A 54,398-nucleotide genomic window follows, 5' to 3' on the forward strand; every position below is an offset into this window, starting at 1 on the left:
GCCAAAGCTATCCACCGTGGATCACCCAGGAAACTTCTCATCATCTTAACCAACTGGCGACAGAGCGAAGGAAAATTGCCAAGAAAGGTTCTCAGCAATCAAGGAAATTATTACTACTGTCGCAAATTTGCGAAAGAATGCAAGACGAAAATCGAGCTGAGTATGAGAAATCTCTCTTCGCCACGAGAAACAAGCAGAAAATATTCAAGTACTTGAAAAGTTTGAAGAGAGACAACTTGCCACCCATGATTCAATCAGAAGCCACTAACTGTGAAGCAAGATCGGATGAAGAAAAAGCGAAACTCTTCAATTCATATTTCGCATCTGTTGTAACAGATGATGATTACGAGTACTTCGAACCTCCAAGTGGTCATCGCTTTGGCAACGTCCAGCTGGAACCCAGTGAAGCAGAGATCAGGGCTGAACTGGAGCGATTAGACCCAAACAAAAGCCGCGGAAACGATGAAATCCCACCAGTATTCCTGAAGAAAACTTTCAACGTTGTAGCCTCATCGTTGAAAAATCTGTTTGCGAACATCAAGAGACTAAGGAAGTTTCCGTCGGAATGGAAAATTGGCATCGTATCACCCATATTCAAAGACAATGATAGAAAAGAAGTATCCAACTACCGTCCTGTGACACTACTGAACATAGTCTCAAAACTATTCGAGAAGTTCATGTTTCGAGCACTGATGAAAGCCTTCGGAGCAGAAATAAGTAACTACCAATACGGATTCCGAACGAAACGTTCTGTTGTTCTTCAATTACTCTACAGCTTGACCCAAATTTACAAAATGGTTGGATCTGCACATTCCTTGAACTTTCTTGTCCTATTTGATTTTTCGAAAGCCTTCGATAAGATCAAACACAGCCAGCTCCTACGGAAATTACTACAACTTGATTTGTCTGAGGGAGTATTTGAATTAGTACGTGACTACTTAAGCGGTAGAACCCAAAAAGTTAAAATCAACAATGTTAAAAGCGAACCCCTCGTGATCTCAGCAGGCGTCCCCCAAGGATCTGTCCTTGGCCCGATCCTATTCTTGATATACATAAATGACCTTCCCAATGTTGTTTTTTCTTCAGTTGCCCTGCTCTTTGCAGATGATCTCAAGGTGATATTCAACGGAGATGACACCTCAGTACAGAAGCTACAGGAGGACATAAATAACTTACATTATTGGAGTGTTCAAAATCATCTGTTGTTCAATAGTAAGAAATGCTCTGTAACCGAATTCAAAGTTGGAAATCGACCAAAGACTCTGAACCAGATGCAGTTCATGCTTGGTAATAACCCGATTGAAAGTAAGGACCTCGTTAAAGATGTTGGTCTGATTGTAAATCGGCATCTAAACTGGGGAGACCATGCTAAACACCGAGTCGGCAAAGCAATGAAGTCACTGTTCCTTCTGCGACGAAACACTTCTATGGCTTTACCACAGGAATCAAAAGTACACTTGTACAGAGCGATTATTTCACCAATCCTGCTCTTCTCATCGGAATGCTGGGAACTTAGAAAATCTGAATACCAGATCATGGAATCCTTCCATAAGAAAGCAATGAGATGGATCTGCGGGAGTATTGACTACAAGGACGCTATTTTAAAATCGAATCTACTACCACCACTTTATTTTAAAGTATTGAAAGATCTGTTGATGTTGAGTAGCCTTCTGAGCGGCAAGTATGATGTGGAATTCTCAGAAATCCGAGTTGTTGGAGAGGACAGAAGGAAAAGAGTGGCACTCCCAGAGGTCAAATATGAGGTTCAGAGACTGAACTTCTGGTACAGAACGGGGTTTCGAGTGAACGTCATCCAGAAAGTGATGGACTTCTTCTGTGAGCAGCAACTGAAGAGGAAACTCATTGAATACATGTGGAGCTATTTGGAAAGAAACTGGAATGAGCAGAATCCTTGCACATGGACATTCATTTGTATCTGTGAAAACTGTCGTGCACATCCTAGAACCTAACAGCGGAAATAACATTCCAGTGGCATATCCACGAAGTCATAATAATAATAATAATAATAGACTGGTTCTTCCATATCCAATAAAATCGTTCACTTAAAATTCCTCAAGGCGTCTTTTAGTTTTGAGAGAATCTCACTGATAGAAACCTTTTGGTTGATGTCATCAAAATTGCACCAATTTGAACGTATTCGACAACCCTTTGCTCTTTCGGAAAGATCTCAAGACACCCTTTTTTAAGTTGTTGTTGAGTAAATTTGAGAACCATTTTGCTTTGGTTGTTATTTACTGCGTGAATGAGCAATTAAGTCTTGTACTAATAGTACTACTTAAATCAATTTTTATGTCATCTGATGGTAATTCAATTCAAATTTTATTGAACATAATGCTGATAATTTTAGCCAGATAATGAACAAGACACAATTATGCAAAGTGTTCCTTTCGTTATTAACTGTTTTGACAAATCAGTTGTAGCCAAATTTGGGAACATATATCATCTAGAATTTTGGTTACTTAGAAAGGAGGACACTTCTCTGTAACAGCCAATGAAGACGGCAAGAATCCAGATTACTACTACCAATTGATTTTACAGCGGATTGTTTTCGTACTATTTTCTAACCAATCCTAATTTATTGGGATCTTTATGGGGAACCATTTTTGAGCAGAATTTACTTGAGATAGTTTTATTCTGCTCAAAAAATGGGCAAACCTTTCTTTGAGCAGAAATTTTTTGTTTAAATCAACCTGTGGATTAGCTGTCATAATGGTTGTTATCTGCATACGACATAAAAACGCTATGTTTTAACATTTAAACTAATTTCAGCTGAGTAAAAATGACCTAAGTTGAGTAGAGAAGCTGATGGAGCTTATATCTGCATCAGCCAGGTGGGAGGATTGGGCTGGCAACAACAGCAAGTTAAATGGTGGGTATCTTAATCGACCGATTTTTACCGACTTGATGTTTTGTACTCATTTAATTGGGCATGCTTTTCAGAAGACGAATTTCATGATAGCGGTAACGGATCTTCGCCCGAAGAATCGTTGATATCAAGGAATGTTGAGCTGCAACTGCAGCCAATATCTCGATGCCGTGAGTATATTTTTAAATTTTCGGACAAAGTTTTTTAATCAAAAACTGCCGTATTAAAATTTTGTACGGTCCCAACAAGAGCTCGATGTTTTTGGTGATGCGATTCGATCGGCTCGGGCTGATGATGATGATGATGATGATGATGATAAATGGTTGGTGTATTCGCGCTGACAAAGCAACGGGATAGAGTCGTTTAAAATAACAGATATGCATAATGTCATTGAATGCTCGATCTTCATTCTTAAACCAACGTACTAATCCTCTGGAAAATTGAATCTAATCGAAAGACCAGTGATTTTAAATAAAGGTAAGACACAGTGAACGCGAAACTTTCAAAGCAACTAATATATATTTGTGTTAAAAAAGCAACCCCGGCGAATCTTATTTAAAACACCAGCAAAATTAAGTCAGTGGTAAGAAAATGTGTTTTACTTTAGATAAAACATTTTCGAACTCCTCGCCGTGTTCACTAAAATTATATGGAACTAGACTAGAGGCTGAAACTGAGGTTATTTGGCCGCGGTTAGTGCCACTCAAGAGGACCTAAAATTTCCACAGGAAATTTTCTCACATTTTGTTGAGATAGGACCTGGACCATGATGTCATCTATCTCGATTGCTATTGTATGTACTCTATTCCATGTTCTATTTATTTACTACATTATTTTGATATGATGGCGTAGGATATGACGACGATGATACCAAGTTTTTCCAACACTTAAGAGGAAAGAACGTAAGAGGTGCGATTTATAGTGGTAAATATACTTTTCCGCTCTTTTCTGGTGCATTTTTCAAGAGTAAAACTACCTGCTTTTCTAAAGAAATTCCATATGAAGTAATGCAGATATATTTCTGTGGCAGAGGTAGCTTGCGCAAGTAGATGTTAAGAGCATAGGCTATAGTGCACCACCCAGGTCACACCTGTTTCTTTTTCCTTTTTTGGATCTTTTATTGTATTCCACCTAAGAAAAGATGCGCTACATATATTAGGGTGACCTGCATTTGAGAACATGCATTGTAACTATTGCACCCCAATATGGGCTCCTACCATTAGCAACACAACTGGAACCAACTCCAGGTTCAAGAAAAATAGCCCCGTCCATACAAAATGCTGCGTTAAATTCGTTATCGAATTAGCCAAGGAAGGGAAAATGCGGTCTGTAAAGGCTCACATAAAGGTTGGCGGCGAACCTAAATGGCACTTATCGGGAACATGTGAGACTACAAAAGACAGCAACTAAATCGCAAAAAAATACAGCCAACCGCTTACAAACATTCATCAAGGTGCACTCCTTAAGCAACAAGTAGGACAGCAAATTATTAAAAATGGCACTACCAAATACTCTGGAGGAGGAACAGAGCTGCAACCCATGACATTTTTCCAATAAGCACAACTGAGACTGGCACATCAGTGGCAACAGCAGGAACTGATGTCTCAAATATGAGATGGTTTACACTATATATAGAACGTCTTCAGTTGCAAAAAAAGACCCAGATCATTGAGTAAAAGTTTTGAAAATTTATCCCTATGTTTCAGTTTTCCCCTAAATATTACATCGAATCACCTTTAATGACTTTCACAGCTCACCAAAACGTTTTAAATCTTAGAAGTATTAAAACTTTTGAGTTCTTGAAAAATATCTAATTTTGTGAATATTTTCTCAGATAAAAATTTCAAAGTTCTTGTTTTGTATTTGTATTTTTGTAGCTGTTGTCCTTACAGTTCACACTTTTGATTTCAACTCTCTTTTTTGGTGGGGAAGGGGGACAATTTTCGATATTTGTATTTAAAATTGTTTTCTCACGCCAAATGATAAGCATTTTTATCCTGCGTACCTACTTTTGGATATTTTCAACTGAAATTGTTGTCGCTCTAGTTTTTCACTGATTTTTGCGGGTCCGTTAATCCTTATCAATTTGCGGCAAAAATTTTTGAACGGTCTGTGTTGTTTTATTTTCGTAAATAGAGAGGACTTGTACATACAAAATCTTAAAACCCTTGAGCTGTGAGAAATACTCAATCTAAGTTTAAACGAGTTACAATAGAAGAATCATCATCTTAAATCAAATTTATCAAATACGTTTTGAAATTGCTGACGAAATGAAGGATAGATTTTCGGGCGCAGAAAAGTAATGGTGGAAGCCACCGATGTTCTTAATTAATAGCCGCACAGCGATAGCTGGGGCTATTATTGGCCTTCTCTTGGTTTTGTTACAATTCAAAGAATTTGAATTGTATTGGGGCGCTGTCTTTTTTTAAGATCTGTTCACACATTTTCATGATTTTTGAAGTCAAATTGGAGTAGTGATTTTGGTCACGCCGAAACAGGAAGTGGAGCGAAAAAGCGAGTGGTTTTGCGGCGTGAAATTTTTTCGCTCTAATTTTAAAGTAGTGAGAAAGCGGTGTTTGAACAAAAATTCGCTTTCTTGCTAGTGGTTTTTTGTTCACATGCGGCAATTTTACTTCGATTTTTACTGTTTTTTCGATTTTTTGGATCGGATTTTTTTCTAAATGGTTTTCCCAATCCATTCATAGTCCGTTCTAGGTCTAGTTTTTTGTTTGAATTGAATTTTCATTTCTTGCTAGTGGTTTTTTTGTTCACATGCGACTTTTTGACATTGATTTTCTGTTTTTTTTTCTTAGTTTTTGATCTGATTTTTTTTAAGAATGGTTTTCTCAATTCACTCATAGTCCATTCTTGGTCTAGTTTTTCAGTTTAGTCAATGAAAATTCTTTGAATTGTACGTCAGGACTTGTCCTGCTATGTTTTTTTTATTTCGTCGTCATGATTTTTGTTACGACCATATGACGTCACAGCCACTTTTTGTTCATTCGTTCATGCAATTTCAACTGAATTGCATGTGTGACGTCATTTTTCGCTCTTAATGGAGCGAGTTTTTTTGTTCATGCGCGTGATTAAATTTTTGGTCACACTTGACTTACCTCAGTCTCAAAAATGACTTCCTCACTTTGAAATTGACTTTTATTTACTTTAATTCAAAGAGATAAGGTCAAATGGGTGTGCGTCACTCTAAATGAAGGTTATTTGAGATCAGCTAATAGAGGCAGCAATAACTTATACAGATTTTTAATCAAAATATAACAGATCCGCCCTCAATGAAAAGACGAATTTTTTGGTCTGTCTTTTTTGCTGTTTTTTTAGACTGCCGATCTACGAATCTATTGCGGCTATTTCCTGGCAATCTGCCAGCTATGTTTTTATTTTGTTTTTTAATTGGAAACTGATGATTGTGTGGGTGTTTTAGATATACGAAGCTACCACCATGTTCCCGAGTTCGATAGAGTGAGGACAGTGAAATGCAGTATCTGTGGGAAAATTATCCGGGCTCAGAGCTTCGCAATGCACTGTGGTTGGATATTTTGACTTCATTTGAAGAAATTTTTATCTTGTACAAGATGTGAAAATACTCTTTGGTTTTAGCTCGGAGGCACAATCTTGATGTCTTGATAGATGATGATCAAATAGTTTCATGTTTGCAAGAACCCCTGAAGAACACTTCCTTAGACAATGTCCTTTCGTTCACTCCTAGTCCTGCAATATTTCGCGATGAGTCATTGGATAACAATATTTGTGCTCCGGTTGAGGAATCCCAGTTGCCTATTCTGCCGGCTCTTTCGGATAGAGAAGCTTCTAATATTTCTTCAGCTACTGAGGAGCAAAATTTTATGAGCGACCTTGGCACTGAAAAATTTGAAGAGCGCTTACTACCTGCGCCTATTGAAGACGAAAGTCACCCGTTTTTCATCAACAATCTTTCAGAAGACATCAATAGAAATAGTTATTTAAAGCCCCAACTAACTCCAAACACGTTAGAACAATTGAATATTTTGCCAGCTGGTGCTAATGCGTTCAATGATGAATCGGACCAAGAAACGAAGATTCCTTCCACTGAAAATCCTTTTATCCATTCTAACGTACCTCAGCAGATGCAAACTGAGTTGCATACTCCTATGGAAACGACGCAGCCAGCTCCGCCACAATATGCAATACATCCTTCGGATCTTAATCACCACCACAACATACCGTCATCAGAACAGTTCCAACCAATGGTCGACATGAACCCAATCCCAGTTTCGAACCACATGCCGCAGAAGATAGAGGTCCCGGATGACAGCGAGGACTTCTTGCCTGAAGATCTGAGGAACATTGTCATCAAAAAGGATTTCGATGTAAGTTCCGATGTCTTTCCCTTGAATATGTCTGGACACATCTGTTAAACTCCGTGCTGTCTATTTTGCGTCGGTCGCAAATACTGGTAAAGAAAAGAATTAGCTTCCAAAATAATCAACCCAGTGTTTGGAACCAAAGGTATCTGTGCATCATTGATCGCAATTTAAGCGTGACGTGTTTTTCTGCCTGTTTCAGTGTCCAGAGATGTCCAAGCTGTTAGAGTCTGACTTGAATTTTGGAACCAAATTCGACAAAGATTCTCTATTGGACTTATTTGCTCCGGAGCAACCGGTTGATGTCAAGTTGGAGCCTACTCTGGTGCCTCAGTTACCTCAACCACCTCCACCACAATTGCAGCAACCACAACCTCCACCTCAATTGCAACCACCGCCTCCTCCCCAGCGAGATCCACCAGTTATCAAGAAGGCAAAACAGACGAAGAAAAGTCCAAGGCGAAGATGTAAGTTTTTTTTTTATATATATAACGGTTATCTGTGAACTTGACACAATAAGCAAAACCTAGCAACTAGCCTCCTAATTTATGAACGTACCACAGATTGAAAGTAAAAAAGCTAGCAAATTGAATGTGATCTAAATTTTAAAAGCAAGGGTGTAAACGTGGGGGAAACTGGAAGGCTGGACTCGTTATGATGGGATAATCCTAAGTGGATGTTCAGTTGTCTTGAGAATTGTTTTGTTTTCAGCTCAAATCTTTGACCCTGATCGTAATTGTGGAGTGACCTTTTTAAAGAATGGTGTGGAGACGCAGTGCATGCGTGCTATAACTTGCAAGGTTAGTATAATCTTTCGACGAAACGTTGTTCAATCTGCAAAGGTATTTGTGATGTGAATCAAAGATTAGCTCGACACGGTCGGATGAGGCTTTGAATTTTTTTTACAAATATAGAATTTTTAAGGAACCGAAAGTTCATTCGATATTGCTATATTAGCATAGGCGTCCTTAATTGCTCTCGAACAAAGTTTGAGACAATTATTGTAAAAGTTTGTGTCTTCTTGTGTAATATTTTTGCTTGACCGTTTTATTCTAGAATATTCTTTTATTTCACTTCTTGATTGACTTTATTTTTACGCTTGACTTCTTGATTTTTGGGATCTATTCTGTTCCGTCTGAACTACATCCTGAGCTACATCCTCCTTTGAATTGAATTGCCTCCCCTGTCGTTCGAGAGCAATTTGTCCGACGTTAGTTTATCGCGGTTTATCGGTTTATGTTTATCGCTTTCTCTGACCATAAGTAAAAAGTCATCAATGTCATCGATGTTTTTACAGGCGCACAGCCTGAGTAGCCGAAAGGAAGTCCCTGGACGAAGCAAGCCTCTGCTGACGTTGATGCAAGAACTGACGGCTGAAAAACATGCGCTTAAACTGGAAAAAGAGCGCGAACTCGCTGCTCTTAATGGGACGTTACAATTGATCCCTCAACAACCACCCATCCAGCCGCAGACTTCTAACCCTATGGGCATGGGTGTGAATATGGTTAATCAATTAGAGTCGGGATTCATTCCAGTGAAGCAACCGATGACGCCTCAGGCTATGCAGCCACCTCCTTCGATATTTCCAATCATTGAAACTCATTCTCCTATCAAGTAAGATCGGGCTTCAAAGGTAACAGATGGCAACAATAAGCATTAGAGCCAACATTTGCTCTTTCGTCAACTTATCTTATTAATAGCCGCCCTCATCTTCTCAGCCGGCTATTATAGCGCTCCTATTTTTTTTTACAATTCAAAGAATTTGAATTGTTTTGGGGCGCTGTCTTTTTACGACTCGAAGAGGAGTATTGGAGAAGTCCTTTTTTTAATCAATTTTATTGGAGTGATTTTTGAAGCGGGAAATGAAACGCGTGAAAAAATTTGGAGAGATTTTGGTGCTGAACAAAAGTGGAGAGGAGCGAAAAGAGAGTGGTTTTTGTTCATACTGCTGTTTTTGAGAGAGCGAGAAATTGATGTGTGAAAAAATTTTTTCTAAGCGAGCGAAAATTTTTTGTTCACGTGCGGCATTTTAAAGCAGTTTTTTTTCATTTATTTTGGTTTAGAGGTTTGGTTATGATTTTGTTTTAATTTTAGGCTGGTTTCGGTAGTGGCTTGAAGGTTTCTGGAAATTCATATGAATTTTATGATATTTCGGAGGTTTTTAATGTATTTTGCAGATTTTCGGTCTAATTTTTGCGTTTTTTGACGATTATTTTGTTTTACTGGCTCAAATGGGTATTGAATAAAACCGTTCTACTTTCGTCAACTTATCTTGTAATAAATTGCTATCAGATGAAGATGGGTCTTGTCGAGTTTTAACCCTTATTTCTGGCATTCAGGTATTTATCAGATGGATTTAATTGGGCGTATTGAATGGCTTGGGTAAACTACTGATTCAAAAGGGTGTCGTGAGCAGTTTTGTTTGTTCGTACCCATTTTGCAGTTGTCTTGTCCATGCCTTAACTTGGTCTTTTTTTATGCGATTTTTCGCTTGACCGATTTTTCGTCTGACGCTTTTGACTTTTCGTCCTCAAAAACGGGATAAACAGGTAGCGCCCAGGGGGCATTAAGTGCTCTTAGAGCCTTTCAGCTCTGTTTCAGTTCAAACTTTCGGAGACTTATGGTGTGAAGGGCGGTTCTTAGAGGTTGAAGACACCTCCACTGTTGACCCCCCACCTCCCACTATTGCCCCACCGCGCTGTTGTCCCCCAGACAACTCTTGCCCACCCCCTCCGTCCCCATCAATCCCCCCGGTGATGATAAGTTACTGAAAAAATTTTATTTGCCATTGAATAGCTTTCAATTTTTAATATGACAAATTTTAGCGATTTTTTCAAAATAAAACTTGCATTTTTTTCAAGTTTTTTAAAAATGTTGGTCGGTTTTTAGAATTCTCCAGCCTCGAGCCGAGGAAACTCCTCTAGGGTTTGGTGATAGGTTACTGTACACTTTCTAAATGTAATTGAATGTTTTTCAAGATTTCAACATCACAAATTTTTGCAATTTTTTTGACAAAACTTGATTTTTTTCATTTTTTTTTTAATAGCCGCCCTCATCTTCTCAGCCCGCTATTATAGCGCTCCTATTTTTTTTACTTCGTCGAATAAAAAAATGTTTCGCTTTACCTCATTTTGCCGCCTTTTCAACATTTTGCGTGAAATCTTTTTGACTTCTCTAGGCTAGTTTCTCTCCTCTCATTCTGCTAAAAGTGATTTTGAACATCAGTAGCTCAGCAAAGCAATTCAAAATGAACAGAGTTAGTACAAAAATGGATGTCAGAAATAGAAACGGGATAAACCCATAAAGCCCAATTTTAGATGCCCGCTATTTGAACGTCGTTCCTATAAGTCTTATTTACCATCTGTAATGCTTATTGTTATTGATAGTAGCCCCTGTAGCCTCTCTCTAAAACAGAAGTGCCATCTCCATGAAATGCCATCAAAATAAATCGGACTTAAAAAATGCTTTTTTGTACAAAAATCTTTTTTTCAATATCTTTTATTTCAATCCCATTCATGCTTATTGGAATCAACGGCGTCTATTTTCCGGCAATCTGCCGGGTATGTTTGACCTTTATAGTCATTGTTCAGGTTTTTTGAGCCTCAGGGGCTAGAAAACCTCCGGTAAGATTTGATAATAGTTAATGGCAAATTTTTATTCGCTATGGATTAATTTTCAACTTTTTATTATCAAATTTTAACAATTTAACAATTTTTTAAATAAAATGGAGTATTTTCAAGTCTTTTGAAATTTTTTTGTCATTTTTTAGGTTTCTCTAGCCCCAAGAGGCACATATGCTCCTCTAGGGCTGGATTATAGGTTACCGCATAACTTCTAGATGTAATGGCATGTTTTTCAAGGTTCTAATTTCAACGATTTTTGAAAATTATTTGCAATTTTGAATCTTTTTAAATTTTTCTCATTTTTTTCCGGCACCAGGGTCCTAGGGACCTCTTCCAAGTTTTGATATTAACCTGTCGGATAGTTTCTAGAGTAAATGGTGTGGTTATCAATATTTTAATGACTGCTTCTGTAGCATTTATTTAATAAAAATTTTCAAAATTTTTGGAAAAATTATCATGTTCCAAGTTTATGGATCTTTATGAGCCGGTGAAACGATTTGAAGCTTGAAATAGGGATACTGGATAATATTTTTTAAGACAGTAAAATGATTTCGAAGATTTTTTATCATTAATTTTTGCAACATTTTGTTAAAATTTGCTATTGTTTAAAAAATTTTTGAATATCAGCAATTTTTTTAAAATATCAGCTTTATTTGATTAATTCACTAACAAGGCTAGAAAACTAAAAGTTGGAGAGTCGAATCAAGCTAAAACTAGCCTCACTAACTCTGGCTAGCTACTGAGGAAGCCAACTACTCGCCGGTTGTTTGAGAGCAATTCGCCCGATTTTAGTCGGTTATATTTTTCTAATGTACTCTTTAAGACTTCTGGTGTAGTAGATGGGTACCGCCATGATGATTAAATGTCACTGTAAGCATTTTTGACCCTCGCCCGCGTCGTTTAATGCAATGTCTAATAATAGAGAATGTTTTGGGACGTCTTATGGTCTTTTTACATCGCGTAGAGAAATTTCTGATAATGTCAATCAGTAATAAGAGCGAATACATGCGTCATTTTAAGGCGCGACATTTTTCAATTTTTAACTAATTGAGAAACTGGTGTCAGAAATTTGCATTTGTTTTTAAATCTTATTGCATTTTTTGCGTTCCGAGTTAAAAAGTTCTCTTGAAGACCGCCTTCTCTTAAAATTGTTGCTATCTGTGTACTTTTTTAATTTTTCAACTCTTTGTTCAGCAGAGCCAGTCTAGTCCAAAACAGCAAAATAAATAAAGCCGGGATATCGATCAGATCCAGTCATTGACAACTGCTCCATTAAGCAGTCAGAATTAAAATCACTTCTTGAGATCATTTGAGAAAATTTGAGATCAGTAGTTAGTAGCATTTTTTTCGGCTCTTAATGGAGATCTTTGTTTGATAGGTTGTCTGAACTTGCTAGATTTTGTGAACGAAATTTTTGTTACTATGACAATTATTAGTTTTGTGTGTCTTTTTGTTTTCCCTGTAGATCCAATAGCTCGCTTGTGTGATTTCCTTTCGTGAAAAGAAACTGGTAAAAATTGAGGGCATCAAGTTGAGCAGCTCTCATTAAGCGCGAAGTGTACGGTTCAGTAAAGCTGCTGAGCAACGCTTGAAGAAAAAACTCCGGGCAACGGCGAACTCTGGGCTGCTGATCAACGCTTGAAGTCATGTGAAATGCAATAATGGCAGCAATTAGCTTGTATCCTTGCTCACTGAGGACAGCGTCTTAACCAAACTACAAACAAATTCAACCCCGCGACCTTCGAGAGCAATCATTGTTAACGGTAGTCGTTGGTTGTGTTTCGTTGGTTTTCATCAATTTTCTGCTTAACGCTTTTTACGCGCAAAAGCGTAAGTCTTTTCTCGACGATTCATTTGTCGCAGCAACCCGTTTTGCTGAAATGTCTACATTTGGTCCTCTTTGGCGCACATTATATGTATTTTCTGTGATCATTTTGAATCAATCTATTTGATGGTCGATAAAGTGCGGTCGATAAACTACATTTAAGAAGGGTTTATCAACACTATGAAAAGGACTCCGCAGTAATTCCAAAAAGGGCCGGTATCAAATTTGCTGCAATCATTTTTGAATTCAGTTCTGTAACATGCCTTTGAAGCTTGCATCTTCTATGAGTTTTTTCCATAGGTGTAAGCTGAGTGTAGTTATTTTTGGGGTTAATCGTGTTTTCCTTTTTTGTTCAGTTGTCTAACGCTAATTTTCCGTTTTGATCATAGATTACTTAAATCGCTCTAAGTGAATTTTAGGGTAATTTCAGTGCTTCAATGCGTTCTCTAAATATCTAAAATGAAAAGTCTGATTTTCAATGATTGCTTGAATTTTTTCTAATTATTAGCCGCGAGCTGGTAGCCAGGCTAGTGTTAGACTCTTGATTTTTTGGAATTTAAAGAATTTAAATTGTACTGGGTCGCTCTTTTTGAAGATCTGTGCGCACATTTGTTGATTTTTCGAGAAGTGATTTTGATCAGGCCAAAACATGAAGTGGAGCGAAAATCGAGTGGTTCTGTAGCGCAAAATTTTGTCACTCGAATTTTTTAAGAAGGGTAAAAAACGATGCCTGAGCTCAAATTCGCTTTCTTGATAGTGATTTGTTCACGCGCGGCAATTTCACTTTTTACTGTTTTTTCCCTAGAGTATTCATCCAAGCCATTGCTTGAAACTATTGTTTGAAAGACACTGTTTGAAGTTTGATTTGAAAATAAAGATGAAAGAACTGAGAATTTTTGGACAAGTTTTGTGGCCTTTTAACAAGGGGGCTCTTAACAAGCTATTTTTCGGCCATTGTCTGGCAATCTGCTGGCTATGTTTAAATATTCTGGCCGCTGAAATGATTTGATCGCCAGTTCGCCGCTCTTCTTAGCCTCTGTTATGTTTGTAATTTTTAAAATTATACCGTAAAGCATAATGAACTCACGCGTGGTAGAAATGTTCTTTTTAGGATGCAAGAGAAAGTGAACTGCATACCTCCCCCTGCTGTGTGCAATGTTGCGAATGTACCACCTCCGCCACAACAGCAACCAACACCTGCACCCTTAGATCCAGCCCCGGAGGTTACTTTCACAGAGTCAGTGTGTCAACAGGAAACGAAAAGTGACGTCGAAGCACAAGAGCAAGATTTAGATCAAAATATGGTTAGTCGAAAATGTAAATTTTCTCCGTCAAAACGAATGTGTTCACCGAAGAAAAATTGCTCAAGAGAACAGAAATGCGCTCATATTGGGTCGCTTGACCCCTACTTGTGAAGTCAGGACTGATGATAGGGTATTACGGATTGAAATCCGCTTCTGGATTTGAAAGACTCCTTGTAGATTTTTACTGCTATAATCTATAATGAAAGCCTTGTAATTAGTTTCATAGCTTTTGGGCTCAAATAGCAACAATGAACTTAATAATCAATATTTTATATTGAATTTGATTTTTGGATGTTCGATTAAAGTTTCTAGACTTAGTTCGTAGGGGAATTGTTTTATTCGGAAACCCGGTTTATTCTGTTCTAATAAGAGAACTATGTTTTCAGTTGTGCCCGCTGTATGAGGCTAGAAAAGTGCCAGGATCCTCAATATTGTCTTTCAATCGAAGTGCTAGAAAGCTGAGAAACATCTTCTCGACACTGCTAAGTACAAAGCCCAAAGTACCCACAGCTAAGCAGATTGCGGACCCGGCAACCCAGATCAACAACGAATGTCACAAAGTAAGGCCTCGCAATGGTCATCAGATTATGGGGGCTTTTCCTAATTTCATGAGCCAGCAGCGCCTGGTAAATGGAGTAACAGGACCTGCCTTCAAATCCAGAATTGATAAAGTCCCTGTATCGGCTTCTATGAAGCAGCAACAAGCACATCCAATGGCATTCCTAAACCCTGATAAAAATCAGGCAGTTATGAATCCAATTCTGAACGATCAGGTAGTTTCTTCAATTCCATTGCCTACGAGTCCAGTGAAGGAAAAGGTTGCGCCTCAGAATTTCAGTCGACCGATGCAAGAGAATTTAATTACTCAGGAAGCGCCACATCAAAACAGTGTTACGCATACACAACCAGTTCCCTGTTACCAATCATCTCCAATGTCTGGTCCAATAATAAGCAATCAAACACCTGTAATACAGGCGAATCCAGATGTTCAAGTTGGACCTCAAATTCAAAGTATACAACAGAATAGGAAAAGAAAGATGCAACTTCCCGGAGGCTTGCAGAGCCAATCAGCGATATCACCAGTTGCCGCAAAGATGGCGGCCATTTCGACGCCAGACCAGATGTCGAACTCACCTGTGATGCAATCTCCACAGCCTCATCACATGGTGGCATTACCTAATCAACCACATCACACCTTGCCATCACCCGTTGACGAGATGTCCCCGAGAACCCCGGTAGGAAGTGTTCTTCACCAACCTATGTCTCATGAGGCCCCTTCATGGCCCACACAGATGCAGTCTCCAGTGGGGTATCCTCCAACTCCTTCACCTCAGCTCCCAGCCTCTCCTAACAAGAACCCCTACGCTGTACACCATCAGATGTCTTTGCAACAACAGAGTCCTGTGCCCGTTTCGCCAGTTTCTGGAGGAGTTATGGTGCCTCGCTACGGCAGTCCCACCCAGAATAACAATGTGGTCACCATGAAAAGCAATCCGCAGTATAGAATGCCGATGCCATATAAGGTAACTGGTACTTTTTCCTTTCGTACAACCTCAAGTGCTGTTTCCTAAACTGCCCTAATGTTGATGTATAGCTCTATAAATTACTGAGCGCAGTTCTTAATTAATCAAGGTTCTGAGCCAGTTTTGAAATGGCAATATTCCCCTTGTTTTTCTTCAGTGCAATTGTAGTCTCATTTCAATTGGATGGCTGCATTATATAGATATAGAAAAATTGTTTCCCTGAAGTTGATGCTTTCTTGAAGTTAAGGTCCGGAAATTTTTCGGAATCGTCTTAGACGAAGAGTTTTTCTGTCTAAAGCCCGACCGCCAAAAATTCGGAACCTATTTTTACTGCCTTCAGATGCTATTTTATAGGATATTAAAAGAAATTTCGTTAAATTTCCATTAAAGACAGTTTAGATATAATTTTTTTTCCATTCTATATAAGCCATAATAATATCATAGAAGTTTTTAGATAACTAATTTTCATCAATTCTCAATTGAATCATGTCAATTATCCCACAAAATGAAATCAATTTTAAGCTTGAAGCCATCCTTTCGAAAGCACACAAGCGCCTGTATCTTAATTTTTTTCAGTCAAGTTTTGTTTCCTATATTTGAACCTTAGCAATTGAAATCTTTAATTAAAAATTTGTTGCAGCCTCAATCCAATCAAGCCGCGGTTGCTAATGCGGAACTGATCCAGAGTCAGGGAAGTCCCAATCAGGCCAGGAGAACAACGCAAATGCCAGGTGCTATCTCTCTTTCAGGTAATTGTTCACATCTAAATGAAAGGTGTTCTGTTTTTAGCAGAGTAACTGAGCTAAGTCCGATACCTTTTTAAAGTGTTAGTGTCAATGTAATGTAATGGAAGAATGTGAATGCACAATTTGTTAATATGCCTGCTTTCATATTGCAGTATATAACGAGGAGCTAGACTTTATGTCCCCTGTGAGTTACATTGTGAGCTCAAGAGGTATCTGTCAATATTTTGATTTGCTTTAATTTTTAAGAAAGTCCGTTTGACGTGCGCGTGTTGTAGGTGCTCCAGAACCAATGCGCAATTCTTCGAATGAAAACATGCTTTCATCTCCAAAACACTCCAATATCAATTACATCAATGCAAACTCAGTGAGTCCAGGACAACAAACCAACCCCCCACAAATACCAGCCATGTCACCTCAGGCGAACCCTGCCACGCCTCTTGCGATGCCTGATTCGAGCGTCATTGTTAAGAATCCCAATCAGCAACTCTCACCATCTGCCACGGGATACCCCAACCCAATACCGAGTCAGCAGCAAATGGGTTATGGGACTGTGTCTCCCGGGCAATCAAATGCCAGGATGTACGCCGTTGGTCCTCAGAGCGCCCAGCATCAGCAGTTAATTGCCAGTCAAGTAAGTCCTCAAGGCCAAGGCTATGTTCAGGTGAATAGAATGATGAGACCTGGAGCCCAGCAACGATATGTGAGTCCGAACGGAATGAAAGCTGTTCCTTTGTCGGGATCTCATGTCATTTCAATGGGAACTGCACGAATGGCGAGTCGATTTATGTACCCTAATCAGATACCCAATGCAGCATATCAGCAACCCCAGATGCAGCTTGCCGGCAGAGGTCATGCGGGCGGTACCAAAATGTACGCAGTGAGAGGTATACCTGCAACTGGAGGTCAGATGATGACGCATGGCATGGGCTCTCACTACAGAGCACATCCAATGGGTAACCATCAAGGTGTCGTTGCAGCTCCTATGAGTGTCAATGCCAGAGGTTTGCAAAATGATTTCATTAGTAGCCGCACAGCAATTGCTGGGGCTATTATTGGCCTTCTCGTGGTTTTTTGCGACTCGAAGAGGAGTATTGGTTTTCTTCAGCTTTTTTTTTTACAGAAGTACTATTTAATCAGTCGCCGTTTTCACCTAATAGTGAACGTAAGATTGCCGTGTGAACTAACTTTTTCTGAGCGAGAGAAGTTTTTGTTCCTGCGTTGCGATCAGTGAATGACTTTTTGACGTTAAAAAGAGTTTGAGAGATTGGTGCATATAGATGGCAGTTTTTAGCCGTGTCGTCGTCCATTTGGCCCAAATTTTTTAAATTCTAACCTCGTTTTCTGTAGATATAAATTTTGATCGATGCCGCACGAATATGCAAACATCTGAAATCGAAACCACAATGTTTCTGAGAGCTTAATAACGCGTTTCGAGTGCAAAATTGGCCCATGTTTCTCAATGCTTTTTATAATAGACGCACAGCGATAGCTGGGGCTATTATTGGCCTTCTCCTGATTTTTTTATTTCGTCGTCGCGATTTTTGTTACAATCATATGATGTCACGAGCACTTCAAATCTGCTTTTTGTTCATTCCTTCATGCAATCTCAACTGAAGTGCGTGCGTGACGTCATTTTTCGCTCTTAGTGGAGCGAGTTTTTTTTGTTCATTTGCGTGATTAAATTTTTGGTCAAACTTGACTTTCCTCACTCACAAAATTGACTTCCTCACTTTGAAATTGACTTTTATTTACTTTGATTCAAAGAGATAACGTCAAATGGGTGTGTGTCCGTCTAAATGAAGGCTATTAGAGAGCAGCTAATAGAGGCAGCAAAAACTTACACAGATTTTTAATCAAAATATAATACATCAGCCTTCAATGAAAAGGCGAATTTTTTGGTCTGTCTTTTTTACTGTTTTTTTGAGACTTCAGATCTACGAAGCTACTGCGGCTATTTTCTGACAATCGGCCATCTATGTTTTTGTCAATTTTTAGCTTTTTTTAAATTAATTTTTGGTTCTTTTAGTTCTTTGATCGGACTTTTTAAATCAAATTAGTAAATAGATCAACATCTTTTTAATGATTCCTGATTTGGATGCCTCTTTTTGACGTGAGATGTTTTTTTAATAAAAATGTGCACATACTAATCCGATTTGGCAGTTTTTGTCAAACTTCTGGCTTTTGTTTTTACTTTGAGTTTATTTCATAAAAATCTTTTTGTGAATCAACGGCGTTTTTGGTTTCCCTTTGTTGCTATTTGAATTAGTTTTAAGGATAACTACTTAAAATTCAGAGTAACTTTTTACCGTAATTTTGAACATTTTCTTATCTAATTGTTTTACTGTTTCGCAATTGAGCTGTTTTCACTTCTTACTGAGACAAGAAAATGGCTATTTGATGTTCTTGAACCTTTTTTGATAAAAAACGAATAAGAAATCCTTTTTTATCTTTTTTCTTTTCGCTTTTTGAAGTAGAGTTTGCAATATAGTTTTTTGATTTTTTCAGAAATTGTGAATTAGTTTTTTAGATCTTTTTCACAATGTTTTTATGTAGTCTCCAAATTCCAGCATGTTTATTTGTAACATTCTCCTAAGACCTATATTATTTTTCGCCCAGCCTTAAAAATTATCAGTTTGAACTAATGATTTTGGTTTTTTTAGTAGCCGCACAGCAATATTTTGGGCTGTTTTTAGCCTTCCCTGTTTTGTTTCATTTCGTCGTCGCGATTTTTAACAAAGGCTGGGCGAATAAAACTATAGGTCTTTGGAGAATGTTACAAATAAACATGCTGGATTTTGGAGAATACATACATACATTGTGAAAAAGATCTAAAAAAACTAATTATCAATTTCTGAAAAGTCAAAAAACTCTATTGTAAACCCTATTTCAAAAAAGCGAAAGGAAAAATAGATAAAATAGGATTTCTTATTTATTTAGCAAAAAAAGGTTCAAGAACATCAAATAGCCATTTTCTTGTCTCATTAAGAAGTGAATACAGCTCAATTGCGAAACAGTAAAACAATTTGATCAGAAAATGTTCAAATTATGGTAAAAATTTACTCAAAGAACTAAAAGAACCAAAAGTTAATGAAAAAAGCTAAAAATTGACAAAAACATAGCTGGCAGACTGTCAGAAAATAGCCGCACTAGCTTCGTAGATCTGCAGTCTAAAAAAACAGGAAAAAAGACAGACCAAAAAATTCGACAATATGACGACACAACCACTTTAAATCTGCTTTTTGTTCATTCTATTTCAACTGAAGTGCGTGTGTGACGTCTTTTTTCGCTCTTAGTGGAGCGAGTTTTTTTGTTCATTCGCGTGATTAAATTTTCGTTCACACTTGACTTACATAACTCTCAAAAATAACTTCCTCACTTTGAAATTGACTTTTTTTTACTAAGGTAAAATGGGTATGTGTCACTCTAAATAAAGGTTATTTGAGAGCAGCTAATGGAGGTAGCAAAAACTTACACAGATTTTTAATCAAAATATAACATAGCTGCCTTCAATGAAAAGGCGATTTTTTTGGTCTGTCTTTTTTACTGTTTTTTTGAGACTTCAGATCTACGAAGCTACTGCGGCTATTTTCTGACAATCGGCCATCTATGTTTTTGTCAATTTTTAGCTTTTTTTAAATTAATTTTTGGTTCTTTTAGTTCTTTGATCGGACTTTTTAAATCAAATTAGTAAATAGATCATCTTTTTAATGATTCCTGATTTGGATGCCTCTTTTTGACGTGAGATGTTTTTTTAATAAAAATGTGCACATACTAATCCGATTTGGCAGTTTTTGTCAAACTTCTGGCTTTTGTTTTTACTTTGAGTTTATTTCATAAAAATCTTTTTGTGAATCAACGGCGTTTTTGGTTTCCCTTTGTTGCTATTTGAATTAGTTTTAAGGATAACTACTTAAAATTCAGAGTAACTTTTTACCGTAATTTGAACATTTTCTTATCAAATTGTTTTACTGTTTCGCAATTGAGCTGTTTTCACTTCTTACTGAGACAAGAAAATGGCTATTTGATGTTCTTGAATCTTTTTTGATAAAAAACAAATAAGAAATCCTTTTTTATCTGTTTTCTTTTCGCTTTTTGAAGTAGAGTTTGCAATATAGTTTTTTGATTTTTTCAGAAATTGTGAATTAGTTTTTTAGATCTTTTTCACAATGTTTGTATGTAGTCTGCAAATTCCAGCATGTTTTTTGTAACATTCTCCTAAGACCTATATTATTTTTCGCCCAGCCTTAAAAATTATCAGTTTGAACTAATGATTTTGTTTTTTTTTAGTAGCCGCACAGCAATATTTTGGGCTGTTTTTAGCCTTCTCTGTTTTGTTTCATTTCGTCGTCGCGATTTTTAACAAAGGCTGGGCGAATAAAACTATAGATCTTTGGAGAATGTTACAAATAAACATGCTGGATTTTGGAGAATACATACATACATTGTGAAAAAGATCTAAAAAAACTAATTATCAATTTCTGAAAAGTCAAAAAAAACTCTATTGTAAACCCTATTTCAAAAAAGCGAAAGGAAAAATAGATAAAATAGGATTTCTTATTTATTTAGCAAAAAAAGGTTCAAGAACATCAAATAGCCATTTTCTTGTCTCAGTAAGAAGTGAAAACAGCTCAATTGCGAAACAGTAAAACAATTTGATCAGAAAATGTTCAAATTATGGTAAAAATTTACTCAAAGAACTAAAAGAACCAAAAGTTAATGAAAGAAGCTAAAAATTGACAAAAACATAGCTGGCAGACTGTCAGAAAATAGCCGCACTAGCTTCGTAGATCTGCAGTCTAAAAAAAACAAGAAAAAAGACAGACCAAAAAATTCGACAATATGACGACACAACCACTTCAAATCTGCTTTTTGTTCATTCTATTTCAACTGAAGTGCGTGTGTGACGTCTTTTTTCGCTCTTAGTGGAGCGAGTTTTTTGTTCATTCGCGTGATTAAATTTTCGTTCACACTTGACTTACATAACTCTCAAAAATAACTTCCTCACTTTGAAATTGACTTTTTTTTACTAAGGTAAAATGGGTATGTGTCACTCTAAATAAAGGTTATTTGAGAGCAGCTAATGGAGGTAGCAAAAACTTACACAGATTTTTAATCAAAATATAACATATCTGCCTTCAATGAAAAGGCGAGTTTTTTGGTCTGTCTTTTTTACTTTTTTTTGAGACTGCAGATCTACGAAGCTATTGCGGCTATTTTCTGGCAATCTGCCATCTATGTTTTCTTTTGATTTTTAAATTATTTTTTGTGCAATTGATTTTTTTTTCTTATGTGGCAATGACGTTTTGATTGCTTCAAATTTAAAAATTTTGATTAACACTTTTGTACAATCTTCTAAGGGCTTGTATTTGGTAACATACGAAATTTTGCGTTTGATTATTGTTCTGTCTCTGTATTTTTTTTTCATTATTAATTTTGGTTTGATTAATTTTCTGGTCACTGTTTGGCTTTGTCTGGTTTTTTTGTGATTTAAAGCGACAACTAATGTATTTGTCAAAACGGGAAAGTTTATTTAGCCATCAATTGATCACTGTTTTTATATTGCAAAAAGTTTTTCAATCGAAAGAATTTACGGAAATTGAATTTTTTGTAACCATTTTTGGCCATTTCTTGCAGTATTTAGATTGTTCTTCCAAACATGCTTGCGTACTTTAATGTTTTCAATTGCTTACCAAAAAGGCGTGTTTTATAGATAGGTGTAATGTAATTTTTTAGTTCAGTCGGTTTCATGGGCTATCTTTATTTTTGACTGATTTTTTTGCTTTTAGTAGTCACTTTAGTAGGAACCAGTTGATATAAAAGGTAATTCTTTGGCGAGGAGAACTCCGGCCATGTTTTTAATTCGGCGTCAAGATTTTTTACGACTCTATGACGTCGCAACCACTTCAAATCTGCTTTTGGTTCATTTGTTTATGCAATTTCAACCGAAGTGCCTGTGTGACGTCATTTTTCAATTTTATGGAGCGAGTTTTTTGTTCATCCGCTTGATTAAGTTTTTGGTCACGCGTGACTTACCTCGCTCTCAAAAATGACTTCCTGACTCTGAAATGCTGATATAACAAAATATTTTTGTCTGTCTGTTCTTTTACTATCTTTCTGAGACTGCAGGTCTACGAAGCTATTGCGGCTATGTTTTAAATGTTCTGCTTCGCGTCAAGGGTTTGTTTTGTATTTGCGTATTTACTCGGGGCTGAATTAGCAAGCACCAAAATATTTTTCATCTCTAATGTTTCAAATTATAGTTTTCAAATAATATTTCAAATAATACTAAAACATCTCTAATAATTTGTTACAATTACAATTCTGATTTGGACAGAACTAATAATTTTGAGTTTTTTCAACTGTTGCGTCGCATTGTTTCATTGAAGCCAACCTTTTCGTTATACTTGGTCAAAATCGAACTAAATTAGAATCTAAAATGATAATTTCAGTCTGTGCATCATCTGCGTTTCAGTAATGTCACCAATGGGCCATGCAGTATACAGAGGCCAAGCGTGGCAACCTGCAGTAGGCTACCAAGCCATGTATCGGCCACAACAATCACCTCAACATATACAACATCATCCTACACAAGCCGCAAAGCCTCAACAGCAAGTTTATGTCAACAATTCCTACAATGGCCCAGCAACAGGCTATGCATACTCAGGATCTCCCCAAACAGTGCAACCCCCACAGTATTTCCAAACGAAGGATCCCTCAAGCATCCAAGCTGTGACGTCAGTGGCAGGAGGGGGAGGAGGAGTAGTTCAGATGTCCATCAACAGTTATTCCCCTAGCTTCCCACCCTCTAATATGGAACCATCTCCACATCATCAAAGTCATCAACAATTTAATTATGGTTAGTGTTCTGATGATTGCTTTGAAAAACTAAAATGATTTTGATTATATCTGATTATAGCTGCGAAGCTATAAGCTGAGCGGAGCTATATTGCGGTGCTCTTGGTTTTCTTTTTAATAGCCGCCGTCAGCCTCTCAACGGCTATTATTCAGGCGCTCTCCTTGTTAAGATTCGAATCGAAGTCTTTATGTTTAATAGCGGCCCTCATCTTCTCAGCCTGCTATTATAGCGCTCCTATTTTTTTACAATTCAAAGAATTTGAATTGTATTGGGGCGCTGTCTTTTTTTTAAAGATCTGTTCACACATTTTCATGATTTTTGAAGTCAAATTGGAGTAGTGATTTTGGTCACGCCGAAACATTAAGTGGAGCGAAAAAGCGAGTGGTTTTGCGGCGTGAAACTTTTTCGCTCCAAATTTAAAGTAGAGTGAGAAAACGGTGTTTGAACAAAAATTCGCGTTCTCGCTAGTGGTTTTTTGTTCACATGCGGCAATTTCACTTTGGTTTTTACTGTTTAATAGCCGCGAAGCGATAGCGGCTATTATTGGGGACATCGTGTTTTTTTTTTAATTCTGACCTGACTTCTTGGAATTGACTTTTTCACTAACTTCTATTGCTTTGCAGTTAAAATTTTTGTGCGTGACGTCATTTCTGCTTTTAGGCCAATTGCGTGACTTACCTCACTCAAAAAAATGACTTCTGAACTCACTTATGGAACTTTAAATTTTATGAACATTTTAGTTAAGATCAATAGTGTGCATCTAAGTAGTGCCAAACATATATGCCCTAATTCTTGAGTATTAGTCTTGAGTTTTTGAATTTGAATATCAATTTTGAAAAAGCTCTCTGAGCTTTTTTTCCTTATAGACCGTATGTGTCATAAAATTGACAGTCCGAATCTAACCCTAGTGGTCTATTAAAGGACTGGTGGTCGATCTGTCTATCTTATTTCTTTGGTTGTTTCAATTCATGGAAGGCAACAAGCGTCTAGCGCGGCTATTTTCCGGCAACCTGCCGGCTATGTTTTTAATAGCCGCCCTCATCTTCTCAGCCGGCTATTATAGCGCTCCTATATTTTTTTTACTTCGTCGAATAAAAAAATGTTTCGCTTTACCTCATTTTGCCGCTTTTTCAACATTTTGCGTGATATCTTTTGACTTCTCTAGGCTAGTTTCTCTCTTCTCGCATTCTGCTAAAAGTGATTCTGAACATCAGTTGCTCGGCAAATCAATTCAAAATGAACAGAGTCAGTATAAAAAGTTGAAGTCAGAAATGGAAACGGGATAAACCCATAAAGCCCAATTTTAGATGCCCGCTATTTGAACGTCGTTCCTATAAGTCTTAGTTATCATCTCTAATGCCTCTCTCTAAGAAACAGAAGTACGTTATGTTCAACTACGAAATGCCATCAAAATAAATCGGACTTAAAAAATGTTTTTGTGCAAAAATCTTTTTTTTTCAATATCTATTCTTTCAATCCCAATCATGCTTATTGGAATCAACGGCGGCTATTTTCCGGTAATCTGCCGGGTATGTTTTCGGTTTTTGGATTGGATTTTTTTCTAATTGGTTTTCTCAATCCATTCATAGTCCATTCGAGGTCTAATTTTCTGTTTAGTCAATGAAAATTCTTTGAATTGTACGTCAGGACTTGTCCTGCTATGTTTTTTTTACTTCGTCGAATGAAAAAATGTTTCACTTTACCTCATTTTGCCGCTTTTTCGACATTTTGCGTAAAATCTTTTTGACTTCTCTAGGCTAGTTTCACTTTTCTGTCATTCTGTTCAAAGTCCTTCTAAACAGCAGCTGCTCAGCAAAGCAATTCAAAATGAAGAGAGTCAGTATAAAAAATCAAAGTCAGAAATAGAAACGGGATTAACCCATAAAGCCCATTTTTAGATGCCCGATTCTTGAACTTTGTTCTCATAAGTTTTAGTTACTATCTATAACACTTTTTGGTATTGATTCTAGACCCTGTAGTCTCTCACTGAGAGACAGGACTATGTTCAACTACAAAATGACATCAAAATAAATCGCACTTAAAAATGTTGTAGAAATAACAATTTTTGTTGATATTTTGGAATCAACGGCGGCTATTTTCCGGCAATCTGCCGGGAATGTTTTTCTGTTTTTTTTATGAGTGACCGAGCAAGAAAACCGGAAGTTCAGGAAGTGAATAAAGTTTGAAAAAGTGGTTTTAGTGAACAATTTCGAAGAGCGGTGGTTACTTTGTTCATGCCTCCTTTTTAAACAGAGCAAGAGCTGTAGGTGTAAAAATATTTTTGCTGAGCGAGCAAATTTTTTAATCACGTGCGGCTTTTTCATGTTTGGCGGTTTTTTTGAATAGCCGCAAAGCGATAGCGGCCATTGTTGGGGATATCGTTTTTTTTTTCAATTCGAAGAATTTCAATTATATTGGGGTGCTCTCTTTTTTGATCCGTAGACACTTTTTCATGATATTTGAAGTCAAATTGGAGTGGTGATTTTGGGCACGCCCAAACAGGAAGTGAGCGAAAAGGCCAGTGGTTTTGCGGCGTGAAATTTTTTCACTCTAATGTTGATGTAGAGTAAGAAGTTGGTGTTTGAGCAGAAATTCGCTTTCTCGCTAGTGGTTGTTTTGTTCACTTGCGGCAATTTCTTTTTGATATTGTTTTTTCGATTTTTTTTGGATAGGAATTTCTTAATGATTTTCTTGCTAGTGGTTTTTTTGTTCACTTGCGGCATTTTGACTTTTCTGTTTTTTTTTTTCATTTTTTGTTTTTTAGGAAATTATTCTCCCAATTCACTCAGCGTCCGTTTTATGTCTAGTCTTTTGTTTAGTCTATGAAAATTCTTTGATTTTACGTCAGGACTTGTCCTGCTATGTTTTTTTAATTCTTCGTCTCCATCGATGATTCGTTTGTCCTGACTTCTTGGAATTGCCTTTTTCATTTTCAGTGATTTCTACTGCTTTGCAGTTAAAATTTGTGTGTGTGATCTCATTTGTTCTGCTTTTAGGTCAATTGCGTGACTTACCTCACTCAAAAAAATGACTTCTGAACTGGTTTAGTGGACCTTAATTTTTGTGAGCATTTACCAGTTAAAGGTCAATAGTGTGCATCTAAGTAGTGCCAAACCTATATGCCCGAGTTTTTGATTTCGAATATTAATTTTGAAAAAGCTCCATTAGGTTTTTTTTAATTATAGAGCGTGTGTCACCTAAATTGAGTTCAAATTTAGTCAAATTTTCTAGTGGCCTAATAAAAGACTGGTGGTCAATCTTTCTATCTTATTTCTTTAGTTTCAATTTATGGAAGGCCACAAGCGTCTCGCGGTATCGCGGCTATTTTCCGGCAATCTGTCGGCTATGTTTTGTTTTTGAAACTTTTATGTTGTCTAAGAGGTTATTTCATACTAAAGTCATAGTCTTAAGTTTCGTTTGATTGCGTTTCGAAGGATTTTGGTATTTAAATGGAGTTTCACACTAATTTGAAGGTTTTTCAACTAATTCTCCGGTTTTAAGGCTGTTTTCAGCGATTTCTCGCCTCATACTTGTAACTGAATGTAAGAATAATGCACGTGAGCAGTTTCAATTATAAATGAAGTTTTGATTCTTTGTTACCAGGCAATTTGTTTCTTTGATTTTTGACAAAAAGTATCGAAACATTGATAATTTTCTTAAGTTTTCTCGTTTTTCGGTTTTCAAAATAAGGATGTTATTGTACTTTTCTTTGGATTGTCCGAATTTTTGTGAGCATTTTAATTGTCTCCGTTGCTTGAAATATTGTTTTTTCTTTGTATTTGTACTTGTACAAATTGGAAAATTAATTGAAGTTCTGTTTTTTTTTTTGGTTTAAATAATTTTTTCAGTTAAATTTTGTTTTTTTTTTGTTTGATTAATATTGTCTTCGCTCTCCTTTGATGCGCACTGCGATCAGAGACTAGCTATTCGACAGGCTGCTTTATGTCGAACGTATCTTCAAGTCTTTTCGGGAATACTTTTGGCTATGCTTTTTTTCACTTTTCCTTTTGATCACGTTTTTCGTTTTTCGTCTTCACGCTTGACTTCTGACCTTCCTCACTCACTGTTTCAGGTGAGTAGATTTTAACTTTTTTCACGCGTTGAATTACGCAATGCAGTGAATTCATTCAAAGTCAATAGGGCAAAATTAAAAGAAACGGGATTAACCGATAAAATCTTGTTATTAAGTGACAGTCCTTAGCTGAATATTTTTCAGTCTATAAGCTAAATTAAGTGTATTTTAAGAGTCTAACTGAAACTGGACGCCAAATTTGAAAACTTTACTGAAAAAAATTCCGTCAATTTCTATCCCCTTTTCTCGTCATTTTCTGTTTCAATCCCAATGTGCATCAAGCACGTCGACGGCGGCTATTTTTCAGCTATGATTTGCTTTGTCGTCTGACGCTCTTATTACATTTGTTCACACAGCAAAGCTGAAAAAGTTTTGAATGACTTCTTCCTATTACTAAGGGTATTTGCGCTGGTGACTTCATTTCTCACCCTTTAGCGAACGTTTAAAGTTCATTTGAGCGATTAGATTCTGATCACACGTGACTTACGTCTTTCAATAAAATGACTTTTGCACTTTAAAAATTAAGTTTTATTTTAATTGGTTTCAGGTGAAAGGAACTCATATGTATAGTAAATGTCCCTAATGAAAAGCGCTTCTGCGCAATGAATATTTACAAATTTTATTAATTTGTCGCTAAGTGTTTTTTCACATAGTTTTTTGAGCGGCGCCTATTTCTTAACATATATCTGTATCTGTTTCTATCTCTCTCTCTCTCTCTCTCTCTCTCTCTCTCTCTCTCTCTCTGTTTTCTCTATTATAGGGCACTAAAGTCTTTTTTTTCTTAGCTATTCCGGCAATTTTCCGGCTGTTTTTTGCTTTGATAGAACAACAGAACCTTTATATTAATTGCTCTCAAATGAAGTTTGTTGCAATTATTTTAGACCTGTGGTTTTTCGTGCGATTTATTGCTTGAAAATTTTTTCTCTGATCCTTTCAACTTTTCCTAAAAAGGAGATAAACAGGCAGAGCCAGGAAAGCACTAAGAGACTGCGCTGTTCTCTTAGAGCCTTACGCCTTGCTAGTCTCTAAGTAAATTAGGATTTAAAAGTTCAGTAGAGTGATTGCTGGCTGACCTCAGTTTTAGGCTGAATAGTTTTCAGTTTATAAGCTGAATTAAGTGTATTTTAAGAGTCTAACTGAAACTGGACGCCAAATTTGAACACTTTTTCATACTGAAAAAATATTCGTCAGTTTCTATCCCCTTGTCATTTTCTGTTTCAATCCCAATGTGCATCAAGCACGTCGACGGCGGCTATTATTCGGCTATGATTTGCTTCGTCGTCTGACGCTCTTTTTCGTTTTACATTTGTTCATACAGCAAAGCTGAAAAAGTTTCTGAATGACTTCTTCCTATCACTAAGGCTATTTGCGCGGGTGACTATATTTCTCAACCTTTAGCGAACGTTTAAAGTTCATTTGAGTGATTCGATTCTGATCACACGTGACTTACGTCTTTCAATAAAATGACTTTTGCACTTTAAAACTTAAATTTAATTTGAATTAGTTTAAGGTCAAAGGAATTAAGTATAGTAAATGTCCCTAATGAAAAGGCTTCTGCGCAATGAATTTGTACAATTTTTTTAATTTTATGGCTAAATGATTTTTACATAGTTTTTTGAGCGGCGCCGATTAATTTTTCAACATATATCTATCTACACTACCCTTCCCCCCAATCGCTTGACCCCACCCCCATCATTTGCCCCCGGTGCATCCCCCACCCCAACCCCGTCGCTACGCTCACCTCACGCTGCAATTACGCTAGCCTCATTAAACCCTTCTAACGTTAGCATCCCTGAGCCCCAGCCGGCTGCTACCAAAGCCGACCACACGCTTGTCCTTTGAGAGCCATTAGCCGCAAAGCGATAGCTGGGGCTTTTAATGGACTTCTGGTTGTTGAATTTTTGTCAAGATTTTTGTTACGACTATATGACGCCACAATCACTTCAAATCTGCTTTTTTTCATTTGATAATGCAATTTCAGATGAATTGCGTACGTGCCGTCATTTTTCACCCTCAAGGGAGATAGTTTTTTTGATATCCTCAATCTGAAATATACTTCTTAACTTGTTTTTCAAAGAGTAAGCTCAAGTGAGTGCGTGCCACTCTAATTGAAGGTTTTTTGAGAGCAGCTAGTAGAAGCAGCGATAAGGTAAACAAATTCTTAATCAAAATAATGACATCTCAGTCTTTATTAAAAATGATGTTCCTTTTTTGGCCTGTTTCTTTTTACTTTCTTTTTGAGACTGCTGATCTACAAAGCTATTGCAAGTATTGTTCTAGCAATCTGCCAGCTACATTTAAATATTTAACCTGTTATGGTTTACTACAAGTGTTTGTTTTAGTTTGATTTGTATTAGGGCGCTGTTTTCCTGAGGCTAGAAGAATATCGGAGAGTTTTTTAAATTACACTCGAAAAAGTGTTGTTTTTGCTTATTTGTATTGAAACTAGCATTTGTATCCCCTCTTTAGGACGATTTAGGATGTCTAACTACAGAATGACATCAAATTGTTCTTGCTCAAAAATCAATATTTTCGGATCTTTCAATCAGAATTGGGGTTTCGAGAATTAACGGCGGATATTTTCCGACAATCTCACTGGTATATTGCAACAATAAATTTAGCTATGTTTTTCTTGATTTATAGATTAATATGTTTTTCGGCTACAGTGTCTTTTTTTGAACCTAGATTCGAATTATTTGACAGGCTAGTTTTTTCTACGAAGATAAATTCTTTGGTTCCGTATTTCTTCCGGCTGTTTTCTAATCAGTTATTTAAAGTGAATTTGATGCAGGAAACGAAATACGTGAAAACAATTGGAGTGCGGTTTTTTCAGGCAGTTTTTTACTGTTTTGTTCAAGTTTTAGGCTATTGATCTGATTTTTGCTAATTTGTTGGTTTTGCAGCTGTTTTTTTTGGTTTTTAGAAAAGTAAAGTAAGTTTTTTATCATCATTTTGATTTATTGCAGTCATTGGTGTCTGAATAAGCGTCTTGCACAAAGGAAAGATATTTATCAATTTATTGCAGTTTTGATAGATTGCAAAAACTTATGTGGAAATAATCGATTTCAGTTTGTTTTGGTGCTATTTTGTTCTGTTAATTGACTTAAGTTAGTTTATTTTTTTGTGATTGGTGTTAATAGTTTTGTAAATATGTAATAGTTTTCTGAGTCCGTTTTTTTGTCAAGATGAGTCTTTGAGCCGTTTCCGGAAAACTTCAGGCTTGTTTTTCAAGATCTTCACATTTTTTCATTTTCGAAATTTTGATTTTGATGACGTCGCAACAGATGATGTAGAGGTAATCCGAGTGGATTTTGGGGGTGAATTTTTTCACTAAATTTCACGAACGTTGTTTGAGCAAAATTTTACTTTTCGCTTGTAATTTCACATACGTTATATTGACTTCTGTTTTTATTGTTTTGTTGATTTTTCCTGCATGTTTTTCCGAATCAGTTTCTATTGATTTTTATGCGCATTTTTAATTTAGTTAATAACAATTTTGAGATTTGTGGTTCAGTTCCGTTGCCGCTTTTTCTTACAATACACATTTTATGCTGGCTTTTTATTATTTGTGCACACTTTTATTCGACTTCGTTGCCAGTGAAATGTTATTTTAATAATGAATTTCTCCCCGCTGGTGTAATTAGGGCAAAAAAGCGTGTATCTCATGAACGTCATAATCTGTCTAGCTGCTCGAAAAAGGGCGTGGGATATTGGTGTTCGAACAAAACATCAATTTCGATTTTTATCGATTTTCTCATCAGCTTCGTATTGAGGAATAAAGGACATTCATTAAATGTTTCGGGGTATAGAGTTTGAATTTTAGCTTTGATATTAACTATTATCAAAAATTTTTACATTTGAGATTTGCTCAGTTTTTGCCGATTTTGCTTTGTCGTTTAGCATCAATAATGACATTAATCACGGGTTCTAGTGAAGCTTAAACGACCTTCATTGATCGTTTTTGTGCATAGCGTGTTATGTGGCGTTTTGCGTACATAGCTTTGACACTACCTGTTCCAAAAATTTTTTAGTATATTTTGGAGTTTCTCTTATTTTTGTTGTCATATTGCATAATTTATTTAAACAGGAGGCTTTTGATTTTCTATCGAGGAATTAGCTGGAGCTTTTCATTGATTTTTATTGATAGCTTCGTTTAGCATCAATAATGCTAAAACTTGCACCCTCTGTTTTTTATGTATTTACAACCTGCAACTTGTTTTTACAACTTGCACCCTCTGTTTTTTATGAAATGTTATAGGAATTTGTTTTGGCGTCTTATTTGTTCTTCTTGTTGTCTTGGAAGTTAGTCTATTTGGCGTTATGAAGAGTAGGGGAATCAGTTTATTTTAGTCAATTGATATTCTTTGGTTGTTATGACTGACGCTATTTTTTTACTAGTCGCCCTCGGCTTCTCAGTCGGCCTTCATAGCGCTCTTATTTTTTCTACTTCGCCAGACAATTTTGTTTGCTCTGCCTAATGTTCATAACTTGTTCAGCATTTCGCGTGACATCTTTTTGACTTCTCTAGGCTAGTCTGAAATGTGCTTCTAAGCAGCAGTTGCTCAGCAAAGCAATCTAAAGTCAACATAATCAGGATTGAAAAAAGAAATTGAAATGAAAACGGGATAAACCCATAAGGCCCAATTTTAGATGCCCGCTACCCTGAATTTTGTCTGTATAAGTCTTAATATACCTTATGCGTTTTGGTTTTGATACTAGCACGTGAATCTTCTCATTAAGAAACAGGAGTATGTATAACTACGAAAGTCAATCAAAATAGTTTGCACTTTGTACAACAAGGTTTTTGTACAATTTTCATTATTGTTTCTGTGTAGCTTCAATCCCATTAGGTGTTTTGGAAATCAATGGCGGCTATTTTCCGACAATCTGTTGGGTATGTTTAATATCCGCACAGCGATAGTTGGGGCTATTATTGGCCTTCTCTTGTTATTTTTTAATTCAAAGAATTTGAATTGTATTGGAGCGCTGTCTTTTTTTTAAGATCTGTTCATACATTTTCATGATTTTTGAAGTCAAATTGGAGTAGTGATTTTGGTCTCGCCGAAACAGGAAGTGGAGCGAAAAAACGAGTGGTTTTGCGGCGTGAATTTTTTTCACTCTAATTTTAAAGTAGAGTGAGAAAATGGTGTTTGAACAAAAATTCGCGTTCTTGCTAGTGGTTTTTGTTCACATGCGGCAATTTCACTTTGGTTTTTACTGTTTTTTCGAATTTTTGGATTGGATTTCTTTTCTAAATGGTTTTCCAATCCATTCATAATCCCTTCTAGTTCTAGTTTTCCTTTTAGTCAATGAAAATTCTTTGAATTGTACGTCAGGACTTGTCCTGCTATGTTTTTTTTATTTCGTCGTCAAGATTTTTGTTACGACCATATGACGTCACAACCACTTCAAATCTGCCTTTTGTTCATTCTTTCATGCAATTTGAACTGAATTGCGTGCGTGACGTCATTTTTTGCTCTTAGTGGAACGAGTTTTTTTGTTCATTCGCTTGATTAAATTTTTGGTCACACGTGACTTACCTTGCTCTCAAAAATGATTTCCTGCTTTGAAATTGACTTTTATTTACTTTATTTCAATGAGGTAAGGTCAAGTGAATGTTTGTCACTCTAAATGAAATTTATTTGAGAACAGCTAATAGAAGCAGCATTAACCTATACAGATTCGTAATCAAAATATAACATCTCAGCCTTCAATGAAGACTTTTTTCTTTGGTCTGTCTTGTTTACTGTTTTTTTTATGAGACTGCAGATCTACAAAGCTATTGTGGCTATTTTCTGGCAATATGCCAGCTATGTTTAAAATTTTTCGTTTTTTGGTAATTAATCTCGTTGATTAAAGATCTCATCGGCCGTCTGACGCGGAAAAGCCTGTTCATTTTTTGGGATCCGTATGCATATGTTATTAAAGACTTGGATAACATTTGTTTTCAAATAAATTGAGAACTTTTGAATATTGCGGTCAGGTGGAATTTTTAAAAACGTTAGATGATTTCTCTACGTTCAACAATACGGTGTCAAGGCTTCTGATACGTTAATGTTTTTTCGAAAAACGTTTCGTTGAAAACGTTTTGATATTTTGCTAGAGTTTTTTTGCATTTTTTGTAGCATTGTTTCTCATTGGCTTTCCGTGGCCCTGAAATTCTGTTAAAATTTATATAGGGTCATATGTTTAATTTTTGAAAAGTTGTTTCTTTATAAATGAGGATAGTCATGTTGTAAGTTCTTTCAATTTTTTGTATTTTATTTCAGGACTTATCCTGTTATGTTTTTACAATCCAAGGTCCTCAGCCTTGCCTTAGTAATTTTTAGAGTGCTTAATGTACTGAAGTTGCTGGGAACGTTTAATTTCATGGTGAAAGGGTCATTTTGAAGGTTTTTATCACAAAATTCTGCTGTTTTTCTTAATTTTTGTCCGTTTCTTGCAATTCCTCTGAAACAGGACTAAAATAACATTTACTTAAACTCCTAGTATTGTTGTGTAAGATTAAAAAACTTCACTTTTTTTAGTCTTATAATTTTGGTAACGCAAACTTAATTGCAAAAATTTTTGTTTGGTTTTTTAGGTTCTCCAAACTTTTGGGACTTCGGCTTTTTGGCTGGTTTTGTTCTATTGATCTGCTGGTCAGATACAGTTTTTAGTTTTTAATAGCCGCCCTCATCTTCTCAGCCGGCTGTTATAGCGCTCCTAATTTTTTTTACTTTGTCGAACTTTTATTCGCTTTACCCATTTTGCCGCTTTTGCGACATTTTGCGTGAAATCTTTTTGACATCTCTAGGCTAGTTTCACTCTTCTGTCATTCTGCTCAAAGTCCTTTTAAACAGCAGCTGCTCAGCAAAGCAATTCAAAATGAAGAGAGTCAGTATAAAAAAATCAAAGTCATAAATAGAAACGGAATAAACCCGTAAAGCCCATTTTCAGATACCCGGTACTTGAACTTTGTTCTCATAAGTTCTAGTTACTATCTATAATGCTTTTTGGTATTAATACTAGACCCTGCAGCCTCTCACTGAGATACAGGAGTGTGTTCAATTACGAAATGACATCAAAATAAATCGCACTTAAAAATGTTGTTGATATTTTCTTTTCTTTCAATCCCAATAGAGTTATGGGAATCAACGGCAGCTATTTTCCGGCAATCTGCCGGGTATGTTTTATTCATTTATTTAGGTCGTATTTCAGTACTTGTCCTGCAGTTTTTCTTTTAATTTGTTCCACTTTTCGATCTTAAGCTTAATAGCCCTCCCTCACTTAAGAAGCTGAATTAAGTATCAGTTTAGAATCAAATTGAAACTGCTCACCAATTTAGACACTTTTGACACTTGGAAAAAAATTCTGTAAATTTCATTTTTCGTTTTTTTTTGCTTCAATCGTGATGCCAGTCAAGGGCGGCTATTTTTGCCGGCTATGTTTTTTTATGACCCGGATTTCAGAGATTTTCTTTTAGATTTTTGGAATTTAAGCTATGTAATACTATGTGTGCTTGATGGCTGTTTTGACCGCGCATATATTATTAAGGACTGGAGGTGATGGAATTGTGATATATGACACTCCTGTTGTTATTTATCATCTATAAAGTATTACATGCTGCGTCTTGAAAATCCCATACGTTTTTTTTTTTTTTGCTTTTAGGATTGCAATCTACAGTACACCTAAATACAGCAACGTTCGAGCTAAATGATTGCAATGCATGATGAAATGTTTCTGTTTCAGGCAACATGCAGCCACCGAACCCCACCGATGCAATATTAATCGAGTAGACCAGCACACCTCAAATTAACACACCCGATCACTTTAATCTAACCCGGATACCAAGTGAACAGCTACAAAATGTAATTGGCGAATAATATCTTTTTGTCATTTTATTATTTTGAGAGGTGAAGTTGTTGTGATTTCTGTGGATGCTTACATAATATAATCGGTGCTTATTAGTTGATTATTTCGAAGTAATATTAACGTAATAGAAATAGAAGTTACAGTTTTGTACTGCCACTATACAACCACATGGACTCAATTCGACAGGCGCTTAACTAGCTGACTAAATGTGCTCTGAATTTTTTTCAACTTAGATTTGTCCCTCCATTCCTATGGATTTAGCGATCAATTAATTATCACAAATTTCATCTATTTGTCTCATTTCTTTTCATTTCTACGGTCTCCGAAGTTGAGCAGATTTCGCTTTAGCTTTTTGTTATAGCTGATAGTGCCAGACTGTGAGCTGATTTTCTTGAAAAATTTCAATTGCTCTAGGAGTTTGAAGCAATTAGTGTAATCGTATGTCTTTTTATGCAACAATTTTGCTTGAGCGTTTTTACTTCTTGAGTGACGTTTGAGCCCTTGACTTTTTGGGTTTTGCGTGATCTAAATTTCTCATTCCCAATCGTTAACAGCTGAACAAAAGTGCACTGCAATTGATGTCCTTTTTTCACTTTAAATCTCAAGAGTGATATGTTAGCCTCTAATGACATCATTTGAAGCATCTTACTGAGATTTTCAGTCCCACCTCCTCCTCCAGGCTACATGGTCTCTCTTGACAGAAGCGGGCTGCAATTAAATAGAGCCCCAATAGTCGTTCGAGAGAAATTCTTCCGACGCGGGTTGGTTTCTTTCTGTAGAATATTATATTTCAAATTTAGAAATCTGAGTGAAAAGATATTATTAATAGCCGCGAAGCGATAGCGGCTATTATTGGGGACATCGTGGTTTTTTTTACAATCCAAGAATTGGATTGTATTGGTGCTCTGTCTTTTTTTTTATTTTTGTAAGATTTTTTCACACCTTTTTTCATGACTTTGAGCTTTCAAAACGGGATAAACCGGTAAAGCTCAGCGGGCATCAAGTTTCATTAGAGGCCCTTAGCCGCGTTTAGTAGTCCTTCAGGTGCTTGGAGTTGGTAAGTAACTGGCAAGGCCATATTTCAAGGTCAAAAGGTCATTCTTAGGAGTTTTTGAGCCCAAAATGTTGCAATTTTTCGCGTTTTTTCGTCTTTTTTCGAATTTCTTGTTGGATCAGTCTGACATATAGGTTCGTAAAAAATGATGAAGTTCTTTTGCAATAAATAATTACTTTTTACGACCATTTTAAGAGCTATATCTTTTGGTACTCGAAACATAAACACGCAAATTTATTCAAATTTTTACAATTTTTGTGAAGTTTTTTGAAAATTGTTGTCATATTTTGAGTTTTTCAGCCCTAGCTGCCAAGCAACCTCCTCAACGGTTTGATAATAGCCGACTGCATAGTTTCTAGTGGTAATAGAAGGGTTTTCAACATTTTAACATCGCGAATTTTAGCAAGTTTTTGATAAAACTTGCATTTTTTTTAATTAAAAATTTGTTGTCATTATCTAAATTTTTCGATTTCCAGGAGCCAGGAAATTTCATATAGCGTTTGATAACTTGCTACTAAAAACTTTTTGTTGGCCGTGAAATCGTTTTCATCATTTTAATGTCACGATAAAAGCTTGAAGAGTTTTAGCAATGAATATTTTGTTTAGCTTGTTTGATTAGCTTAGTTCCTCAACTTTGGTGATAGTCTTTTTGGCTGGGAATGTTCAATTGATCTGCTGGTCAGGTACAATAGTTTTCAGTTTTTCTATCAATTCTTTGGATTGTATTTCAGGACTTGTCCTGCTATGTTTTTTTAATTCGTCGTCTCCATCGATGATTCTTACGACCTGACTTCTTGGAATTGACTTCAGTGACTTCTATTGCTTTGCAGTTAAAATTTATGTACGTGACGTTGTTTCTGGTTTTAGGTCAATTGCGTGACTTACCTCACTCAAAAAAATGACTTATGGAACTTTAATTTTTTATGAAGATTTACTAGTTAATAGTGTGCATCTAAGTAGTGCCAATCTTGTATGCCCTAATTCGTGATTATTAGTCTTGAGTTTTTGATTTCGAATATCAATTTTGAAATAGCTATTTAAGGGCTTTTTCTTTATAGAACGTATGTGTCAAAAAAATTGACAGTCCGAAGCAAACCCAAAAAGTCTTGTGGTCTATTAAAGGACTGGTGGTCGATCTGTCTATCTTATTTCTTTAGGTGTTTCAATTCATGGAAGGCCACGAGCGTCTATCGCGGCTATTTTTCGGCAATCTGCGGCTATGTTTTATTGTGTAGTTTCTAATTAATCAATCGCAAAAAAATATATAGCCTTTAAATGAGCCCTGTTGTACTTTAATACTTAATTTTCTGTCTCCAATCCAACTCAGTAAAGAAACTGTTTAGTTTACTACCAAAGTTCAAGTCGAAAGAACGGAAGTAGAACGGAATTTAATTGCTCTCTAACGAAGTAATTATTAATAGCCGCCGTCAGTCGGGCTATTATTTTGAGAGGTGAAGAGAGTGCCTATTATTTAGGCGCTCTTTGTTTAATTCGCTTTACCTTTTGATCACGTGTTTCATTTTACATAAGTCACGATTTTCACGCTTGACTGCTGAGTTACTTCACTCACTGTTTCGATTGATTGGATTATAAATTCTTTCACGTACTGAATTACGTAATTTAGTGAATACAGTCAAAGTCAAAAGAGCAAAATCAAAAGAAACGGGATAAACATATACAGACCGGTCATTAAGCCATAGTGCGTTAGGTTATAAAAGTTCATTAAAGCAATAGCTAGCTGACATCAGTTTTAAGCTTAAGAGCTTTAATTTAAAATGTGCGTCAATATCCCAATTTTTGTCAAGCGGGTCAACAGCGGCTTTTTTCCGGCAATTTGTCGGCGTTGGTCTTCTAATTCGAAAATTTTGCTTGATTGTTTTGACTTCTCGAGTGACTTTGAGGCCGTTGACTTCTTCATTTTGTGTGATTTAAATTTGTCTCTCGCTCACAAGTGTCAGCAGCGTCACGGTAAGTTTTCAGCCCTATGGTTCAAAGGAAGTTACCAAGTAGAATACAAAATTCTTTTGCAGTTGCTAAGAAATTTTTTACCCTGTAATTTAATTTTGAAAATGTACAAATTTCATCCAGGTTTTTCCAGTGATTCTCACTTATAAAACCAGTAAAAGCAAATGTAAAAATATGCTAAACAAGATGATTTTTGTTGTTGAGTTTTCATAATTAAAATATACAAGAGAATTGTAGTATTGACAAGTGTTGGTCAAACTGTTTTTTTCTACAATCTTCATACAACAGTCAATTTCCTGACTTACTCTTCGATACAATAGAAATGAGATCAAAAGACTAACAGTCATGAAAGTTGTTTTGAGTGTGTCTAATTCTCCAGTCATCACGAACTGATGATCTGTAGTTGATTGCTTCCTAACAAATACAATTCGAAAGAACAATTTTTTCTGAGCCACCTGCTTCAAGAATGCTGCGATAATGCTCAGGATCTCAATTTTTAAACTTTTAAAGATCATCAACCAAAATAAAACGTAGTCTCAAGTCTTTTGAGACCTCCATATTATTGCACTCAATGGATTTAAGGAACAAATAGTTGTTTTGAGAGAGCGTATGTACCAAAATCATTTGGAAAACCTTAAAACTCGAACGTAACTAGTTGTGGATACTACCCTTATGAATTGTTTTTATTAGTGTATGCGATGTTTTCTTACAAATACTGAATTAGGATTAGGAAGCGTTGACAGAATTAAGAAAGTTCTCGCATTGGAATCAAATTTAATTCATGCTGCCTTTTTTGGGTGTATTGATATTCTGATATCGCTGGGAAGGCTGGAGTTTAAGATAATTGTCTGATCAAGGTGCTGTGTGAATGTGAAGATTTGCACAGGAAGGTTCAACAAAACTCCCAATGAAATAGTTTTATCAATAGCTGCAAAGCGATAACTAGGGATATTATTGGCTTTCCATTTGTTTTTATTGGCTCTCAAGGTTTTAATTTCGACCATATATCTTCACGATCCCTTCAAATCTGCTTTTTAATTGCTCTTCTTGAACGAAGTGCATAGCAATTATCGTAAACGTGTGTCTTTTTTAATGCAAAATTTCCGCTTGACGGTTTTGACTTTTCGAGTGACTTTTACGCCCTTGACTTTTTGCGTTTCGCGTGATCTAAAATTCTCTCTCAATCACAATTTCAAGCAGCTGAACTAAATTGGCGGAAATTTAATACTAAAATTTAATTGAAAATTGCGACGAAACTGGCGCCATTTTTCACTTTAAGTTTTAATAGTGGTATATGTTATCCTCTAATGTGGTTATTTGAAGCCCACTATTGAGCTTCATAGTCCCATTTAGGCTCACTCCCCCCCCCCCGACTGAAGCACTGAAGCAGGCCGCAATTGATTAGAGCTCCCACTAGTCGTTCGAGAGCAATTCTAGTTTCGTCGGTTCTGTTTCTTTATTCATGCAATTGTGTGCGTGATTTAATTTTTCACTCTTAGTGGAGCGAGTTTTTACAACTCAAAGAATTTGAATAGTATTGGGGCGCTGTATTTTTAAAAAGATCTGTTCACATTTTTTCATGAGTTTTGAAGTCGAATTGAATTGATAATGTTGGTCACGCCGAAACAGCAAGTGGAGCAAATAACGATTGGTTTTTTGGGTCGTAAAATTTTATACTCTACTTTAAGTGAGATGGCATTTTATGCGAAAACAAGATTAGGCTAACAGAACACGTAATTGTTCCGAATATTATGGATATGGTTAATTTGCCAAAAAAAAGTTAATATATTAAAATTAAATTATGCATTTTGCTTTACTATCGCGTAGAATTAGCAAAAACGGCAAAATTTTAATTTAAGAACACATAGGATGCATAAGTTAAACTAGCCTTCTGTGGAGTTAACGATGACTATGTCAGCAGTTTTTAGGTGTATTTGTGCGGCAAAATTAAACAAAGTGGAATAAAGAAGCTTATTTAATGTCATTTTTGATAAAAAGAAGGCTGAACTTCAAAAAATTTAGCAAAGGTTTTTAGCCAACATTGGATCAAATAGTTCAACAACACTTTTCTATTTTTAGCGGTAAAACCAAACACCACCGTACCAACTTACCTCAACACTTAACATATTTCTAATGTTGGCAAAATATTGCGTAATTATATGGAAAATTTGAACAATAACAACAGAAATGTCGAATAAATTTTCAGAGAATTATAAACCTTGCTAACTCCGTGGCGAAAACGAAATTCAATGACGGTCTTTCTGATGATAGCACTCACAACCCTCGATGATGAATAAACTGATCGGCCAAAATTGACTGAACAAGAAACTCATTTGAGTATATAGTCTGTTCACACTTTCATGATTTTTGAAGTCGAATTGAAGTGATATATTTGGTCACGCCAAAACAGGAAGTGGGGCAAAGTGAGTGGTTTTTGCGGTGTAAAATTTTTTACTCTGGTTTTAAGGTGGATGGGGTCATACGTGAAAACTAGATTAGGCCAACACATTTTTCGTCGCAACTAGGCAACAATTTTAAAGTGAAGTTATGTAAACATTAGTCGAGTAGCAATTGAAACACTTAAGGATGGTACTTGAAAATCCACTTCAAGCTATAAAGTAATCAAGTGTTTCTATCAAATGGCCTTACGTGAAAATGAGTAATAAAGTACATTTATAATGTATCGTTTTTGTGAATTATTTTGGCCCGTCAGTAATATTCCTACAAATTCTTTGGCAAAAACGCACGAAAGAGTCGAAAACATGTTAAAAATATTCGTTTTTATTCTAAATAGTTCAGATTTATTTGACATAAAATAATGCGAGAAAAATGGTGCCATAAATGCTAGAAGGACATAAAATGAAGTGGTACAATAGCTCTATTTGAAAAACTGTGATTGTTTTTGGAAGCTATTATGATGTAGACGTTTGTTAGTAACATTCGAGCACTCTATAACGTCAAGTGGATTTTGAAGTAATGCTTATAAGTGTTTTTATTGGGATTCGCCTAATGTCCACAAAACCTTAGTTCAACGTTTTGGCCTAATGATGACAAAAAATGTGTTAATCGAGTTTTCGCCTAATATCATACGCCCCAATTTTAAAGCAGAGAGAAAATGGTGTTTGAACAAAAAAATTGCTTCTGATTTTTTGTTCACGTGCGGCATTTTGACTGATTTTTGTTTTTCATGATAAGATTTTTTTCTAAAGGGTTTTCCCAATCCATTTGTAGTCCGTTCTAGGTTTTTTGTCAATGAAAGTTCTTTGAATTGCAGACTTCTCCTGCTATGTTTTTTCACTCTCAGAAAGGACTCTCCTCGCTTTCAAATTGAGTTTCGCTAACTTTCAGCAATTAAAACTTTTTGAAACTCCAGCTCTACGAAGCTATTGCTGCTATTTTGTGGCAATCTACCAGCTATTTTTTAAATCAGAACGCCGAGCAAGATAAATGATGGGAGTTTTAATTGATCTAGTCATCATTTATAGGAGAGAAATGTAGAGAAAAAAGCGATAAATATAGGTGGGGAAAATTTTTGCTTGTCTATCCAAATCTAGTTTACGTGCTTCAAAGGAAATTTCAAAAAGGAGTTCTTTTAGTTAAAATTGCTTTACCTATTTAGTTCTCTGAAATGACTAATTGGTGGCCGGGCAGTTCAAAAAACAGGCTTTGTTGTCATTTAGGGCTGTTTGTGCTATATTTTCCTAGCAGTTACTTAAGCGCCTTCGGAAATATTGGATCGATTCTGTTTCGGCCCCATTGTTTTTATACCCCCAGCGGGGGGGGGGGGGGGAGGAGCAGGACTAGAATAAATCTGAAATTTTTTTTGTATTACTTTCCTGGAGTTCCATTATATTCTACTGTTTTGATGTTTGTCTTGAATTTTTTGCCTTTCTTTGTCTTCAATTTTGTCAAGTGAATCCTAGAGTTTTTTGGGATTCATTCTGTTCTGCCCTCCCAAAGTAATTTTATGCCCCCCACCGTTTGTAATAAATTATGTGGTGTTATAAAGCAGGAGACTATCTTGGCTGGTGCGCAAAAGTAGAAAAGAGCAAAAAACAAACATGCTTGAAATTTTTTCAAACGAATTTCAAAGGTTAATTCGCAGCTAATAGTTTTTGAATTATATGCCCTCTGTCATCAATAAGTATCCGTGACTTTTTGAGCTAACGGCTTTTCAACTTTGACTGTATATTTAGTTAGTAAGTCTTTATTTCTTGCCTGCATTTGTGAGCATTTTTGTCGCTCTATTCCCTTCGTGTAATAAATTAAGCAATTGTTTTTTAGTGTGTATCAAGGATTTCAGTGTTTATTAAAAATAAGCGAGATAAAAACGTATTGTTTTTCTGCCTTATAAAATGACTTCTTGGCCCAATTAGTAGAGGTCACCCATATTAGTCGTGTTGGTCTTTGCGCAATTTGTCGTACTACCAATTTTCTGTCCATTCGTTTTCTTCGTCTGTTCTTTTTAATTGCTCTTGAACGAAGTCAATAGCAATTATTGTAAATGTGTTGGTCTTTTTTATGCAAATTTTTTGCTTGACCAGTTTGAGATGTTCTAAAACATTCTTTGACTTCTCAAGTGACTTTTTTCACGCTTTCGTTCGTCAGTTTTGAGTGATCTCCATTGCTCTCACTCCGAAGTAAAGCTTGTTGCTATAAAATTGATTGCAGCATAGCAGGAAGGAGGGTCTGAAAGCCGAGTTGGCAGTGCTTCTGGCCAGTGAGCGGGAAGGCAATGGTTCGAATCCCTGCGTAGTAAATTATTTTTGCACCCATAAAGAAAAATTTATCTAGGCTACAGGCCCTGAATTAAATTGCTTTGCCTGTAGTTCAAGAGCGATTCTTCCGACATTAGTCGGTTTATGTTTAATTTTTGTCCTCAAAAACCTGATAAATAGGTTTAGACCGCAGGGCGTTAAGTTCTCTTAGAGCCTTACGGCCCATTATTCTCTAAGTGTGAGAGTAATTGCAATAGTTTAACAATCAGAAATTAATGGTGCGAAAGGCGGTTCTTAGAGTTTGACCCCATCATACATAATCCGCCCTGCCTTAACACTAACCCCACCCCAACTCCACCCTCTTCACCTGATTCCATGCGTAGCCCTGCCCCCTCGACCCCAACACCGCTCTTCCCCTATGCATTCATGGCGTGTAAAGTGGTTCTTAGAGTTTTAACCCCTCAATTATTCCCCACCACTTTTTTACCCGCTCTCTTGGCTATTGAAAACAACCACCCACCTGTTGTTTGCGAGCGATTCGTCAAAAATTAGGCACTCATGTTAGGCACTACTTTTTTTGGTCGACTTTGTTAGATTTGTAAACTGGTCCAAATTTGTATTTTTTGTAAAATCATTGGAATTTGAAAGACAAATTTGTAATTTCTGTAATGAATTTTCTGAATTGTCTAAATAACTTTATCGAAAAGCATTTAATTTTTGGTTTTATCCTGAATATCGTGTCCGCATTTTTGATTCATTCTCAGAAAGGTAAATAAATTCCATCTTTCTTATCTACGCAATGAGTTGTCTGGTGTCTTTAATTTTTAAAATGTAGCTAATGATTTATTGACTTTACAGTACTTTTTCCTAATGTGACCAGGTTTTTGTGGTTTTCGATTTTTTTCGATTTGTTTTAATTTTTTGAGTTCTCTGGAGTTTTTTTCCGTTTTTCGGTTTGAGGAACTCCATTGTTTGAATGATTTTCCTGTTAAATAGCACATCGGGTTGTATTATAGTCAGTTTTGAACCCGCGAAAAAAAAAACAGGAAAAATCCAGCCATATTTCCGGCCTATATTTACAAGAGTCAATGCTTACTGGTGTTAAATTTCTTGTACTCAATTTTAGAGACTGAATTCTGCACTTTTACTTTCATATGAAATAGAGGACCAAGTTTATCTGATGATTTCCCCATGTTGACCAGTGGGGACAGCGTCTTCCATTTTCCTATAATCTGATGGCTCTAATTTGTTTTTGTTTGCATTTTTAGAGTACAACTGAAAGGAAAACTTCGCATGTCGTTCGAAAGAACTTTTTACAACCGTAGTTTTTTTTAATCTTAATAAAGCATGTCTGTTCTTGACTTGAATTCTTTCTGTAAAATTGTTTCGTGTACAAGAATTTTTGGTTTATTGACTGTGCAATTCTGCTCTCTGTAATCTAACTGTAGATTTTTCCGTGTGTAGATGCCGTGGGGCAGAGAGCACTTCTCATTTTATGACTTGAATATTTCTTTTTCTATTTTTTTCAACATGGAAGTCATGTGTGTATTGATTTTAACTTAACAACTTAAAAGTTAGATGCTGGTTGTTGAAACTTTACACCCAATCCCCACCCCGTGCAAATTGTTACACCCGTAACCCACGCCCGTTTAATTAAGCTGAAGCTAGCCTCCCTAAAACGCAGCTAGCTACTGATGTATTCAACCGCTCGCCAGTTGTTTGAGAGCAATTCGATCGACGTTTTAAAGGTTTTCTCTTTCCATAGTTTGCAGTGGATGAAGAGAGACTGGAACATCTTATGCTGACCCACATTACCGATACTTCTTTTTAGTTCATGCTTTCAAGAAATAGAAATCGAGAACTGTGGAATTCGATTCCGGATGTTTGAATTTAAAATTAGTTGACATTGTGGGTCGTGCCTGAATGAAAAAAATTGAAAAATCTGCATAGTGGCTAGGCGCGGAAAATGGAAAAGGCCAATTAATGATACCCTATTTTGATTATGAAGCGCAACATTGGTTCTCTACAAACAAAAAGCTCTTAAAAAGTGACGCTAGCTCAAAACGAAAGTAGCTCTGGGGTCATTTTCAACCCCTTCGGACTGCAATCAGTTTAATTTTCAGGTGCAATGAGTTCCGCTGCCGACGTCCTCAAATCATTAGCTCGTCCTATCAACACTCTGGGCTCCGAAAACAAAGTAGTCCGCAGAAAAGCTTTAGAGCAAATCAGAAAGGAAACAGTTGCCAAGTCACCTCCTTTGGAAAAAGATGAACTGCAGACAATAAGCGTCGAGGTTCACCGTAACGTATTATCTTGTTTATCAGATGAATCTGAAAAATGCAGAGAAATCGCCTTAGATGTGATGAAAGACTTTTTGGTCATGGTACCAAATCCGCTAGTTCTGCTGCCAGCTTCAATGCCAGTGTTCGTAGATCGACTAGGACAGCAGGAGTTAACAGAAGAATCAGAAGAAATTCGACTGACATTGGTTCAGACGTTGTCGGTTGTAATTGACTTGACAAGAGAAGGTGTCGTTCAATTCTTGTATGATTTTATTAAAATATTGCAGCAAACGATCAAAGACGCTTTCGCCGAGGTTAAGAAAGAGAGCTGTAAATGTGCTTCACTTTTAGCTAAAACTATTCCAGCGTACTTTCATCAGCATTCGGAGAACTTGATCAACCCGCTTTTGACCCAAATTAGTCATCAGCATTCCAAAGTCCGAGTAGCCGTCATATCTTGCCTGGGAGACGTGATCAGATATGGGAATAACAAAAGTGTTGAAGACGTAATATCCCACTTTGCCCAAAGAGTGTTCGACCCAATTCCAGCTGTGAGATTGGCTCTGACTAATGTGATGGGCGATTGGCTGCTTAACTTGCCGGATCGGTACTCGTTCTGGCATCGGATGATACCGTTGTTGTTGTCAGCTGTCGATGACCCGCAGAATGAAGTTGCGAGTGCAGCGATTGATTTTTGGTGGAAAGTTGGAAGCCAATTTGAAGAGGAAAATGAACAGGATCTGAAGGATAAGTTGGACTTCTCGATCGAAATGCCGGCATGGTATCCAGAGGGTGTGGAGAGACCATGTATTGGATGCCGGGTTTTGATATACAGAAACTTTGGAAAGTTTATTCATGGAATCCAAAACGATATCGCTGACTGGGGTGTCGAGACTCGAGTGAAGACAGCATCGTTGTTGTATCAGTGCATACTAAACGTTGAAGATTCGGTAACCCAATTCTTGGCCAAGGTTTTTGTTGCGCTTCAGAAAGGCTCACTTGACGACGATAAACAGGTTCTAAAGTATGTTCAATGCAGCTCGGAGTTGATTGGCTACTTTGTCAACCCGGAAAGTTGGTGTGAAATTCTTCTACCTATTATAAAGTCTGCTCAATCTAATGCTGGGTTGTTTATATTGGGCAATATTGTGAAAGGTTCTCAACCTGATATATTGAAGCACTACTTAGGCGATGTTTTTGCAGCCATTGCCTCAGACGATGTGTGCAGATGTTATCAGCAGTCAAAGTATTTGCAAAGTTTACAATCATGTGTCATAGAGATATGCAAGAACCAAGTTACGGATATATTTCCGTATAAACAACAGCTGTTTGATGTTAGTTTGGCATCCATGGCTTTAGCGATTGATTCTCAAACTGCCAAAAATGGACAACAGTGCTTGCAAACTATCGCAAGCAGCTTGCAAGTTGATGTTGCCAACTTGTATACTGACTGTATGTCGACGCTACTTGTTAGACTGGGCGATAAAAGCAAACTCATGTCCAGTTCGTCTTGTGAATTTTTAATATTCGAAACTTTGGTTCTCAGCGCTGGAGCGTCGGTCGGCGTAGCAGTTCCAGAAGTGATGCAAATGTTCAAATTGTATCTAGATCCAGAAAAAGATCCTGAATTACGTCTTAAATTTTTGACAGTACTCTGTAAATTGGTTTTATCAGCTGGGAAAACTCTTAACAGTCAAGGAGGGTTGAGTGCCCATGCACTGTCGTTGGTTAAAGACGTTTTAATTCCAAATTTGGTCTGGAAAGCAGGCCGAACCAATGCTGCAACCAGGACGTCCTGCGTTACAGCTCTATGGGCGATTCTGGAGGGTGACTTTATAACCAAAGCTGACTTGACCGGCATTGCTAACGAAATGATACCTTGTCTGACCTCGATGCTTGATGAAGATAATACCACTTCCAGAATTATTGCGACCAAGTCATTGGGAAAGCTGATATCAACTTCGGGCCTTGGACCCGATGAGCTTCATAAAATTATACCCGAGCTGATAAAACGACTGGATGACAGAGAAAACTCGGTTCGCCTGAAAGTTACAGAGACAATGCTGGCATTGATTGAGGCCTTGCCTAATCCTTATGATAGTGGGTTGTACAAGGCGCATTGCGAGAGTCTTTTCGAGGGATTGCTTGTCCATTTAGACGATCCAGAGCACGAGATCCAAGAGGCAGTCTTCAAAGTTCTTCAGTCATCTATGAGACTAAATCCGAAGGCCTTGAATGAAGCGGTTTCTGCTGTTAAGCACAAACACAGAACACCTACATATTGCTCCAGCTTACAAGATCAGATTACACAACTTAGTGTCTCTGGAGATCACTAGTTCGTATAAAAAGATGGAACTGTCCAATTTCCGTACGCACTTTTATGCTCTTTATATCTGCCATTATATTTGAATTAAAGCAATTTTGGAGCAACGTTGATATAATTGCAGTTATTATCAGTTCATAGTAGATTTTGCAGTGAGTTTTTTTGCGAATTGTAAGCTCGTCTTGATTCGATAACTTTTCAACCATGTTTGACTGGATAACCTTATCGAATTTAAATTGTGTTCCTTATGTAAAATATGTAAATAAATGTTCAAAAGATGTAGTGTTGATTTGAGTTAACTAGATCAATTGTTCAAAAGGTGGCTTGAGCTGTTCTTTTTCAGTGTTGATTGTTTTTCAACTTTCGAGTAGTGGATAAAACGAGGTATTCAACCACCAGTAAAATTTGTCCCTTTCTCCTAACGCTAATCGCGCATGTCGAATCGGGCCAAATTTTACTGTTTGTTGAATCCCTTGTTTTATCCACTACTATATTCAACACTATAAATACATATTACACGCATAATTTTGTGTACAAAAATGTACATAGCTAGTATAATTTATGCATTTCATACACTAATATCCAAAAGTTCTCAAAGCTAGTTTTAAGCCTAATTTCATATCTAATATGCCAAACTATACTGAAATAAATCAGGTTAATCATCTCACAGTTTTTTTTCAATAGAATCGGATGGACTGAAAATAACTCAAAATTGCTTAGAAATCGATAATAAGAAACAATTTTCTTTAAAAATTTTGACTTTACCCTTGTTGACGATTGATCTATGATGTTTAACTGAGTGATTCTATGTACCAGGGTACATTTTTTTGAGCCGAGTCTTGAGAGGTCTTGCTAAAAGGTTGACTCGCCTTTACCACGCTACGGCAGTATTGCTCGACCTTTCTTAATGGCAACTGTGGGGGAGGGTGCAACTACAGAATGCTTGAACACTTTTAATTATTAAGCTGACTGAAATCTTAATAATCAGGTGAATATATTAATGTATTAACACTAAGGATATCAATAATAATGTATCATTTGTAGGGATATCAATATCAATATTAATATTAATATATTTCTCAGTAACCAATCACTTGTTTATCATTTATGAAAATAGTAGTTCTGTCATGCACCTAGATTGTAGCTGGCTATCCTTCTGAACTTCTGCCAATAACATTGTAAGGAACTTTTTCCATTCTGAGTAGTAGTCTGTTGAGACTAGGATCCTTGGATAGCTTTCACACGCTTGAGAGAAGTTGATATAACTCTCGACAGTAGAGTAGGAATATCCTTTATCGTTCAGTAGTTTTTTCCAGGGAATATCCTTATTGTTTTCTTGATGATTTTGTTTCACTTTCCCCCATATGTATTCTCTGTCAGAAATTGTCAGTAGATATAAACAATTCAGCTTTCCCTCCATGTTATTGACTGTGGTGAGATAAGACTCAAATTCAACTATATTGAATGAATTCCTGAATTTATTGAGGAAAGATAAATATTCCGGCACATTCACTTCAAACTTGTTAAGTATTTCCTGATGCTCGTAACTTAGTAGGTCCTTCTTGAACTTGGAGAGGAATAACTGGAAGAGTTCTGTTTTAGTTCGTTTTCCAGTCTCACTTTCAAGTTCGGCGGTGTTGTCGGGTATGCATTTGTTCTCCTTACAAAATGTAATCATTTGAGTTGTTAAATTAGTCAACTCGTTTAGATTTTCTTCAGATAAAGAAGTGCATGATAAAGCTCCAGTTTTTAAAGTCTCGTCAAATGATGAAAATTGTTTAAAGTTTTTCGCTAGTTTTTGTAGCGAAGTGAAACTCATGATGAATAGCCAAAAAGTGCCGTGGAGAATAAAGGTCCCCTCATGGAGAATTATTCTAGAACATTCTTTTTTCTAGAATATTCTGACACGATTTTTAACTTAAAATTAGTTATCCTTTCCCAAGTAATCACGTGTTTGAAAGTAAAGTAATATTTAAATCCTTCTATTAAATTGAAATCTCTGTATAATTTATTAAAAATTAAATAAAATTTTTAGTAAATACTCACCTTACTAGCTAATTTTTAAGGGCATCATATATTCGAAATTTGTTCACTTGTTTGATTTCATTCTGCTGGTGTTGGCTTTCTTTGTCAATGGTGGCGGCCATTTTAGCATGACATGCACTTTTCATTCGATCTGCTAAGTAGTTTCACTGATGTGTAATGCGATGTTAAACCAAGCTTGTCGACTTCTTGTACTATTAGTGGTTGCTAAATATGAAAGAAAGCGAACAAAAAGAGCACAGTCAAAAACACTGAGATCGGTGGAAACACAGTGATTAATGTTTTTCTATGTCTTCTTGAATATTATACTTATAAACATGCTCTCTGAATTGATTCTTAGTATTACCATATCTATATCTATGAAGATAAATACATAGTCTACATTTCCTATTTCTAAATCTATATATAGTGATATATGTTTATAAACATTACACATACTACATACTAGATATTGATCAGGATCAGAATAATGATATCCCAAATGTTCTATATAATCTTTCACTTTAACCATATTTTTACATAACAAGAATATTCTAATTCTTTACAATTATTACAACATTCTTTCCCAGGTTTATTTACACCCTTATCGCATTTCATTTTCATTTTTCGAAAAATTATTTTTTGATTATTTCCCTAAATAAATACATCATGTCTCAATCAACTAATACTAGTGTCATAAACTTCTGCGATGTCTGTAATCTATCCTTTGAAACAAAGAAGGGTTTATGCAGACATCAATCATACGATCTCAAACATAAGGAACTATTGGAGAAAATGTTTGAGTCTGAAGAAGAAGAAATCTTGGAGAAGGTGTATAATTCGGATGAAGATGATTATATTATTAAAACTAAAGATATTATTAAAACTATAACTAAAGGAGTACCCCAACCCGAAAACAACATCTAATCTAAAATTAAGTATGAATGTAAAGAATGTGATGAAGAATTTAGGAATAAAATAGCTGTAACTACTCACCCATATAGTCATAATCGTAAGTATCTAGAAAACACAGAAGACTTCGATATAAACTCCAGTCAGAACATGAGAGAATTTTATAATACTGATAAAGGTGGGAATTACATTGAAGATATAGACGAAGCAACTAATTACTCTTTAGAAGAAATTAAAAACTGTTACCAGTTCAGAAAAGTTAAGAGTTTTAAATATAAGATCACGATTGAATGTGATTATAAAAAGAGAACCAAAGAAGAAGTTAAAACTATTAAAATAGTTTTCAATACTGATTATATTAATAATAATGCAATATATGAATATGGTGACTTCAATCGGTGGCTAGATTTCGAAAAGGAAACATATGAAGGTTATGGTTATGATTTCGAGTTTCTTAGTTTCTTGGAATAAGAAGTATTCAGTTAAACATTGAACCAACTAAAGCATCTATTGGTAGTTATATAGATTTACCAGCTGATCTCAAAAACTCTAAATCGATATTAAATATACGTAGTTATAAATACAATTGCTTACAACTAACTGTAACTGCTTGGCTACATCCCGCCCCACACCATGCAACTCGAGAAAGTAAATATGTAGATAAACTAATTGAACAAGGACAACAACATGAAGATGATTTTGCTGATATAATAAGAATACAGAAATTATACAATATTAATATTTGGATATACACACCTTGTGGTAATGGCAAAATAGAATTGTTTAAACAAGTGGATGATTTTAATAAAGATAGAAAAGATGTAAGAATACTAGTTTGGAGTAATGGTCAAATAGAACACTGTGCCCTAATAAAAAATATAATAAAAAATAATAGAAAATATGTTAGTTCGCCCAAATAAAAATAACATAAAATATTATTATTGTGATAGGTGTACCTATTGGTTTAACTCACAAATTAAATATGATAAACACGAATGCAACAACTCATTCAAACCAGAGATTGTTTGTCCTAAGAAAAAACATATTACTTTTATAAATGAACACAAACGTCAGAATATAAGAAATATTACAACTGCTGATATAGAATGTTGCATTGTTGAAGTCTCAACTAATGGTTATTGCGAAGCATCGGTGAAACCGGTTCCCGGATGGTCGGAGACCCCTAAATATGTAATAGCTGAACATATTCCAATAGCTGTGGGTTACACCTGGCAAGGTAACTTCAAGCACTACTTTGGTCTAGGCTGCATCAAAAGATTTGCTACGAGATCTATTAGAAATAGAAACTGGGAATAACTTCAAGCGCAACAAACAAATGATATTCACAGAAGAAGATAAATTATATCATGAAACTAATAACACTTGTCATATCTGCAGCAAAACATGTATTAATAAAGTAAGAGATCATTGTCATGAAACTGGTAAATATAGAGGACCAGCATGTAAAATATGTATTCTAAGATACAAACAACAAAACTTCATTCCAGTAATATTCCATAATGGCTCTGGCTATGACTTCAACCTACTATACAGTGAACTCTTTAAACAGAATAATGATAAAAGAAAAGTAGATAACATACCACTAGCTGCTGGTAAGTCTAAGATGTTTAGCATTGGTTGTCTCAAATTCTTAGATAGTTATAACTTCTTAGCTATGCCTCTAGATCAAATGGCAAAGATATACGGATGTAAAACTAAAACCTTATATCCATATGAATACTTTGGTTTAGATGATTATGACAGCGCAGCTGCCAATGGTAGCAAAGCTACCTACCAAGAAAATATAGGTAATCTAAAAATAGAAGACTTCAAATCCTCACTACATAATAAATTACCAACACAAGAAGAAGTAGATAACTTTAATAATGAAAACAGTCACAAAACTGGAAAAGATCTAACTATAGAGTATTTACAGAACGATGTGGAAATATTAGACTATTGCATGAATGAATATGTTAAACTAAGCATGAAAGAATTCAAGCTCAAACCACTACATTACGTTAGTTTACCGGGTTATAGTTTTGATTGTTGGTTAATGTCAAGTTGTGTTACATTAGATACATTGCAAGATAAACAATTGCTAGATGATTTTGTTGGAGCAAAGAGAGGTGGTATATGTGGAATAATGGGTGATAGATATGTTAATAGAGAAACATGGACGAAGTCCCATCGGCAAAGCCGCTTCGCGGATAACAGTGATGGTAAGTCCATCAGGGAACCTGCTTCGCAGATCCACGAAGTGGTTTCACCAATGGCACAGCATGGCGAAGCATGGACAAAGTCCCATGATCAAAGGTCCATATGGTACATAGACGCAAACAACCTATATGGTTATGCAATGATGCAAAAATTACCTTATAAGGATTTTGAGTTTATTACTACTACTACTCTAGATACAATATTGAATACTCCAGATGATAGTGATCTTGGCTACTATATAGTTTGTGGTATTGATTATACTAATGAATGTAAAGAGAGAACAGAACAGTTAGCACTAATGCCTAATAAGAGAAAGATAAATGATAATGAATTAGGTTACAGAGAAAGAGATGGAGGCAAGGCAAGATCAGAGAAATTAATCTTAGACCAAAACAACAAAACAGAATATATGGTTCATCATAGGATGTTAAAGTTCTATGTTAAGATGGGAGTAAAAGTAACAAAAATACATAGATTAATTAAATTTAAACAAGATTATATATGTAGAGATTATATACAAAACAATACAAATAAAAGAGCAACAGCTAAAACTGAAGCAGAAAAGGATGTAAGGAAATTAATGAATAACTCATTATATGGAAGAATGTGCATGAATCCTCTACACTTCTTTCAAAGCAAGTTCTTGCATGATAAACAAAAGATAATGAAAAGTGTAAGTAAACCAACATTTAAGAATATGACTAGATATAGAGATTATAGCCAAATAGAATATATAAAGAAAAAAATAGAATATAGCTCACCTGTATATGTAGGAGTAACAATACTCGAACTTAGCAAATTACATATGTTTGATGTATTTATAATATTCTACAACCATCCCTCAAAGATCTAACACTTCACTATATGGATACGGACAGTTTCGTATTAAGTTATAGTGAAGGTAAAGTTAGTGATGAGCATATGGACTTAAGTAATCTAGACATACCTATAAAAACTAATAATAAAGTCCCCAGCAAGTTTAAGCACGAGCTGGGGAGTAGGGTTATTGAGGAATTTATAGCATTGTCCCCCAAAACATATAGCTTCAAAAATTATCCTAAAAACACTAAAGAAAAAGGAATGAAGAAGTATACTAATGCTAGGCACATAGATTACTATGATGCATTAATGAGTAAAACACAGAGAACAGTAGATGAATGTAGAATACAAAAAGTTGGTGATAACATGACAACAACAAAAACAAGTAAGATTAGTTTAAATATTTTTGATGATAAAAGATTTTATTTAAACAATATAAAAAGTTATCCTCATGATGAGAATCTATATCTATTCAAAAGAGATTTAATAAAAAAGATCTGCGAAGCAGGTTCCCTGATTAATACTACTCCAATAGAGCTATTAATAAAATTAGGGTTAGATGTAAGTAAAGAATCATTAGAATCGTTCATAGATAATAATAAAGAATTAACCACCAATGTTGATAAAGTTAATCCTTGCCGCCATTACCCTATATAATGATTTATTATAATTATAAAAAATGACTAAACTAGAAATACTTATAGAATTAAATAATCTAGAAAAACAAAAAAGAAGAAATTGATTAGAAGATAAATTAAAACAACAGCAATATTATGGTGAAACAGAAGAGTTATTTGATCCTTTAACTAAAACACTAAATGCAAACAGTGAAACTTGGCTAGCCCATAATGAACACAATCTAGCATTAAGTGAACAAACATTGAGAGCAATAGATTGGCAAAATCAAGAGTTAGATAAACTAAGATGATCCAGCAAGCTGGTTTCCAGATTGGTGAAACCGCTTCACGGATCCAGGAAGCTGGTTCCCAGATCGGTGAAAACACTTCCAAGATTAATGAAACGCTAATGGGGACAATA

The 54,398-nt window shown here is 35.9% G+C and overlaps 2 protein-coding genes across 2 annotated transcripts; both read left to right on the forward strand.

The window, feature by feature from the left end:
• The first annotated feature begins 2,790 nt into the window (after positions 1 to 2,790).
• Positions 2,791 to 35,345, forward strand: LOC142339058 (uncharacterized). The gene is made up of 13 exons (XM_075388717.1): positions 2,791 to 2,890; positions 2,962 to 3,057; positions 6,324 to 6,428; positions 6,500 to 7,248; positions 7,445 to 7,709; positions 7,954 to 8,042; positions 8,540 to 8,856; positions 13,802 to 13,994; positions 14,381 to 15,517; positions 16,158 to 16,266; positions 16,539 to 17,264; positions 22,736 to 23,119; positions 34,923 to 35,345. The coding sequence occupies exons 1-13, from the start codon at positions 2,827 to 2,829 to the stop codon at positions 34,967 to 34,969; spliced, it is 4,281 nt and encodes a 1,426-aa protein (XP_075244832.1). The 5' UTR covers positions 2,791 to 2,826; the 3' UTR covers positions 34,970 to 35,345.
• A 9,507-nt stretch (positions 35,346 to 44,852) lies between these two features.
• On the forward strand, positions 44,853 to 47,669 carry LOC142339059 (dynein axonemal assembly factor 5-like). The gene has a single exon (XM_075388718.1). The coding sequence runs from the start codon at positions 44,911 to 44,913 to the stop codon at positions 47,398 to 47,400; it is 2,490 nt and encodes an 829-aa protein (XP_075244833.1). The 5' UTR covers positions 44,853 to 44,910; the 3' UTR covers positions 47,401 to 47,669.
• Positions 47,670 to 54,398: the final 6,729 nt, after the last annotated feature.

This window comes from Convolutriloba macropyga, chromosome 5 (genome assembly GCF_964194025.1).
Source record: "Convolutriloba macropyga chromosome 5, txConMacr16.3, whole genome shotgun sequence".
In the NCBI taxonomy this organism is placed as follows: Eukaryota; Metazoa; Xenacoelomorpha; order Acoela; family Convolutidae; genus Convolutriloba; species Convolutriloba macropyga.

Coding starts and splice junctions, on each gene's coding strand:
- LOC142339059 (XM_075388718.1), top strand. CDS start 44,911: ATGAGTTCCGCTGCCGACGTCCTCAAATCATTAGCTCGTCCTATCAAC.
- LOC142339058 (XM_075388717.1), top strand. CDS start 2,827: ATGGAGCTTATATCTGCATCAGCCAGGTGGGAGGATTGGGCTGGCAAC. Junction 7,249..7,444: donor TCATCAAAAAGGATTTCGAT/GTAAGTTCCGAT, acceptor TGCCTGTTTCAG/TGTCCAGAGATGTCCAAGCT. Junction 16,267..16,538: donor AGGTGCTATCTCTCTTTCAG/GTAATTGTTCAC, acceptor CGCGTGTTGTAG/GTGCTCCAGAACCAATGCGC.